The following is a 72,089-nucleotide window of genomic DNA, read 5'->3' on the forward strand; positions in this document are numbered from 1 at the left end:
TAAATGCCGCTGTGCACCACACGTGTATTATGCCCAGCAGTGAAGGGGTTAATTAAGTAGCTTGTAGGGTTCATTTTAGATTTAGTGTAGTGTAGTAGACAACCTAAAGTATTGATCTAGGCCCATTTTGGTATATTTTATGCCACCATTTTACAGCCAAATGCTATCAAATAAAACAAATCGTTCATTTTTTCACCATTTTTGGTTTCTCATTGAAATTATTTACAAATAGCTTGTGCAATTATGGCACAAATGGTTGTAAATGCTTCTCTGGGATCCCCTTTATTGAGAAATAGCAGACATTTATGGCTTTGGCATTGCTTTCTGGTAATTAGAAGGCCACTAAATGCTGCTACGCACCACACTTGTATTATGCCCAGTAGTTAAGGGGTTAATTAGGTAGCTTGTATGAAGCAGGGTTACTTTTAACCTGACACATCCCACCCCCTGATCCCTCCCTGACCCCTCTCAAACAGCTCTCTTTTCTCCCCCATCCCACAATTGTCAACGCCATCTTAAGTTCTGGCAGAAAGTCTGCCAGTACTAAAATAAAAACCTTTTTTAAAAAAAAAAAAAAGCATTTTATATATATATATATATATATATAAATAGATTCTGCAGTGTAGGTTCCCCCCTAACCCCCCAACAGCTCTCTTAACATCCCCCCTCTTCCTTTTTGTGGCCATCTTAGGAAATGGCAGCTGTCTGCCAGTACCCAGTTTCTTAACAAATGCTCTCATTTTAATTTCCCCCCCCCCATTTTTCCATAGTGTAGCTGCCCCCCCTCAATATCCTCCCCCTCCCAGATCGATTTTTAATCAATTATTTCCCCCCTCACTCTCCCTCTTCCTTAGGCAGTAATTGGGACTGACAGACTGGTGATCGGTCATGAGCAACCCCCCTTCTCGCGTGCACGCTCCCTCCCACCCCACGTGCTCCCCTTCCCGGAACAGCAACCGGAGCTAGTCCAGCGATGGGCTGCCCATCCTCCTCCCTGCAGCTGCTCCAACCCACCAATGATCGGCACCATCGTTGTGCGATGCAAAGAGGGCCAGTCAGCAGAAATAGAAAGATCACGGCAAAGAGAAGCCCAGGGTAGGTTAAGGGGTTAAAGTGGGCTATCTCTTTGAGCTATCAGCTTAAGTTTATATTGAATCAAACATCAATTCAAATTTTAAAATCCTTCTCTAAAATATTACACTGTGTGTCCTAATGTCAGCATCAATGTTTATCTTTAATACTAATTGCACATATACAAACTTTCAAAGTATAATACACAATGGAACAAATGGCACTTACAAGTTCTGATGAGTGACACAATTGATTTGTTAGTGATAGTTTATAATGTGTATTTGAATCAGATTGGCTGATGTCATAAATCATGTGATTATTCATATTCCAATCAAAAGTGCTGGAAAAATTCACTAGTGTGTGGGTTGTTTAGGAGTTTGCATCATAATTGGTGCGAAAAGTGTTAAGTCAAATATGGCACGAAGTGGAGAGTGGGACTTGTATTACATGGCTTAAAAATGGTGCACATAGATTTGTCAAAAAAATAAAAAGGAAGTTAGCTATATTATGTTCAGTGCTCAAGTCCTACAAAAAAACTCGCCAAGACTTCCACCCCCAAACAATTAATATTGTTTTATATACACACACACGCACAGACTGTATTTATATGTATATAATCTACACACTTTGGTTAATGAAAGCAAATTAAAACCACTTAAGGGTTGAATGGTTGCCTTTGGGCCTGAGACTTCTCCTCTGTCACAGAGCCTAACCCACTTAAGGTGCAATTGTCCTATTACTGCTGAGGGGAGCTAAATAACCTCAGTGCAAACCACACAGAAATGTAAGCACCATGTGTTACACACATTGCGGGGTGATCACACAACAGGACCACTGACAGGCTTGCATTTAGTGTATTGTAGGAAGTGTTACTGTCCATTATTAGTGGATCTCACTATACCTCTAACCAGACTGTGCTCCAGCTCCTCCCACCAGCAGCAACAACAGTGTTTACTGCAGAGATTCTGTTCTCTGTCCAGGGGAAACTTAGTTCCTCCTGCAAAAATAGTGCAGGAACTCCGTTCCCATGCGTTCCCGCCCGACTTGACCCCTGATTATGTTGTATATTTATTTAATTTCTATCTCTGTATCTATTAGTGCAACAAGTTTGGGGCAAAACTTTGCACCAAATTTGTAGACATAATATTGTCCCCTTGCTTTGTAATGAGAGACAAAGATGTAACATAATCCATAAGTAGTAATGTATTTTTATCCCTATATCTACTAGTGCACCAAATGTGGAGCAATAATATTGTTTGATTTAGAAAGGGTATACAATTTTAATAAAGTTTCTAATTTACTTTTATTATGTAATATACTTCATTCTCTTGCAGCATCGAAGCTTTCTGTGTTTTCAGACTCCCATTGACTTCTATGGCATCAGCAACCTCAAGGGTGGTGGATTGAAAACTAGGTACGCTGCGTCAGAATAGATATGAGCGTAAATGTAGAATTTTTTATAACTTCATGAGAGCTTCAAATAGTGTCGATTAGGAGGGCGAATGAACACGATCACGCTCGAATACCACGGTTTTCAACTCGCATCGATCTGCATCGGATTCAGATCGCGGGATCGAATTTTACATCACAAATTTTAACATTTGCCGATCTTGACGCTTTGATAACTACGGCAGATCAATCTCGTGACAAATACGACACATAATTCCAGTGTATTTTCAGTTGACGCTTTGATAAATAGACCCCTTGGTCTTTTTACATGCTAACGCGATATTGTTGAAAATTAGGCTACATTTTAAAATAATAATCGTTTTAAACTATATATGTATGATTTAAAAGCCGTTTTGGGTTGACTGTCCCTTTAATACTGCATTCAAATATCCTGTATTTTCTGGTTGTATTCTAATAAAGAGACTGAGACATAATTATATATGGTCATTATACCATTGCTAAAAAAACAAATCTAATGGTGGCCTAAGACTTTTGCACAGTACTGTATAAATATATACACACACACATATATATTATATATATATATAGATAGATAGATAAAAATTGAAAAGTTGGCAGCACTGACAATGAGAAGATACAATTACACACAAGTGCTAGCAGTCACAAAATTGATATAGAAAAATATACCATATAAAGAAGGGCTCATGTTATTAATACAAAAAGCCAAAAAGTGACACAGGCTGCACAAAAAAACCTCTCTATTAAAGGTTTAAAACAGCAGAAGACAAGTACAGTGAAGATATCCATCAATAGATAACTCACAGGGGTCGATTTAACAATGTCTGGCGGACATGATACGCTGTCGGCATTTAGCATTGCACAAACAGTTGTAGTAAACTGCTTGTGCAATGTCACCCCCTGCAGATTTGCGGCCCCCGCTAGCAGGGGGTGTCAATCAACCCGATCGTATAGGATTGGGCGGATTGGGGCGGATTGATGTCCGCAGCCTCTGAGGCTGCTTCTTAACTCCTGTTTCTGGCGAGACTGAAGGCTCGCATGGGAACAGGGGCCATTCTACTAAGATAAGAATTGCTTAGGTGTACACCTCTTAGGATAAGCTGAAAAATCGCTGTAAAAGCACCCTAATGTTTTTATGATTAGTATGGAGGAATAGGGTGCCACCAGCAACAAATGTCTTCAGGCTTAGGAGAGTCGGTGCAGTAAAGGTCGTTCTATCAGGTAATCCAATGTCAGGTAGATATGTCTTCCAATACCTCTCTAGTTTGGTCTGATAAGTGGGGAGTAGTATCGGCCGGTGGTGCGTAAGTGTTAGGCCTCTGGTACCCCATCAACTACAGGCCTCTGCTGTATGTCCCGGTCTCTACTGTGTAGCACTGCGGATTGCAGCGGTGTCATTTAACAAAGTTGGGTTGATGCAAGGACTCAGCAGGCTTTCAGGTATTGCCCGTATGGCTATCTGCAAGATAGGGTCCAGGGTTGTGCTTAGGCCTCAAAGATCAGTGTCGCTGCAGAGTGTTCCCAGGTGATATTTGGCCTACAAAAATTAAGATAAAAGTCTCACCCACTCTCTTGGAGTCTGTGAATAAAGAGAGCATCCTTTAAAGAATGTATTTTGGCTTTTTTGGTGCTTTTTTCCCTATCTGTAGCTGGAGCACAGAACAGATGCTCTGCCCCCCACTATACATGTCTTTTGTTATGCATATATTCAAGTCTTAATTCTTTACTTCAGGTTTCCGAGAGCACTACATTTTCTAGCGCTATTATACATAACTCAACACTTAGGGGCCAATTTATCATTGTGCGGACGAACATGATCCGATATTGTGGATCATGTCCACTGCACATGGATAAATGCTGACAGCATACGCTCTCAGCATTTATCATTACACCAGCAGTTCTTGTGAACTGCTGGTGCAATGCTGCCCCATGCAGATTCACGGCCAATTGGCTGCTAGCAGGGGGTGCCAATCAACCCGATCATATTCGATCGGGTTGATTCCGATGATGTCGGTCTGCTGATCAGAACAGGCGGACAGGTTATGGAGCAGCAGTCTTTATAAATATGCCCCTTAATATGAAGGATAATAGTGCACCCTGCACTATCCATTTAAACTATAGAGTGTGTTGAAAAAATGATGGCTGCATTAAGAATATTTTTTACCCTTCACTTGTAACCTAGACCTATATGTCTTATATAAGCACCGTATATAACTGCATTTTATTATTTATTTTTTATTAAATCTCTGTAAAATTCATTCATGTGTCAGCTTCATAAAGTGTGAACTAATATTTGGCAACATATATATATAAATAAAACATTTCCTTAATTCTTTGGAAGTCATGCCTTGTTGACACACCTAATTTTTATCTCTTGAATTTGGCAACATCAGTAATTTCCTGTTTTCCTTTGAATTTTGCTCTTCAGACACACAGTATATAAAGAGAAGGTACAGAGTATAAGGTTATACCACTGAATTGAATTCCAAGTAACAGTTACACCGGAGGAAAAGAAAATGAGCAAAAACAACATTATGATGTATGAGCAAGAGGATTGTGGAGGAAAACATCTGAATCTGACATCTGATGTTCCTGATTTGACAGTGAAGATGTTTATGAAAAAAACAATGTCTCTCAGTGTATTTGGGGACCCCTGGATTGCGTTTTCCCAGACCAATTATGCTGTGGATGAATATGCAGTCTATAAAGAAGGAAAATACAATGACATTGGTTCCATGAACTCTAAAATTGCCTCCCTTAGAGTAATCAAAAAGGGTCTGGAGAAACCTTCAATTACGGTGTATGAAAATGTCAATTATGATGGCAAGAATGGAACGATAACTTCTGAAACACATTCTTTGAATGATCTAATCAGTACAAATGGGAGTCTCTCTTTCAAAGTGAAAACAGGAGCTTGGATCCTGTATGATGAAGAATATTGTAAGGGAAATCAGATAATCATTCTGGCTGGTGATGAAGAGCCTGGTTACTGGAATAACAGAATTAAATCTCTGAAGCCAATTTCTCAGTCTGAATAATGAAAAGCAATATCTAGAGAAGATGATTATCTCCAGACAACCCCTGATCACGTAGCTATCCTCTGCTGCAGCCTGTATACTCCTGGCTAGATGTCCTACAGCTGCCCTCAAATGCTTATTCTCACTTAGATTTAAAGAATCAGAAGATATGTGTCTATTCTAAAAGGACCATCAGCCTTACCCTTCATCTCTTGAGTAATCAGTTATGGCAGAGAGGAACAAAGACCAAATCTCACTCGGAACCACCAATATAACAGACTGGTGCACAAAGAACTTTTCTCCAACATCTGAAGAGAGGACCCTGATCTGTGTCCCTGAAGTGATACTGATGACAAGAGTGTGCTGAAGTGATACTGATGACAAGAGTGTACTGAAGTGATACTGATGACAAGAGTGTGCTGAAGTGATACTGATGACAAGAGTGTGCTGAAGTGATACTGATGACAAGAGTGTGCTGAAGACTAAGAAGATATGACAGACATTTTATTCTTTCATTATATAAATACTTTGCTGAAGCAATAAATCACTATTATTAGCACAATGAGTGTCCCTTGTGTCATTGTGTGTGCTAGTGACATGGGGACATCAGAAGTCAGGTGAGTTGGATGGTTTAGAAATGATTGTCCCCAGGGGAGTGTGTGTGAGATGCTGTATTTTTATGATGTATAATCACTGTGTATCTGTTACTGTGTGTGAGATGCTGTATTTTTATGATGTATAATCACTGTGAATCTGTTACTGTGTGTGTTAAACAGATATATTTACAAGATACGTTTTATGTAAAAAGTGCATCTATACTAAACAGCTGGTGACTAAATACAGTGCAGTGATAAGTAAGATATAAACACAACATAACAGCAGCTTGTAAACATTGTGTAAATGTGTCAGATTTTCTGAATAACTCCAATTATCACTGACAAAATCTACCCGTTAAATTAGTAAATACTTATATGTGCTTATCAAAATGTGCATCAAGTACAGATTTATAACATATATTAATCATAGAACAGACACAAAAGTTTGCACACACAATAAATGTTTATATATGCACAGTATATATCAGTAATTAAGTGTCACATTACATAAGGTCTGCACACACAATAAATGTTTATATATGCACAGTATATATCAGTAATTAAGTGTCACATTACATAAGGTCTGCACACACAATAAATGTTTATATATGCACAGTATATATCAGTAATTACGTGTCACATTACATAAGGTCTGCACACACAATAACTGTTTATATATGCACAGTATATATCAGTAATTATATGTCCCATTACATAAGGTCTGCACACACAATAAATGTTTATATATGCACACTATATATCAGTAATTATATGTCACATTACATAAGGTCTGCACACACAATAACTGTTTATATATGCACAGTATATATCAGTAATTATATGTCACATTACATAAGGTCTGCACACACAATAAATGTTTATATATGCACAGTATATATCAGTAATTATATGTCACATTACATAATGTCTGCACACACAATAAATGTTTATATATGCACAGTATATATCAGTAATTAACTGCTGCATTACATAAGGTCTGCACACACAATAAATGTTTATATATGCACAGTATATATCAGTAATTAAGTGTCACATTACATACGGTCTGCACACACAATAAATGTTTATATATGCACAGTATATATCAGTAATTATATGTCACATTACATAAGGTCTGCACACACAATAAATGTTTATATATGTACAGTATATATCAGTAATTATATGTCACATTACATAAGGTCTGCACACACAATAAATGTTTATATATGCACAGTATATATCAGTAATTATATGTCACATTACATAAGGTCTGCGCACACAATAACTGTTTATATATGTACAGTATATATCAGTAATTATATGTCACATTACATAAGGTCTGCACACACAATAAATGTTTATATATGCACAGTATATATCAGTACTTAAGTGCCACATTACATAAGGGCTGCACACACAATAAATGTTTATATATGCACAGTATATATCAGTAATTAAGTGTCACATTACATAAGGTCTGCACACACAATAAATGTTTATATATGCACAGTATATATCAGTAATTAAGTGTCACATTACATAAGGTCTGCACACACAATACATGTTTATATATGCACAGTATATATCAGTAATTATATGTCACATTACATAAGGTCTGCACACACAATACATGTTTATATATGCACAGTATATATCAGTAATTATATGTCACATTACATAAGGTCTGCACACACACAATAAATGTTTATATATGCACAGTATATATCAGTAATTATATGTCACATTACATAAGGTCTGCACAAACAATAAATGTTTATATATGCACAGTATATATCAGTAATTATATGTCACATTACATAGGGTCTGCACACACAATAAATGTTTATATATGCACAGTATATATCAGTAATTATATGTCACATTACATAAGGTCTGCACCCACAATAAATATTTATACATGCACAGTATATATCAGTAATTATATGTCACATTACATAAGGTCTGCACACACAATAAATGTTTATATATGCACAGTATATATCAGTAATTATATGTCACATTACATAAGGTCTGCACCCACAATAAATATTTATACATGCACAGTATATATCAGTAATTATATGTCACATTACATAAGGTCTGCACACACAATAAATGTTTATATATGTACAGTATATATCAGTAATTATATGTCACATTACATAAGGTCTGCACACACAATAAATGTTTATATATACACAGTATATATCAGTAATTATATGTCACATTACATAAGGTCTGCACACACAATAAATGTTTATATATGCACAGTATATATCAGTAATTATATGTCACATTACATAGGGACTGCACACACAATAAATGTTTATATATGCACAGTATATATCAGTAATTATATGTCACATTACATAAGGTCTGCACACACAATAAATGTTTATATATGCACAGTATATATCAGTAATTAAGTGTCACATTACACAAGGTCTGCACACACAATAAATGTGTATATATGCACAGTATATATCAGTAATTATATGTCACATTACATAAGGTCTGCACACACAATAAATGTTTATATATGCACAGTATATATCAGTAATTATATGTCACATTACATAAGGTCTGCACACACAATAAATGTTTATATATGCACAGTATATATCAGTAATTATATGTCACATTACATAAGGTCTGTACATACAATAAATGTTTATATATGCACAGTATATATCAGTAATTATATGTCACATTACATAAGGCCTGCACACACAATAAATGTTTATATATGCACAGTATATATCAGTAATTATATGTCACATTACCTAAGGTCTGCACACACAATAAATGTTTATATATGCACAGTATATATCAGTAATTAAGTGCTACATTGCATAAGGTCTGCACGCACAATAAATGTTTATATATGCACAGTATATATCAGTAATTATATGTCACATTACCTAAGGTCTGCACACACAATACATGTTTATATATGCACAGTATATATCAGTAATTATATGTCACATTACATAAGGTCTGCACACACAATAACTGTTTATATATGCACAGTATATATCAGTAATTATATGTCACATTACATAAGGTCTGCACACACAATAAATGTTTATATATGCACAGTATATATCAGTAATTATATGTCACATTACATAAGGTCTGCACACACAATAAATGTTTATATATGCACAGTATATATCAGTAATTATATGTCACATTACATAAGGTCTGCACACACAATACATGTTTATATATGCACAGTATATATCAGTAATTATATGTCACATTACATAAGGTCTGCACACACAATAAATATTTATATATGCACAGTATATATCAGTAATTATATGTCACATTACATAAGGTCTGCACACACAATAAATGTTTATATATGCACAGTATATATCAGTAATTATATGTTAGATTACATAAGCTCTGCACCCACAATAAATGTTAATATATGCACAGTATATATCAGTAATTATATGTCACATTACATAAGGTCTGCACACACAATAAATGTTTATATATGCACAGTATATATCAGTAATTATATGTCACATTACATAAGGTCTGCACACACAATAAATGTTTATATATGTACAGTATATATCAGTAATTATACCTCACATTACATAAGGTCTGCACACACAATAAATGTTTATATATGCACAGTATATATCAGTAATTATATGTCACATTACATAAGGTCTGCACACACAATAAATGTATATATATGCACAATATATATCAGTAATTAAGTGTCACATTACATAAGGTATGCACACACAATAAATGTTTATATATGCACAGTATATATCAGTAATTAATGCTACATTACATAAGGTCTGCACACACAATAAATGTATATATATGCACAATATATATCAGTAATTAAGTGTCACATTACATAAGGTATGCACACACAATAAATGTTTATATATGCACAGTATATATCAGTGACCCCCGAGTCGTCGATTGCCGTCCCCTTATATTAAACTTAAATTACTTTAACTCATCCCACAATTAAAGAATACACAGACACTTGTTGCTTGGTAAAAATACTGGCCACAGCCTGTTTATTAAATACCAAATTTAAAACACCAAATCAATAAATCTTTGAACCATATACAATCCATTAACTCTGAAGATGCTAGCTCCCAAACTTAATTCATTAAGCTCCCTTTTCTTGTTGACCAGGCCGTTTATAAATTCACCTGGACTTAAATAAGTCCGTTATTTCTTTAAAACCACCAAGCTCCAAGGAACCCTGTGTCCAAGAAGCTACTTAACCTGCTCTCCCACCCCGTGGGGAGATTAACCCATTCACTTATGGCCATAGTCCAATTGCAGAAGTGAGGGAACTAGCACCCGCCAAGCTGTGACAAAACATAAAAAACGTTACACAATGGGAGGGAGGGAGGGAAAAAACTTCTTGCTGCCGTGAAATTATTTTCTGAAGATGGCCGTCTACCCACTTCCTTATATGGCCTTCTCCTGTAACCCACCCCACTCCAGAAAATATGGGACTACTCCTCCCATGGGTCAAAAGCCCCTCCCCCCTACGTTCCTTCGTGTCCGGGGCTGGCTTGACCCCCGAGTCGTCGATTGCCGTCCCCTTATATTAAACTTAAATTACTTTAACTCATCCCACAATTAAAGAATACACAGACACTTGTTGCTTGGTAAAAATACTGGCCACAGCCTGTTTATTAAATACCAAATTTAAAACACCAAATCAATAAATCTTTGAACCATATACAATCCATTAACTCTGAAGATGCTAGCTCCCAAACTTAATTCATTAAGCTCCCTTTTCTTGTTGACCAGGCCGTTTATAAATTCACCTGGACTTAAATAAGTCCGTTATTTCTTTAAAACCACCAAGCTCCAAGGAACCCTGTGTCCAAGAAGCTACTTAACCTGCTCTCCCACCCCGTGGGGAGATTAACCCATTCACTTATGGCCATAGTCCAATTGCAGAAGTGAGGGAACTAGCACCCGCCAAAGACTGGACTGACTGCCAGGCAGACCAGCCCGCCACCCCTCACGCCAAAGATACCAAAATCTCTTGGAGCCCCAAGAGAAACCACCTTAAACCTAAAACATTAAGGTGTACACCAACCTGCAAATAAATTTTTTACCATTACTTGCATCCTCCAATCACTGATGCCCCACACACATTGGATTCCCTGCATAAGACTGCAACCAGCTTGTTCACCTACTTCCTCTTGTGAATTTTATAATGGACCCATGCCACCCTCCAACCAATCTAATAACCACGGCAGACCATACTACCGTTAAACCCTGGACAAGCCCACAAACCTCTCCGAGCCACCTTAATCTTATTCAACAGGCTTCTCTGAGGCAAGAAAACCCAAACATTACCTCGGCCCGGACCACTAGTACCCCCAAGACCGGAACAGTTCAGCATAATACACAACCCGCTGCAACATGCAAGCCAATCTGGGGGCCCCGTCCTCCAAACCATCCAATAGCATTGTCAAATTGAACACCCAAATTTCAGACACCCCCAACCAAGATGACTTGAAGAACCTCAACCTACCCGCACCTTTAATAAAGCCATCAAACCCCCTATAGCAGCTTCAGCGGCTGCCCGACTCCTCCAGGAAAATGGACACTTGTGATACCGTGAAAATCACCTCCAAAATTCAACAGCACCCATGGGTAGATTCAAAATCTTGACCATTTACGTGCAAGGCAGGCATGCTAACCACTAAGCTATGACAGAACATAGCCATAACCCAGCCCCACACGGGGCCATATATTACGAAAACCACCCACAGGAGTACCATCCTCCACAAACCTTAAGCAAAATCACACACATGAATTGCGCCATCTCTAATGCCCTTAACTGCAGACCACGTATCCTCGCTATGGAAGACCTCACCAAGTGGGCTGGTCATCCGTACCAAGATATTCCCTCCACACCGGAATGCTCTCCCCACTCTGTTTGACCATGGCGCGAAATCCCAGGAGCGATGCCACCGAAAAAACACTTAAGGCATTGGCCCGTGAATTATGAATTGCAGAAATGCGCCTTGCTCCCACCAACGCATGGAAACATGCATTGCAACCCAATTGCCCTCAACAATTCCATGACCCTGGGATTAGGGGTGGGAGGGGGCAGATAATATGCCAACTACTGACACCCCTCCATGTTGCCAGTGTGGACAACCCCGACCCGTTTCCAAATGAATCTGCCCACACAAACATGGCCACCAGCACTGTAAGAGCTCAAGAAACTAAGGCATTATCAATTCCACCTCCTTCCGTTTTTTCTGGTTAGTGAGGAGCACACTAAGAAACCGCACCAACACCTACCCTTCCAGCCGGTCAGTCCCCCACACCTACTAAGAAATCTGGGCACATGAATCATCGCAGACCCGCTAAAAATAAAGATAAAAATACCCAAACAAGGTCACTGTGTGGCACCCTTAAAGACTAATAAAATGATGAAGCTGCTTCACCTCGGCTGCTTCCAATGCCAAAACTGCAAAATCTCCCGCCATAGATAATGCTGCGGGACAATTTTCCCCTGCAAAATCCTGAGCGTGACTCTAGCAGACTCCCTGGAGGACCTTACCTCCTTCTGCACGGCCCCCTCTGATCATAATGCTCCGCACTCCAATCCCCAGCCACAGTAGTAATAATAAGGAAATAACCGACAGCAGCCTTCAGACTTATCAGATGCTAGGTACCTCCACAATCCTCAGCCCTTCAATAAAATTATCCCTGATGCATAAGCAGGCCAGGTTATTGGCAGGCCAGGCAAACAGAAAGTCGTACCGTATAAAAAGTATTACATTTGCTCCTAATAGGGCTTAATTACGCAACTGAACCAGCTGATCCATGTATTAAAACCACAACCTAACAAAATGAATTGAGCCTATATGTATATGCTCATCTCGGCAGTTTATCACCCTATGTACCTATACATGCATCTTTATTTTATATCTGTCCATAAACCACTCACCCAGACTTGTAAACAACCATATGACGTTAACATCTTATTACCTTATCTCTTCTATACCCCCCGGGGAATGCCATGTCCACTACTAGCTGCGTTAACACAGCTTGACCTCTATGACAAAACTTTAAATATGGGTTTGGATACCACAGGGAAACTACCCCTTTATATCTGCCGATATTCTGGCAATGTAAATACTTGTAAACTATTCAATACCTTACACTAGGCAGAGTGGATCATTGGGAAGAAAACATGGGTGATAAACACATTGCGTAGACCGTCCCTGCAAGATAAAACTTATGGAAAATACCACCATTAGGATCAGACACAGACCCTGAAATCCCTAAACCAGAAGGGCACAATCAAATTAGTGATCTCGAAACCGAAAATCATAGCATTTGTAATGCAAGATCTCAGTTCCCCCCGAATAGGGTGATATAAACTTATCACACCCATATATAACATAATCGACATATCAGGTATATGCCAAGCACCAACAGAGTTTTGCGGCGCTATAACGCTAGGCTGTATACAAGGTAACAATTATAGAGATCAAACGGGTCCGCCCAAAATTTCACTGCTGCAGTCTGCCCATAGGAAGGTGAACTACAAACCGATGGGCTCATAGGATATGACCATACCCTATTAGCGCCCCTAGATACTACATAACATAAGGGCTGTCGCCTCAGACAGCGCTGTGACTCACTTTGTTATGAAAGGTATTGTAACATTTGCACTCCCATACTCAGTATAGATGCACCCCATATCATGATATTAACGCTTCAGAGGAATAAAAGTGGAAAACCATAGAGAAGGAATAATTTTTTCCACCTATCCAGTGAATAGAATTAGATACTATAAATTATAGAAATAGCTATATACCATCATATACACCTATGACTATATCCTCCATAGGCAACAAAGCATGAAGACTTAAACTGGACAGAACACCGTAAATTTCATTATTGAAAAGATTAAGAAATCCCTTACTTGTTCACCAGATTAGTATAACAACAGTTATATTAAATTGCGTTACCACTGTGATTACTTTGTATCTGAGCCTCCAATCCCCTCTTAACCCTTATCACAATGCTTTGACAGACATTCAATTTAGTCAATCATTGCCGACCCCTAAAAAAAACTCCACGGGAGAGAACACAATGTTATTATATAACCACATGAACTCTCACTGTCTAACTGAAAACATTTCCCATATGCTCCAAGCTAAGAAGCGATTACCCACAGCTCAGAAATCAGTTTAGCCCACCCAGGTTTAGCATTTTACAAAAAGCAACAAGGTAACACGCGAATTTAACGATAAAAGTCAATTAAAAGTTGTCAAAATAGTCCATGCCCATGAATCATAGCAATTAAATATTGACTAGCCTGTACTGTACCTCACAGAAAATTAGATGTAAAATACAGTTAACTGCCACTAGATGGCAGGCAAAACAAGGGATCCTAGGAAATAAGATCAACCACCCACTCTAACCTCTAAGCTCTTAAGGCAGAGCAGAGAGTGTAAACCAATACAGCAGAAAATTAGTATTAACAAACAGACATAATATGAATATCCCCTATGGCACCAAACTTTACATAAGGAGAGAAAACACCTACTGACAAGAGAAAAAACTTCCATACAGTTTAGTGATCCCCAAGAAGGAATATCCTCTGTATATATATATACACATATACATACACACATATATACATATATATACACATATATATATATATATATACACACATACATATATATACACATACACACACACACACATACCCATACATATATACATACACCCACATACATAGATACATACATATATATATACACATATATATACATACACATACATATAAAAACCATACATACCACATTGCTCTACAATAAGGAATATACTCTACATTCCCTTATTCAGCAAAATATACAAATTTTTGCTACTACCTGACCGACTCTGCAAATGTTATGCCCTAGGCTCGCCACTTATCTGGCACAGAGCAAAATGCGCACAAACTTCAATGGCGGGAAAGTTACCCCACCAAAACCGTTTTTAACAGAGTCCCCCCCTTAGAGTAATAAGGATATCAAACTCAGAAATTTATTTAAGGTGAAGACACAATATAAACACTTTATTGCCTGTAAAAAGTCTGCATGACACTGAGAAAGAGACATGCACCCAAAGAGCCAACCTAAAGTCCAAAGAACCGAGCACTCAAACGTTTAAGCCAACCTGTCGCCCCATGTCACTTGTAACCGGGAAAAACGTTTAAGCAAACCTGTAATTTCGATACCGAAACTGCAGGAAATAAAAGATGAACTGCTGCCTCATTTTAAAAATTGCACTGTAGCACCGAAGAGGCGCAAGGCCTGGCACCCATAATACATCCCGGATGCGTTTCTGCAGATATTGGCGGTCATCCACCACAACTCAAGCCCAACAAAATTCACACTGGCAAACAAGCAAGCACACCCAAACTTGCCAATGCGAATCCTCACAACTCTACCCGTTGCAGTAATGTCGCCACGAGACAAACCACCACACACACATTCATCAAAGTATACTTCACAAACACAAAATACTGACTGGCAGGAAAGAAAAACATGTATATACAGTAGTACCGAGACCCACACTCCACCCATTACCGGCTTTATTGTAATGAGCGGGACATCTGGCAAAAGTCCCAACCGCACTTGCGTCGCCGGATCTGTAGCCCCATGTCACTTGTAACTGTATTGGCAGACTTCCACTAACCGCAATTGGAAGTGGCTGTTAGTGGCCTGTTCCTCCTGCAAGGAACCAGCAACCCAAGCGTACATCTGAGGAAAGATGGAACCGCTACTAATCTCTTCCACTCACAATTAAACTAAGGGGAGGGGGCCACCATAGACCCCAGGTGTCTAACCGCGCACACCGCAATACCAGACAGCAGAGTCACAGAGAATACAACTGTCACACCGACACAGGGCTGCAAGGAAAGAGAAGACAAAATACTAGCCTTCCCTATGCAGAAAAATTACCATCTGCATCAAACTCACCATGCTCCGCATATACCGCCAGCTAGAATTAGATGTTTTAATAGGGCTCCCATATATTTATATATATTTATAAGTATGGGGGGATTACCTACGGAGCTCCTAATGCGGGGCAGGTACAAAATTTCAGGCAAGCAGAAAACAAAAAACTTCTTGCTGCCGTGAAATTATTTTCTGAAGATGGCCGTCTACCCACTTCCTTATATGGCCTTCTCCTGTAACCCACCCCACTCCAGAAAATATGGGACTACTCCTCCCATGGGTCAAAAGCCCCTCCCCCCTACGTTCCTTCGTGTCCGGGGCTGGCTTAATTAATGCTACATTACATAAGGTCTGCACACACAATAAATGTTTATATATGCACAGTATATATCAGTAATTATATGTCACATTACATAAGGTCTGCACACACAATAAGTGTTTATATATGCACAGTATATATCAGTAATTATATGTCACATTACATAAGGTCTGCACACACAATAAATGTTTATATATGCACAGTATATATCAGTAATTATATGTCACATTACATAAGGTTTGCACACACAATAAATGTTTATATATGCACAGTATATATCAGTAATTATATGTCACATTACATAAGGTCTGCACACACAATAAATGTTTATATATGCACAGTATATATCAGTAATTATATGTCACATTACATAAGGTCTGCACACACAATAAATGTTTATATATGCACAGTATATATCAGTAATTATATGTCACTACATATGGTCTGCACACACAATAAATGTTTATATATGCACAGTATATATCAGTAATTATATGTCACATTACATAAGGTCTGCACACACAATAAATGTTTATATATGCACAGTATATATCAGTATTTATATGTCACATTACATAAGGTCTGCACACACAATAAATGTTTATATATGCACAGTATATATCAGTAATTATATGTCACATTACATAAGGTCTGTACACACAATAAATGTTTATATATGCACAGTATATATCAGTAATTATATGTCACATTACATAAGGTCTGCACACACAATAAATGTTTATATATGCACAGTATATATCAGTAATTAAGTGCAGCATTACATAAGGTCTGCACACACAATAAATGTTTATATATGCACAGTATATATCAGTAATTATATGTCACATTACATAAGGTCTGTACACACAATAAATGTTTATATATGCACAGTATATATCAGTAATTATATGTCACATTACATAAGGTCTGCACACACAATAAATGTTTATATATGCACAGTATATATCAGTAATTATATGTCACATTACATAAGGTCTGCACACACAATAAATGTTTATATATGCACAGTATATATCAGTAATTGTCACATTACATAAGGTCTGTACACACAATAAATGTTTATATATGCACAGTATATATCAGTAATTATATGTCACATTACATAAGGTCTGCACACACAATAAATGTTTATATATGCACAGTATATATCAGTAATTAAGTGCTACATTACATAAGGTCTGCACACACAATAAATGTTTATATATGCACAGTATATATCAGTAATTATATGTCACATTACATAAGGTCTGCACACACAATAAATGTTTATATATGCACAGTATATATCAGTAATTATATGTCACATTACATAAGGTCTGCACACACAATAAATGTTTATATATGCACAGTATATATCAGTAATTATATGTCACATTACATAAGGTCTGCACACACAATAAATGTTTATATATGCACAGTATATATCAGTAATTATATGTCACATTACATAAGGTCTGCACACACAATAAATGTTTATATATGCACAGTATATATCAGTAATTATATGTCACATTACATAAGGTCTGCACACACAATAAATGTTTATATATGCACAGTATATATCAGTAATTATATGTCACATTACATAAGGTCTGCACACACAATAAATGTTTATATATGCACAGTATATATCAGTAATTATATGTCACATTACATAAGGTCTGCACACACAATAAATGTTTATATATGCACAGTATATATCAGTAATTATATGTCACATTACATAAGGTCTGTACACACAATAATGTATATATGCACAGTATATATCAGTAATTATATGTCACATTACATAAGGTCTGCGCACACAATAAATGTTTATATATGCACAGTATATATCAGTCATTAAGTGCTGCATTACATAAGGTCTGCACACACAATAAATGTTTATATATGCACAGTATATATCAGTAATTAAGTATCACATTACATTAGGTCTGCACACACAATAAATGTTTATATATGCACAGTATATATCAGTAATTATATGTCACATTACATAAGGTCTGCACACACAATAAATGTTTATATATGCACAGTATATATCAGTAATTATATGTCACATTACATAAGGTCTGCACGCACAATAAATGTTTATATATGCACAGTATATATCAGTAATTATATGTCACATTACATAAGGTCTGCACGCACAATAAATGTTTATATATGCACAGTATATATCAGTAATTATATGTCACATTACATAAGGTCTGCACACACAATACATGTTTATATATGTACAGTATATATCAGTAATTAAGTGCTGCATTACATAAGGTCTGCACACACAATAAATGTTTATATATGCACAGTATATATCAGTAATTAACCCCTTAACGACGCATGTCGTACAGGGTACGTCGCACACAACCTGGTCTTTAAAGACCAGCGACGTACCCTGTACGACATCAGGGTTTAAAGCGGCTGGAAGCGATCCTGATCGCTTCCAGCCGCTTTCAAGGTATTGCTGTGATGCCTCGACATTGAGGCATCACTGCAATACCTTTTTTTCCAAAACCGATGCAGAGAGAGCCACTCTGTGGCCCTCTCTGCACCGGTAGCGATGGGCCCGATCGTTGGTGGGTGGGAGCAGCTGCAGGGAGGCGGGTGGGCGGCCCATCGCTACACGGCATCCGGTTCCTGAATGTGCAATGTGCACGCCGGGTGCCGGGAGCGTGCGGGGGCCTGCAGGGAGCGGGCGTGCGCCGCGCATATGTGCACGCGATCGCGTAACAGCCACTGCCACCAATGAATTGATGAATGGGAGAGAGGGAGAGGGAGGGGGGGTAAATAATTTTCAAAAGGATCTGGGAGGGGGAGAGGGAGGAGGGTATTAGGGGGGGGCAGCTACACTACAGCAAAAATGTAATTCCATACAAAAAAATAAAAAAAAACATTTTTTGGAGGCAAATTGGGTACTGGCAGACAGCTGCCAGTACCCAAGATGGCAGCAAATAGGATGTGGGCAAGCATTATAGAGCTGTTTGGGGGGATCAGAGAGGTTAGGGGCTAAGGGGGGGTCCATCACAGCTAAACAGATATTTAAAAAAAAAAAAAAAAGCCTTTTATTTTATTTATTTGCAGAGTTTCTGCCAGTACTTAAGATGGCGGGGACAATTGTGGGGTGGGGGAGGGAAGAGAGATGTTTGGGAGGGATCAGGGGGTGGGATCTCTCAGTTGGGAGGCTGATCTCTACACTAAAGCTAAAATTAACCCTGCAAGCTCCCTACAAGCTATCTAATTAACCCCTGCACTGCTGGGCATAATACACGTGTGATGCGCAGCAGCATTTTGCAGCCTTCTAATTACCAAAAAACAACACAAAAGCCATATATGTCTGCTATTTCTGAACAAAGGGGATCCCAGAGAAGCATTTACAACCATTTATGTCATAATTGCACAAGTTGTTTGTAAATAATTTCAGTGAGAAACCTAAAATTGTAAAAAATTTAACATTTTTTTTTATTTGATCGCATTTGGCGGTGACATGGTGGCATGAAATATACCAAGATGGGCCTAGATCAATACTTGGGGTTGTCTACTACACTACACTAAAGCTAAAATTAACCCTAGAAGCTCCCTACATGCTCCCTCATTAACCCCTTCACTGCTGGGCATAATACATGTGTGGTGCGCAGTGGCATTTAGCGGCCTTCTAATTACCAAAAAGCAACGCCAAAGCCATATATGTCTGCTATTTATGAACAAAGGGGATCCCAGAGAAGCGTTTACAACCATTTATGTCATAATTGCACAAGTTGTTTGAGAAACCTAAAGTTTGTGAAAAAAATTATGAAAAAGTGAATTTTTTCTTTATTTGATCTCATTTGGCGGTGAAATGGTGGCATGAAATATACCAAAATGGGCCTAGATAATTACTTTGGGATGTCTTCTAAAAAAAAATATATACATGTCAAGGGATATTCAGGGATTCCTGACTGATATCAGGGTCCCAATGTAACTAGCGCTAATTTTGAAAAAAAGTGGTTTGGAAATAGCAAAGTGCTACTTGTACTTATTGCCCTATAACTTGCGAAAAACGCAAAGAACATGTAAATATTGGGTATTTCTAAACTCAGGACAAAATTTAGAAACTATTTAGCATGGGTGTTTTTTGGTGGTTGTAGATGTGTAACAGATTTTGGGGGTCAAAGTTAGAAAAAGTGTGTTTTTTTCAATTTTTTCCTCATATTTTATAATTTTTTTATAGTAAATTATAAGATATGATGAAAATAATGGTATCTTTAGAAAGTCCATTTAATGGCGAGAAAAACGGTATATAATATGTGTGGGTACAGTAAATGAGTATATAAACGGTATATAATATGTGTGGGTACAGTAAATGAGTATATAAACAGTATATAATATGTGTGGGTACAGTAAATGAGTAAGAGGAAAATTACAGCTAAACACAAACACAGCAGAAATGTAAAAATAGCCCTGGTCCTTAAGGGAAAGAAATTGAAAAATGGCCTTGTCCTTAAGGGGTTAAGAGCAGTATTACAGAAGGGCTGCACACACAATAAATGTTTATATAAGCAGAGTATATATCAGTAATTAAGTGCCGCATTACATAAGGTCTGCACAAACAATAAACGTTTATATATGCACAGTATATATCAGTAATTATATGTCACATTACATAAGGTCTGCACACACAATAAATGTTTATATATGCACAGTATATATCAGTAATTGTCACAATACATAAGATCTGCACACACAATAAATGTTTATATATGTACAGTATATATCAGTAATTAAGTGCCGCATTACATAAGGTCTGCACAAACAATAAACGTTTATATATGCACAGTATATATCAGTAATTATATGTCACATTACATAAGGTCTGCACACACAATAAATGTTTATATATGCACAGTATATATCAGTAATTATATGTCACATTACATAAGGTCTGCACACACAATAAATGTTTATATATGCACAGTATATATCAGTAATTATATGTCACATTACATGAGGTCTGCACACATAATAAATGTTTATATATGCACAGTATATATCAGTAATTATATGTCACATTACATAAGGTCTGTACACACAATAAATGTTTATATATGCACAGTATATATCAGTAATTATATGTCACATTACATAAGGTCTGCACACACAATAAATGTTTATATATGCACAGTATATATCAGTAATTATATGTCACATTACATAAGGTCTGCACACACAATAAATGTTTATATATGCACAGTATATATCAGTAATTATATGTCACATTACATAAGGTCTGCACACACAATAAATGTTTATATATGCACAGTATATATCAGTAATTAAGTGTCACATTACATAAGGTCTGCACACACAATAAATGTTTATATATGCACAGTATATATCAGTAATTATATGTCACATTACATAAGGTCTGTACACACAATAAATGTTTATATATGCACAGTATATATCAGTAATTATATGTCACATTACATAAGGTCTGCATACACAATACATGTTTATATATGCACAGTATATATCAGTAATTATATGTCACATTACATGAGGTCTGCGCACACAATACATGTTTATATATGCACAGTATATATCAGTAATTATATGTCACATTACATAAGGTCTGCACACACAATAAATGTTTATATATGCACAGTATATATCAGTAATTATGTCACATTACATAAGGTCTGTACACACAATAAATGTTTATATATGCACAGTATATATCAGTAATTAAGTGTCACATTACATAAGGTCTGTACACACAATAAATATTTATATATGTACAGTATATATCAGTAATTATATGTCACATTACATAAGGTCTGCGCACACAATAAATGTTTAAATATGTACAGTATATATCAGTAATTAAGTGCTACATTACATAAGGTCTGCACACACAATAAATGTTTATATATGCACAGTATATATCAGTAATTATATGTCACATTACGCAAGGTCTGCACACACAATAAATGTTTATATATGCACAGTATGTATCAGTAATTATATGTCACATTACATAAGGTATGCACACACAATAAATGTTTATATATGCACAGTATATATCAGTAATTATATGTCACATTAGATAAGGTCTGCACACACAATAAATGTTTATATATGCACAGTATATATCAGTAATTATATGTCACATTACATAAGGTCTGCACACACAATAAATGTTTATATATGCACAGTATATATCAGTAATTATATGTCACATTACATAAGGTCTGCACACACAATAAATGTTTATATATGCACAGTATATATCAGTAATTATATGTCACATAAGGGATTAAAGGAGCAATGTCGTGCGACCCTGTAAGAAAAACCCCAGTCCCCCCACTTAACTCTGTACTTAACATAATAAATAAAAACGCAACAACAAATTGGGATTTAAAGACCCTTGGGTCATTTATTAATTCGAGGCACCCCTGGATGTTTATTTAACGAAACATCCGGGCGTTTTACCTAACTTGCTAACTCGTTTACATGGTTACATGTAAACGTTATAACCTGAACTTAAAGAACGTTAAGCGGCAAACAAACTAACTACTTAACTCACATGAAGCGGGAAGCATGCCCAGGCAGCTGACACAAAGCGGAGCCCGGCTACAACGCATACGGATAGAAGGATATACTCGAGCTGTTCGGCCCACCGCAAAACCAGGAGAAGCTTTCCCCAGGCACGCGCCTGGCTACGTCACTCCTCCCGCAATGGCCGTCACTCCTCCCCGCTTTCTATCTGACGCCTGGGTCGCTACCGCCCGCCCCTTAGAGTGTGAACACCGCTCAAACCTTATTGGTCTTCCGGATCCGCCAGGCGAACACCAGACGATTTCCGAAAGGAGCTGAAAAAATTAAATCCTCGGACTTACCAACGAACTCCGAGTCGACTAACTCTGCCCGGAGCCAAGGAGGCCTAACCTAAAATTTTAACAAAAGCCGCTGTCAGGGTGGGAGGGGTGGGAGAAGATCTGTGATGGCCAGGAACAGAAAAAAGAGGGCCTCAAACTCCCAGAAGCCCCTTTTTATTGGTAAGTGAAGTTCCCTCCCTTAGCCTGCAACATTGTTGCTAAACTCACTCACACAACCCACATACACTCCTCCTCCCTGCTTCCTTAACCCTTAAGCCGTTTCTGGCTATTCTGCAGCCCTGCACTTTCCTAAGGGATTAAAGGAGCAATGTCGTGCGACCCTGTAAGAAAAACCCCAGTCCCCCCACTTAACTCTGTACTTAACATAATAAATAAAAACGCAACAACAAATTGGGATTTAAAGACCCTTGGGTCATTTATTAATTCGAGGCACCCCTGGATGTTTATTTAACGAAACATCCGGGCGTTTTACCTAACTTGCTAACTCGTTTACATGGTTACATGTAAACGTTATAACCTGAACTTAAAGAACGTTAAGCGGCAAACAAACTAACTACTTAACTCACATGAAGCGGGAAGCATGCCCAGGCAGCTGACACAAAGCGGAGCCCGGCTACAACGCATACGGATAGAAGGATATACTCGAGCTGTTCGGCCCACCGCAAAACCAGGAGAAGCTTTCCCCAGGCACGCGCCTGGCTACGTCACTCCTCCCGCAATGGCCGTCACTCCTCCCCGCTTTCTATCTGACGCCTGGGTCGCTACCGCCCGCCACAAGAAACAACCATCCCTGATTCTTGCCGCCACTAACTCAGTAACTAAGTACCCCACTACTTACATAACTGCAGCCACTAACCCTTTCCTGATATTCTCTATGAGCCTGTCTAACCCTTGGTCCGTTAGATGGACCCCATCCTGCCTGTACAAGCCTCTTTCCCCTGCTGATATATCGGGGTGCCTCACTATGAAACCTCCCAATTCACTGATCACCTTCCCTACGTCCCTGTTTACTTTCTTTCTTACACCGAATGCGGCCTTATGGCAGACCATGTGCCGCCATTGTAACCTGGGAACCACTTGTGACCATCCTACTTTCACCCCAGGCAACCATGCGTGCAACCACCTAACGTCAGCGCACATTATCTGAATCAACTCAAGGGTAGGCATCGCTCCTAGGTCGTTGCCCCCCAGATGTATCACTATCACGTCAGGACGACCCCACCTTCTGTAGGCCTCCTGTATTAATGCGGGCATGTCGTGCCAACAAAGCCCTCTTCGGCCGAGCCACCTGACAGACGCCCGGGAGGGGTGAAAGCCCAGTCGGCTCCCAGCCGGGAGTGTTGCTGCTCGTATGGAGGCCCAGTGTATGAATGAATGGCCGACAATCCAGATTTTACAACACCCTGTTCGCCTTCCTGAAAAAACACAAAACTCCGTTAAACTATGTAAATCGACAGCTGATCACCCCAATGATCCCCTTGCCCTGGGCTAATCCCAAGTCCTCACCCCAAGGCTTAATCCCTTCTTTCCACTCAATCTACGGGTGCCTTGGAAGGCCTCACGTATGTTTTATATCGCTGCGAGCTCCATCGGCCCAGCGCTTTGATCCTATCCGCCGACCAACCTAACGCTGCCGCGCTGGTCGCTGCGCCCACCCTAAACGAATGCGGAGCTATGCATGATGCGTCTAAGCCGGCCCGCTCAGCTGCCATCGCCAGTACCCTACGAAACTGGAATCTTGAAAGCACCGACCCATCCTGATGGATTAGGTACGGGCCTGTCCCTTGAGGGCGTACACCCTCATAGGTTGTCAGAAGCGAGACCGGACAAATCCTGTCGTCTCCCAGCTTTGGCAGGTGTAGCCATACCCCTCTCCCTTCCTGGTCCGTCTTGGACCTTGGAATAAGCAACAGAACTGCATTTCTGGCCCATCTAACATGACGCCCCTGAATACCCAAAAGTGGCAACTTTTTGGATGGTGGCACCAGTTCGCTCACTCGCAACGCCCCGTGAAATGCCAGCGCGAATGCCGCCCTAAACAGCGCAATTTCGTATTGCCCTGTGCACACAGCCCCCAGTGCGTGCATCAAATCCACCAACCGGGACACCGTAATTGGTTCCCTCTTGTCTGCCCTAGGGGGTTCCTTCCTCCCCCAACCTCGCAAACTTTGCTTGACGAGGAAAGTACCAGTAAAATCCTGTACTTTAAACAGCTTACTAAAGAAAGATAGTGCCGCTAGCTTACCCTGCACTAGCGATTTTTTGGCGCCCTTCCTCTGAAGTTCCCTTAACCACTCTAATAGGGTTACCTGAGAAGTGTCGCAATAGGATAACATCCTTCTCCCGCAGAACTCCTGCCATTCGTTCCAGTGCCTCACATAAGATGTCCAGGTCGCCGGAGCCAATGACGCCTTAACTAAGGGGTACACGAACTCCCATGGAACGCCAGCTGCCAGAGATAAGACGGGCAGGGCAAACCGTGAGATGAGGCACAAGGGGCAACCTTCCTGAACACCTCCCATTTCCCTCTAGACAGAGCGTCAGCCATGATATTCTTAACCCCCGGTACATGCTTAGCTGAAAACTTGATGTTATGCTGCAGACATCTGAGTACCAGCTGCCTAAGGAGTCTGACTACGACCGTCGAGGTAGCTGACAAGTGGTTAATAGATGAAACCACACTTTGATTGTCGCACCAAAAGATAACCGTTCGATTAGCTAGCCTCTGCACCCATAATTCAACGGCTACTATAATCGGGAATAACTCAAGGAAACACAGGTTTCTTGTCAAACCCGCCTGAAACCACGAAGTAGGCCATGCTTCTGCGCTCCATTCGTCGCCAAGCATCGCTCCGTACCCCACGGAGCCCGCTGCATCGGTGAATAGATGCATGGATTGATTGGACTCCGCGGGTGTTCTCCATATACATACTCCATTGAAGTTTGTAAGGAACTCCTCCCAGACCCACAAGTCCTCGCGCATCCCTTCTGAGATCATTATCTTCGACCGCTGGGGCTTACCACCCCCCAGTTCCGCCTCTAACCTGCGATTGAACACACGGCCCATCGGGATGACCCGTCCCGCAAAGTTCAGGAGACCAAGCAATGACTGCAGCTCCTTTACCCTCACTGACCTAGCCTCCCTGGTGCAGCGTACCATGCCCAGCAGACGGCTCAGCTTGTCCGCCGGAAGCCTACACAGCTTAGCTACTGAATCTATTTCGATTCCCAAGAAAGTGAGGCGAGTGCATGGCCCCTCCGTTTTATCGGATGCCAGCGGAACCCCAAACGCCTCCATTAGGGATGTCATGCTCCGCATTAATTCCCAACACTGGGAGGAACCAGGTTCCCCCACGAGCAAGAAATCGTCCAAATAATGGGCGATCCGCTCTGAGCGTGCAAACCGTGCCAGCGCCCAATGTAGAAACGTACTGAACGTTTCGAAGTAGGCGCATGAAATAGAACAACCCATCGGGAGACACCTATCCACGTAATAGTTGCCCTCAAAGTAACAGCCCATTAACTGAAAGGAAATGTGGTTAATAGGAAGTAGCCGAAATGCTGATTCAATATCCAGCTTCGCCATCAGTGAGCCCACTCCTGCCTCTCGAACAATATCCACCGCAGATTCAAAAGATTGATACTGCACGGAGCTGAGCTCTGGTGAGATGGCATCATTCACAGATCCCCCTTTCGGAAACGAAAGGTGCTGGATGAGGCGAAATTTCCCGCTCTCTTTCTTAGGCACCACACCCAATGGGGACACGATTAATCCCTCTATAGGCGGATGCTTGAATGGGCCCGCCATCCGCCCCAAATTAACTTCCTTCATAATTTTCTCGCGCACAACCCCTGGGAACTGCGTTGCTGATTTCAAGTTCCTCCGGATTACGGATCCCGTCACCACTCCCTCCACGGGAATGACAAACCCCTCCCTCAGACCGGACTGCAGCAACCGCGCCGCCCCCCGGTCCGGATATATGGCCAGCCATCTTTCAAGGGCGTCCACCCTCAGCGGGGTGGCTGCCCTTCCCAGCTGGCGGCAACTTGCCCCCGCTGCGATCACCTGCCTGCTCACGCTTTCTAGTGCATTCGATCCCTGGATGCTGCCCACCGCAGTAGCGGCACACGTGCCGAAAGGAACAGCTTTGCCCCCTGTCGCACTGTTTTTCTTGAAATTTCCAGCATTCCCAACCTTTCCGCCGCGCCCGTGCGCCAGCCCGAAAGGGCTGAGAGCCCGCTGCCCCTGCAGGTGAAGCCTGCACCTCCGGCCCTAGTTTGTTCCATAGTAGTAACTCAATGGATCCAAACGACAATGAGGGATCGGCCGCCATCTTTCTGCGAAACGCAATATCATAATCCCTCCATATTCCCTCTTTATGGCATTTATATATCCTTTCTATGGTGCTTTGATATTTCAAGATATCTGCCCCTTGCGTAGGCCATTTGGCCAAATAGCAAGACCCCAACACCCTAAAGCAGCTCACCCACTCCTCATAAGTGTCTGGCCTCTTTAGCTTCTTGGGGCCCGTTCCGTCCTCCGCCATTTCTTTTTGTTTTTGAGCCTCAGCCGAGAGCTCAAATATATTCACGTATTTCCTACCGTGTATTTTCTTAATTGTCTTGGTTTTCAGGTGCTCGTGTAAGCAGTGCACCTTAACCGTGACCGAATCCCCTTCTAGCGCAGATTTCCTATTACCCCCTTGGGTACTCCCTAGCTCCCCTGCCGCGCCCGTTTCCTCACAACCCCCTTGCTCTGTTTGCGGCCCTGAGCCCTGGCTGCGCGCTTTCTTCCTATCCGCCATTAGGGTCCTTAGCATCCTGTACATACGCTTCTCCCCTTTCTTGTGTAAGCCTAACTCAGTGTCACTGTCAGACCCTGTCTCTGATGAACTAGACTCTCCTTCTTCCTGTGTCTGTGGTGCAAGACCTTGCTCACCTGCTCCTGCGATTCCCTGTCCCGTTTCTGCCGACTGTGCCGGTGGCGCCACCGAAGTTACTGCTGCCATGGAGGTAGATGAAGACAGTCCAGTCCCCTGCACCGCCGCCAACTGCGAATGTACCTGTGGGAAGAGAGACAGGAGAGGAGTACCGGCTGACTGGGGAGGCAAGGGCACATTCACACCACCATCATACACTCTGCGCTCTCTATCCTCAGCTCTCTGACCTCCTTGCATCAAATGTTGAACCCCATCCTGCAAGCTCCCCATTCTTCCCAAATTTTGGGGCTCTGAGCCATAATCACTTAAATTGTGCAAACCTGCACCCTCCCTGCCCTCCATGTTCACATATGTACCCCTGTCCCGTGGGCCTGACTGCCCAGGGCTCATAGTATAGTATTCATTAAATTCACCCCTTTCCCTAAACGCATAACCCCTATGTGTGCCTATTCCCCTTGTCCCCCCAAATGTCTCCCCCCTAACCCCCGTTGTATTTATCAATTGATCCCCAGGCTCGCGCACTACCGCTGGGCTATGTGATGCCCACATCTCCCCCCTTTGCCCAACAAATGCCCCCCTTCCACCCCCCAGGCCGTTATCACAGTAATCCCCACGCGGGCGCATGCGGCCTTCGCTGCGCGCCCCCCACCCCCCCGCAGCCGGCACCCCCCTCCTACCTTCCGGGGAGAGGGATGCAGAGAGAGCCGTCCGTTTGGCTCCTCTCCTGGCTGCGTCACAAGTCCTAGTGCGGCCGCGACCGGAAGTCCCGCCCGCCGGAAGTACGTTAGCGGGCGGGGCTCCCGGCGCGTGGATGGGCCGCACTGAGGGATCGAAGGCCTGAGGAGGCCCAGCGAGGCCTGGAGGATAAGGCCTGCCTGCTCCAACGCCGCCCGGAACGCCAGATGGGCCATGCGACGGCCCGGTGGTGAGAGACTGAGACGGTCCGGAGGCCGCCACGTGGCCATCCAGGGAAGCAGGTGGACCACGTGGCGCTCCGGATATTGTAGGCGGCAGTGTGGCGGTAGAAGTACCGGCGATCGCCGCGGGCCCATCCAAGCTGTCGGATGGGCCGCGCGGCGCGCCGGCGCTTGGGGCAGCCAAATTACTTGCAGGGCCAGCGGCCACCAGGGGCCCATCCCTGCTCATGGATGGGCCCCGTGTCGGACCGCTGCTAGGCCCCGGCAGGACTGCGGATGAGGCCTCCGCCTGGGAGAGAACCCCCCTTGCGGATGGCCCCCCGCCTTGAGCATTGGCAACAGAAGCGGAGGACAAGGGGGTCGCCCCCTGCCCTCCGAAAACCGGGGCCAAAGCAGCAGAAAGGGACTGCACTAACGACCACACGGTCGCTAGCTGTCCCTGGGGGATAGCCCCCACATCAAAGGGCTCTATGTGCCCCACTAGGCCAGGGTTCCCCCTACCTTCCTCATCAGCCCTATCCTGAACTGACCCTCGGCCCCTACCACCCTCATTGCTAGTCCCACCCAGCTGCTCCCCCCTCTCCCTACCCCTTTCCCTATCCTCCCCCTCAGCCCTTGCAGAGGCCTCTGCTGGGCGTACATTCCCTATCCCCCCTCCCCCCCTAGCACTAATCCCCTGTAAAGTACTACGGCCCAGCCCAAGGGTTGGTCCCTGTGACCCTGGGGAAGGGGGAACAACTTCACCATCACTCATCTCTTTTTCTGCAGGTTCCTTGCGTCCACGATGAGGGCCCGCGTCCCTGAACCGGAGAGGAGGCAAAGAAGACCTGCGTGACCTATTCATCACTGCACTTCAGCAACACAGCTAACACAAGAAGATCTGTGATGGCCAGGAACAGAAAAAAGAGGGCCTCAAACTCCCAGAAGCCCCTTTTTATTGGTAAGTGAAGTTCCCTCCCTTAGCCTGCAACATTGTTGCTAAACTCACTCACACAACCCACATACACTCCTCCTCCCTGCTTCCTTAACCCTTAAGCCGTTTCTGGCTATTCTGCAGCCCTGCACTTTCCTTACATAAGGTCTGCACACACAATAAATGTTTATATATGCACAGTATATATCAGTAATTAAGTGTCACATTACATAAGGTCTGCACACACAATAAATGTTTATATATGCACAGTATATATCAGTAATTAAGTGCCACATTACATAAGGTCTGCACACACAATAAATGTTTATATATGCACAGTATATATCAGTAATTAAGCGTCACATTACATAAGGTCTGCACACACAATAAATGTTTATATATGCACAGTATATATCAGTAATTAAGTGTCACATTACATAAGGTCTGCACACACAATAAATGTTTATATATGCACAGTATATATCAGTAATTAAGTGCCACATTACATAAGGTCTGCACACACAATAAATGTTTATATATGCACAGTATATATCAGTAATTATATGTCACATTGCATAAGGTCTGAACACACAATACATGTTTATATATGCACAGTATATATCAGTAATTATATGTCACATTACATAAGGTCTGCACACACAATAAATGTTTATATATGCACAGTATATGTCAGTAATTATATGTCACATTACATAAGGTCTGCACACACAATAAATGTTTATATATGCACAGTATATATCAGTAATTATATGTCACATTACATAAGGTCTGCACACATAAAACATGTTTATATATGCACAGTATATATCAGTAATTATATGTCACATTACATAAGGTCTGCACACACAATAAATGTTTATATATGCACAGTATATATCAGTAATTAAGTGCTACATTACATAAGGTCTGCACACACAATAAATGTTTATATATGCACAGTATATATCAGTAATTATATCTCACATTACATAAGGTCTGCACACACAATAAATGTTTATACATGCACAGTATATATCAGTAATTATTAGTGATGTCCCGAACTGTTCGCCCGCGAACGGTTCCCAGCGAACATAGCTTGTTCGCGTTCGCTGCTGCGGGCGAACACATGGCGATGTTCGATCCTACCCTATGTGTCATCATTGAGGAAACTTTGACCCTGTATGTCACAGCCGTCTGACACATTAGAGCCAATCAACATCAGACACTCCCTTACAGACCCTCCCGGCTACTCGGAATCCGCCATTTTAGACTCATAACGACCTTGCTTTCTTAATGAGAGGACGTGTTGTGTTTTTGCTCCTGACATTAATAGGAAATACATAGCTAGGCTAGTGTATTTAGTGTCCACTACAGTCCAGAAGGACTCCACTCATCTCTGCTGCAAGGACAGCACCCCAAAAAGCCCTTTTTAGGGCTATATTTCGTGCCGTTTTTTTTTTCCCCCCGTATTTTTATTAGCATTTGCCTGGCTTTCAGCCTGTGTGTTTAAGGCTCACAGCATATGCTGTGATTACTGCCACCACTGATATCTCCCTAACAACATTAGTTTAAATTTAACTAACCAAAAATTGTAATTATTTTGCTAGTGTAATTTTTTTTCATTTTCTATCAGGCCTGTGACACACAGCATATACTCTGGTTTATTGCTCTGTGCCAGCCACCAGTGTTAATATCCGTTTATAACATAATTTTAAATTTAAAAAAATAAATAATAATAATTATGCTAGTGTAATCTAATTACATTTTCTATCAGGCCTGTGTCTGTTAGGCTCACTCAGCATTAATATACCTCATTTTTTTCAGTCTTTTGGTTAATTGGTCTGTGCCAGGCAGCCACCACTCATATCTTCTTCACCTTAATTTAAATCTAAAAAAAAAAAAGTTTAAAATTTTTTGATAGTGTAATCTAATATCATTTTCTATCAGGCCTGTGTGTTTTGCTGACATACAGAGCCTACTGTGTTTACTTGCTGCCCTCCCTAGTCTATGAGCAACGACTCATATGTGTTTAACCTTTTTTTAATTTCCCCCTCCCAAAAATAATTTAAATCATTTTTCTAGTGTAATCTATCTAATAGTATTTTCTATCAGGCGTGTGTGTATGTGACTTACAGAGCCTACTGTTTTTAATAGCTGCCCTTCCAAGGCTATCAGCCACGACTCATATGTATGTGCTTAACCTTTTTCTTTAAATTCCCCAAAAAAAGTCTTTAAATCATTATGCTTGTGTAATCTAATTTTATTTTCTATCAGGCCCGTGTCTAACTGTCTATCTGACTTACACAGCATACTGTTGTTAATTGCTGCCCTACGTAGCAGCCAGCCAGTGTGACCACTCATTTGTGCATTGCACTTCTTAACATAATTTTAATATTAAAATCTAAAATTTTAAAATATTTTGCTAGTGTAATCTAACTTAATTTTCTATCAGGCCTGTGTTTTTGTCACTTACACAGCATACTGTGTTAAATTGCTGTCCTACCTACCATCCACGACTCATATCTGCCAGGCTGTGTGCCAGGCCCAACTAGCCAATTAGTGGCACCAATCATAATTCTTGTTACAGTATCCAAAAAATTAAAAATCATAATTTTTTGGACTGCAAATATTCAGTCTACTAGTGCCATTGAATTGCAGTTTCCTCCTGCCTGGCAGCCTGTGTGCCAGACACAAACTAGCCAATTAGTGCCACCAATCCTAGTTGTTGTAAAAGTATTGTTAATCTTTAAAATTCCAAATTGATCGCTTGTGATTCATCAGTTTGCTCGTGCCATTGAATTGCACTTTCATCCTGCCTGCCAGCGTATTTTCCAGGCCCAACTAGCCAATTAGTGGAACCAATCATAATTCTTGTAACAGTATATAAAAAAATAAAAATCATAATTTTTTGGAATGCAAATATTCAGTCTCCTAGTGCCATTGAATTGCATTTTACTCCTGCCTGGCAGCCTGTGTGCCAGGCCTACTTGAAAAATATTTACACCAATCATATTTGTTGTCACAGTATTCTTAATAATTAAAAATTAAAATTTTTGGTAATTGTTGTTCTGAATCCTCAGTTTGCTCGTGCCATTGAATTGCATTTTTCTCCTTCCTTGCATCCTGTGTGCCAGGGCCACCTAGCCAATTATTCCCAGCAATCACATTTCTTTTAACAGTATTGCAAAAATTGTCAATCATCACTGTTTTGACTGTCAGTATTCAGTCTCCTAGTGTCCTTGAATTGCATTTACCTCCTGCCTGCCAGCCTTTTGTGCCAGGCCGTCTTGCCAACTATTTACTCCAATCATAATTGTTGTCACAGTATTGTTACTAATTAAAAAAAATTTGATTGTTGATCTTAATCCTCAGTTTGCTCGTGCCATTGAATGGCACTTTTCTCCTGCCTGCCTGCCAGCCTGTGTGCCAGGCCTACTTGAAAAATATTTACACCAATCATATTTGTTGTCACAGTATTCTTAATAATTAAAAATTTAAATTTTTGGTAATTGTTGTTCTGAATCCTCAGTTTGCTCGTGCCATTGAATTGCACTTTCCTCCTTCCTTGCAGCCTGTGTGCCAGGGCCACCTAGCCAATTATTCCCAGCAATCATATTTCTTTTAACAGTATTGCAAAAATTGTCAATCATCACTGTTTTGACTGTCAGTATTCAGTCTCCTAGTGTCCTTGAATTGCATTTACCTCCTGCCTGCCAGCCTTTTGTGCCAGGCCGTCTTGCCAACTATTTACACCAATCATAATTGTTGTCACAGTATTGTTACTAATTAAAATTAAAAAAAATTTGATTGTTGATCTTAATCCTCAGTTTGCTCGTGCCATTGAATTGCACTTTTCTCCTGCCTGCCAGCCTGTGTGCCAGGCCTACTTGAAAAATATTTACACCAATCATATTTGTTGTCACAGTATTCTTAATAATTAAAAATGAAAATGTTTGGTAATTGTTGTTCTGAATCCTCAGTTTGCTCGTGCCATTGAATTGCACTTTCCTCCTTCCTTGCAGCCTGTGTGCCAGGGCCACCTAGCCAATTATTCCCAGCAATCATATTTCTTTTAACAGTATTGCAAAAATTGTCAATCATCACTGTTTTGACTGTCAGTATTCAGTCTCCTAGTGTCCTTGAATTGCATTTACCTCCTGCCTGCCAGCCTTTTGTGCCAGGCCGTCTTGCCAACTATTTACACCAATCATAATTGTTGTCACAGTATTGTTACTAATTAAAATTAAAAAAAATTTGATTGTTGATCTTAATCCTCAGTTTGCTCGTGCCATTGAATTGCACTTTTCTCCTGCCTGCCAGCCTGTGTGCCAGGCCTACTTGAAAAATATTTACACCAATCATATTTGTTGTCACAGTATTCTTAATAATTAAAAATTAAAATTTTTGGTAATTGTTGTTCTGAATCCTCAGTTTGCTGGTGCCATTGAATTGCACTTTCCTCCTGCCTTGCAGCCTGTGTGCCAGGGCCACCTAGCCAATTATTCCCAGCAATCATATTTCTTTTAACAGTATTGTAAAAATTGTCAATCTTCACTGTTTTGACTGTCAGTATTCAGTCTCCTAGTGTCCTTGAATTGCATTTACCTCCTGCCTGCCAGCCTTTTGTGCCAGGCCGTCTTGCCAACTATTTACACCAATCATAATTGTTGTCACAGTATTGTTACTAATTAAAATTAAAAAAAATTTGATTGTTGATCTTAATCCTCAGTTTGCTCGTGCCATTGAATTGCCCTTTTCTCCTGCCTGCCAGCCTGTGTGCCAGGCCTACTTGAAAAATATTTACACCAATCATATTTGTTGTCACAGTATTCTTAATAATTAAAAATTTAAATTTTTGGTAATTGTTGCTTTGAATCCTCAGTTTGCTTGTGCCATTGAATTGCACTTTCCTCCTTCCTTGCAGCCTGTGTGCCAGGGCCAACTAGCCAATATTTCCCAGCAATCATATTTCTTTTAACAGTATTGCAAAAATTGTCAATCTTCACTGTTTTGACTGTCAGCATTCAGTCTCCTAGTGTCCTTGAATTGCATTTACCTCCTGCCTGCCAGCCTTTTGTGCCAGGCCGTCTTGCCAACTATTTACACCAATCATAATTGTTGTCACAGTATTGTTACTAATTAAAATTAAAAAATTTTTGATTGTTGATCTTAATCTTCAGTTTGCTCGTGCCATTCAATTGCACTTTTCTCCTGCCTGCCAGCCTGTGTGCCAGGCCTACTTGAAAAATATTTACACCAATCATATTTGTTGTCACAGCATTCTTCATAATTAAAAATTAAATTTTTTTGTAATTGTTGTTCTGAATCCTCAGTTTGCTCGTGCCATTGAATTGCACTTTCCTCCTGCCTTGCAGCCTGTGTGCCAGCCAGGGCCACCTAGCCAATTATTCCCAGCAATCATATTTCTTGTAACAGTATTTCAAAAATTGTCAATCATCACTGTTTTGACTGTCAGTATTCAGTCTCCTAGTGTCCTTGAATTGCATTTACCTCCTGCCTGCCAGCCTTTTGTGCCAGGCCGTCTTTTTGATAGTGTAATCTAATATCATTTTCTATCAGGCCTGTGTGTTTTGCTGACATACAGAGCCTACTGTGTTTACTTGCTGCCCTCCCTAGTCTATGAGCCACGACTCATATGTGTTTAACCTTTTTTTAATTTCCCCCTCCCAAAAATAATTTAAATCATTTTTCTAGTGTAATCTATCTAATAGTATTTTCTATCAGGCGTGTGTGTATGTGACTTACAGAGCCTACTGTTTTTAATAGCTGCCCTTCCAAGGCTATCAGCCACGACTCATATGTATGTGCTTAACCATTTTCTTTAAATTCCCAAAACAAGTCTTTAAATCATTATGCTTGTGTAATCTAATTTTATTTTCTATCAGGCCCGTGTCTAACTGTCTATCTGACTTACACAGCATACTGTTGTTAATTGCTGCCCTACGTAGCAGCCAGCCAGTGTGACCACTCATTTGTGCATTGCACTTCTTAACATAATTTTAATATTAAAATCTAAAATTTTAAAATATTTTGCTAGTGTAATCTAACTTAATTTTCTATCAGGCCTGTGTTTTTGTCACTTACACAGCATACTGTGTTAAATTGCTGCCCTACCTACCATCCACGACTCATATCTGCCAGGCTGTGTGCCAGGCCCAACTAGCCAATTAGTGGCACCAATCATAATTCTTGTTACAGTATCCAAAAAATTAAAAATCATAATTTTTTGGACTGCAAATATTCAGTCTACTAGTGCCATTGAATTGCAGTTTCCTCCTGCCTGGCAGCCTGTGTGCCAGACATAAACTAGCCAATTAGTGCCACCAATCCTAGTTGTTGTAAAAGTATTGTTAATCTTTAAAATTCCAAATTGATCGCTTGTGATTCATCAGTTTGCTCGTGCCATTGAATTGCACTTTCATCCTGCCTGCCAGCGTATTTTCCAGGCCCAACTAGCCAATTAGTGGAACCAATCATAATTCTTGTAACAGTATATAAAAAAATAAAAATCATAATTTTTTGGAATGCAAATATTCAGTCTCCTAGTGCCATTGAATTGCATTTTACTCCTGCCTGGCAGCCTGTGTGCCAGGCCTACTTGAAAAATATTTACACCAATCATATTTGTTGTCACAGTATTCTTAATAATTAAAAATTAAAATTTTTGGTAATTGTTGTTCTGAATCCTCAGTTTGCTCGTGCCATTGAATTGCATTTTTCTCCTTCCTTGCATCCTGTGTGCCAGGGCCACCTAGCCAAATATTCCCAGCAATCACATTTCTTTTAACAGTATTGCAAAAATTGTCAATCATCACTGTTTTGACTGTCAGTATTCAGTCTCCTAGTGTCCTTGAATTGCATTTACCTCCTGCCTGCCAGCCTTTTGTGCCAGGCCGTCTTGCCAACTATTTACTCCAATCATAATTGTTGTCACAGTATTGTTAATAATTAAAAAAAATTTGATTGTTGATCTTAATCCTCAGTTTGCTCGTGCCATTGAATGGCACTTTTCTCCTGCCTGCCTGCCAGCCTGTGTGCCAGGCCTACTTGAAAAATATTTACACCAATCATATTTGTTGTCACAGTATTCTTAATAATTAAAAATTTAAATTTTTGGTAATTGTTGTTCTGAATCCTCAGTTTGCTTGTGCCATTGAATTGCACTTTCCTCCTTCCTTGCAGCCTGTGTGCCAGGGCCACCTAGCCAATTATTCCCAGCAATCATATTTCTTTTAACAGTATTGCAAAAATTGTCAATCATCACTGTTTTGACTGTCAGTATTCAGTCTCCTAGTGTCCTTGAATTGCATTTACCTCCTGCCTGCCAGCCTTTTGTGCCAGGCCGTCTTGCCAACTATTTACACCAATCCTAATTGTTGTCACAGTATTGTTACTAATTAAAATTAAAAAAATTTTGATTGTTGATCTTAATCCTCAGTTTGCTCGTGCCATTGAATTGCACTTTTCTCCTGCCTGCCAGCCTGTGTGCCAGGCATACTTGAAAAATATTTACACCAATCATATTTGTTGTCACAGTATTCTTAATAATTAAAAATGAAAATGTTTGGTAATTGTTGTTCTGAATCCTCAGTTTGCTCGTGCCATTGAATTGCACTTTCCTCCTGCCTTGCAGCCTGTGTGCCAGGGCCACCTAGCCAATTATTCCCAGCAATCATATTTCTTTTAACAGTATTGCAAAAATTGTCAATCTTCACTGTTTTGACTGTCAGTATTCAGTCTCCTAGTGTCCTTGAATTGCATTTACCTCCTGCCTGTCAGCCTTTTGTGCCAGGCCGTCTTGCCAACTATTTACACCAATCATAATTGTTGTCACAGTATTGTTACTAATTAAAATTAAAAAAAATTTGATTGTTGATCTTAATCCTCAGTTTGCTCGTGCCATTGAATTGCACTTTTCTCCTGCCTGCCAGCCTGTGTGCCAGGCCTACTTGAAAAATATTTACACCAACATATTTGTTGTCACAGTATTCTTAATAATTAAAAATTTTAATTTTTGGTAATTGTTGTTCTGAATCCTCAGTTTGCTCGTGCCATTGAATTGCACTTTCCTCCTGCCTTGCAGCCTGTGTACCAGGGCCACCTAGCCAATTATTCCCAGCAATCATATTTCTTTTAACAGTATTGCAAAAATTGTCAATCATCACTGTTTTGACTGTCAGTATTCAGTCTCCTAGTGTCCTTGAATTGCATTTACCTCCTGCCTGCCAGCCTTTTGTGCCAGGCCGTCTTGCCAACTATTTACACCAATCATAATTGTTGTCACAGTATTGTTACTAATTAAAATTAAAAAAATTTTGATTGTTGATCTTAATCCTCAATTTGCTCGTGCCATTCAATTGCACTTTTCTCCTGCCTGCCAGCCTGTGTGCCAGGCCTACTTGAAAAATATTTACACCAATCATATTTGTTGTCACAGCATTCTTAATAATTAAAAATTAAAATTTTTGGAAATTGTTGTTCTGACTCCTCAGTTTGCTCGTGCCATTGAATTGCACTTTCCTCCTGCCTTGCAGCCTGTGTGCCAGGGCCACCTAGCCAATTATTCCCAGCAATCATATTTCTTTTAACAGTATTGCAAAAATTGTCAATCATCACTGTTTTGACTGTCAGTATTCAGTCTCCTAGTGTCCTTGAATTGCATTTACCTCCTGCCTGCCAGCCTTTTGTGCCAGGCCGTCTTGCCAACTATTTACACCAATCATAATTGTTGTCACAGTATTGTTACTAATTAAAATTAAAAAAAATTTGATTGTTGATCTTAATCCTCAGTTTGCTCGTGCCATTGAATTGCACTTTTCTCCTGCCTGCCAGCCTGTGTGCCAGGCCTACTTGAAAAATATTTACACCAATCATATTTGTTGTCACAGTATTCTTAATAATTAAAAATTAAAATTTTTGGTAATTGTTGTTCTGAATCCTCAGTTTGCTGGTGCCATTGAATTGCACTTTCCTCCTTCCTTGCAGCCTGTGTGCCAGGGCCACCTAGCCAATTATTCCCAGCAATCATATTTCTTTTAACAGTATTGCAAAAATTGTCAATCATCACTGTTTTGACTGTCAGTATTCAGTCTCCTAGTGTCCTTGAATTGCATTTACCTCCTGCCTGCCAGCCTTTTGTGCCAGGCCGTCTTGCCAACTATTTACACCAATCATAATTGTTGTCACAGTATTGTTACTAATTAAAATTAAAAAAAATTTGATTGTTGATCTTAATCCTCAGTTTGCTCATGCCATTGAATTGCACTTTTCTCCTGCCTGCCAGCCAGTGTGCCAGGCCTACTTGAAAAATATTTACACCAATCATATTTGTTGTCACAGTATTCTTAATAATTAAAAATTTAAATTTTTGGTAATTGTTGCTTTGAATCCTCAGTTTGCTTGTGCCATTGAATTGCACTTTCCTCCTTCCTGGCAGCCTGTGTGCCAGGGCCACCTAGCCAATTATTCCCAGCAATCATATTTCTTTTAACAGTATTGCAAAAATTGTCAATCTTCACTGTTTTGACTGTCAGTATTCAGTCTCCTAGTGTCCTTGAATTGCATTTACCTCCTGCCTGCCAGCCTTTTGTGCCAGGCCGTCTTGCCAACTATTTACACCAATCATAATTGTTGTCACAGTATTGTTACTAATTAAAATTAAAAAAAATTTGATTGTTGATCTTAATCCTCAGTTTGCTCGTGCCATTCAATTGCACTTTTCTCCTGCCTGCCAGCCTGTGTGCCAGGCCTACTTGAAAAATATTTACACCAATCATATTTGTTGTCACAGCATTCTTCATAATTAAAAATTAAATTTTTTTGTAATTGTTGTTCTGAATCCTCAGTTTGCTCGTGCCATTGAATTGCACTTTCCTCCTGCCTTGCAGCCTGTGTGCCAGCCAGGGCCACCTAGCCAATTATTCCCAGCAATCATATTTCTTTTAACAGTATTTCAAAAATTGTCAATCATCACTGTTTTGACTGTCAGTATTCAGTCTCCTAGTGTCCTTGAATTGCATTTACCTCCTGCCTGCCAGCCTTTTGTGCCAGGCCGTCTTGCCAACTATTTACACCAATCATAATTGTTGTCACAGTATTGTTACTAATTAAAATTAAAAAAATGTTGATTGTTGATCTTAATCCTCAATTTGCTCGTGCCATTGAATTGCACTTTTCTCCTGCCTGCCAGCCTGTGTGCCAGGCCTACTTGAAAAATATTTACACCAATCATATTTGTTGTCACAGCATTCTTAATAATTAAAAATTAAAATTTTTGGAAATTGTTGTTCTGACTCCTCAGTTTGCTCGTGCCATTGAATTGCACTTTCCTCCTGCCTTGCAGCCTGTGTGCCAGGGCCACCTAGCCAATTATTCCCAGCAATCATATTTCTTTTAACAGTATTGCAAAAATTGTCAATCATCACTGTTTTGACTGTCAGTATTCAGTCTCCTAGTGTCCTTGAATTGCATTTACCTCCTGCCTGCCAGCCTTTTGTGCCAGGCCGTCTTGCCAACTATTTACACCAATCATAATTGTTGTCACAGTATTGTTACTAATTAAAATTAAAAAAAATTTGATTGTTGATCTTAATCCTCAGTTTGCTCGTGCCATTGAATTGCACTTTTCTCCTGCCTGCCAGCCTGTGTGCCAGGCCTACTTGAAAAATATTTACACCAATCATATTTGTTGTCACAGTATTCTTAATAATTAAAAATTAAAATTTTTGGTAATTGTTGTTCTGAATCCTCAGTTTGCTGGTGCCATTGAATTGCACTTTCCTCCTTCCTTGCAGCCTGTGTGCCAGGGCCACCTAGCCAATTATTCCCAGCAATCATATTTCTTTTAACAGTATTGCAAAAATTGTCAATCATCACTGTTTTGACTGTCAGTATTCAGTCTCCTAGTGTCCTTGAATTGCATTTACCTCCTGCCTGCCAGCCTTTTGTGCCAGGCCGTCTTGCCAACTATTTACACCAATCATAATTGTTGTCACAGTATTGTTACTAATTAAAATTAAAAAAAATTTGATTGTTGATCTTAATCCTCAGTTTGCTCGTGCCATTGAATTGCACTTTTCTCCTGCCTGCCAGCCAGTGTGCCAGGCCTACTTGAAAAATATTTACACCAATCATATTTGTTGTCACAGTATTCTTAATAATTAAAAATTTAAATTTTTGGTAATTGTTGCTTTGAATCCTCAGTTTGCTTGTGCCATTGAATTGCACTTTCCTCCTTCCTGGCAGCCTGTGTGCCAGGGCCACCTAGCCAATTATTCCCAGCAATCATATTTCTTTTAACAGTATTGCAAAAATTGTCAATCTTCACTGTTTTGACTGTCAGTATTCAGTCTCCTAGTGTCCTTGAATTGCATTTACCTCCTGCCTGCCAGCCTTTTGTGCCAGGCCGTCTTGCCAACTATTTACACCAATCATAATTGTTGTCACAGTATTGTTACTAATTAAAATTAAAAAAATGTTGATTGTTGATCTTAATCCTCAATTTGCTCGTGCCATTCAATTGCACTTTTCTCCTGCCTGCCAGCCTGTGTGCCAGGCCTACTTGAAAAATATTTACACCAATCATATTTGTTGTCACAGCATTCTTAATAATTAAAAATTAAAATTTTTGGAAATTGTTGTTCTGACTCCTCAGTTTGCTCGTGCCATTGAATTGCACTTTCCTCCTGCCTTTCAGCCTGTGTGCCAGGGCCACCTAGCCAATTATTCCCAGCAATCATATTTCTTTTAACAGTATTGCAAAAATTGTCAATCATCACTGTTTTGACTGTCAGTATTCAGTCTCCTAGTGTCCTTGAATTGCATTTACCTCCTGCCTGCCAGCCTTTTGTGCCAGGCCGTCTTGCCAACTATTTACACCAATCATAATTGTTGTCACAGTATTGTTACTAATTAAAATTAAAAAAAATTTGATTGTTGATCTTAATCCTCAGTTTGCTCGTGCCATTGAATTGCACTTTTCTCCTGCCTGCCAGCCTGTGTGCCAGGCCTACTTGAAAAATATTTACACCAATCATATTTGTTGTCACAGTATTCTTAATAATTAAAAATTAAAATTTTTGGTAATTGTTGTTCTGAATCCTCAGTTTGCTGGTGCCATTGAATTGCACTTTCCTCCTTCCTTGCAGCCTGTGTGCCAGGGCCACCTAGCCAATTATTCCCAGCAATCATATTTCTTTTAACAGTATTGCAAAAATTGTCAATCATCACTGTTTTGACTGTCAGTATTCAGTCTCCTAGTGTCCTTGAATTGCATTTACCTCCTGCCTGCCAGCCTTTTGTGCCAGGCCGTCTTGCCAACTATTTACACCAATCATAATTGTTGTCACAGTATTGTTACTAATTAAAATTAAAAAAAATTTGATTGTTGATCTTAATCCTCAGTTTGCTCGTGCCATTGAATTGCACTTTTCTCCTGCCTGCCAGCCAGTGTGCCAGGCCTACTTGAAAAATATTTACACCAATCATATTTGTTGTCACAGTATTCTTAATAATTAAAAATTTAAATTTTTGGTAATTGTTGCTTTGAATCCTCAGTTTGCTTGTGCCATTGAATTGCACTTTCCTCCTTCCTGGCAGCCTGTGTGCCAGGGCCACCTAGCCAATTATTCCCAGCAATCATATTTCTTTTAACAGTATTGCAAAAATTGTCAATCTTCACTGTTTTGACTGTCAGTATTCAGTCTCCTAGTGTCCTTGAATTGCATTTACCTCCTGCCTGCCAGCCTTTTGTGCCAGGCCGTCTTGCCAACTATTTACACCAATCATAATTGTTGTCACAGTATTGTTACTAATTAAAATTAAAAAAAATTTGATTGTTGATCTTAATCCTCAGTTTGCTCGTGCCATTCAATTGCACTTTTCTCCTGCCTGCCAGCCTGTGTGCCAGGCCTACTTGAAAAATATTTACACCAATCATATTTGTTGTCACAGCATTCTTCATAATTAAAAATTAAATTTTTTTGTAATTGTTGTTCTGAATCCTCAGTTTGCTCGTGCCATTGAATTGCACTTTCCTCCTGCCTTGCAGCCTGTGTGCCAGCCAGGGCCACCTAGCCAATTATTCCCAGCAATCATATTTCTTTTAACAGTATTTCAAAAATTGTCAATCATCACTGTTTTGACTGTCAGTATTCAGTCTCCTAGTGTCCTTGAATTGCATTTACCTCCTGCCTGCCAGCCTTTTGTGCCAGGCCGTCTTGCCAACTATTTACACCAATCATAATTGTTGTCACAGTATTGTTACTAATTAAAATTAAAAAAATGTTGATTGTTGATCTTAATCCTCAGTTTGCTCGTGCCATTCAATTGCACTTTTCTCCTGCCTGCCAGCCTGTGTGCCAGGCCAACTTGAAAAATATTTACACCAATCATATTTGTTGTCACAGCATTCTTAATAATTAAAAATTAAAATTTTTGGTAATTGTTGTTCTGAATCCTCAGTTTGCTCGTGCCATTGAATTGCACTTTCCTCCTGCCTTGCAGCCTGTGTGTCAGGGCCACCTAGCCAATTATTCCCAGCAATCATATTTCTTTTAACAGTATTGCAAAAATTGTCAATCATCACTGTTTTGACTGTCAGTATTCAGTCTCCTAGTGTCCTTGAATTGCATTTACCTCCTGCCTGCCAGCCTTTTGTGCCAGGCCGTCTTGCCAACTATTTACACCAATCATAATTGTTGTCACAGTATTGTTACTAATTAAAATTAAAAAAATTTTGATTGTTGATCTTAATCCTCAGTTTGCTCTTGCCATTGAATTGCACTTTTCTCCTGCCTGCCAGCCTGTGTGCCAGGCCCAACTATCCAATTAGTGCCAGCAATCATATTTCTTTTAACAGTATTGCAAAATTTGTCAATCATCACTGTTTTGACTGTCAATCTGCAGTCTACTAGTGTCCTTGAATTGCATTTTCCTCCTGCCTGCCTGCCTGCCTGTGTGCCAGTCCCAACTAGCCAATTAGTGCCACCAATCATATTTATTGTAACAGTATTGGAATTTTTATTAATCATAACTGTTTTGACTGTGATTCTTCAGTCTCCTAGTGCCATTGAATTGCAGTTTCCTTTCTCCCAGCGTGTGTGCCAGACAGGCCCATTTGCCAACTAGTGCCAACAATCATATTTGTTGTCACACTACTTTTAATACTTTAAAAAATTAACAATTTGTGATTTTTAAAACATCTGTCTTTTTTGTTGTTGTCAGTCTCACAGCGTATACTGTGCCCACTTTCACAGTGCCACCACTCATATAATTGATGTAATAGTATTGTTAGTGTCCATTTAAAAAAAAATGACAGGCAGAGGCAGGCCACCCCGCAGGTTCCGTGGTCGTGGTGCTGTGATTCCTTTAGACCCTACAAATATGCACATTGTTCAGACGCCGGGTGCCAGGGGGGACGCGAAAATTTCTGAGGAGGACCTAGTTGAATGGCTAACACAGGACACCCAATCTTCTTCAGCTTCCGCTGCTAGTCCTCCTAACCTTGACGCATCTACATCCAGCTGTGCTTTGGGCAGGTCTCAAGTGACCAGTGCCACTCCCCCGCCTGTCGCCACCACCAACACTAGCACCACAGCCGCTTCACTTGATCTGTCACAGGAGTTATTGACACATCATTTGGAAGAAATGAGTGATGCGCAACCATCATTGACAGAGGATGTAGATAATAGTGATCAGTCTCAGTCAGGCAGCATTACCGACATGGAGGTACGGTGTGATGATGATGATGATGTTGTACCCGCTGCTGCTTCCTTTCTTGATGTGTCAGATACAAGTGAAGCAGTTGATGATGATGTGTTGGTGGATGTCACGTGGGTGCCTGCTAGAAGAGAAGAAGAAGAGGGGAAAGTTCAGATGGGGAGACAGAGAGGAGGAGGAGGAGGAGGAGGAGGAGACGATTTGGAAGCATGGGGAGGTCATCTCAAGGAGCTAGTGGCACAGTCAGACAGCATGCATCGGCACCCGGGGTCAGCCAGACAGCACGCCGACGCCCATCAACGCATGCTGTTGCCACCACCAGAATGCCGTCATCGCAGAGCTCAGCAGTGTGGCATTTTTTTTGTGTGTCTGCCTCTGACAACAGCGATGCCATTTGCAACCTGTGCCAAAAGAGTCGTGGGAAGTCCAACAGCCACCTAGGTACAACTGCTTTGCGAAGGCACATGGTCTCCCATCACAAAGGCCGATGGGAAGAACACATGAGTAGAAGCAGCACACAAAGTGAAAGCCGCCCTCCTCCTCCTGCTCCAGCATCTTCAGCCACGTCAACCAGTGCTGTCCTCCTTGCCCCCTCTTAACCATCCTCCACTGAGTCTCTCTTACGTAGCAGTTCCTGGTCATCTGCCCACAGTCAGCTGTCTGTCAAGGACTTGTTTGAGCGTAAGAAGCCAATTTCTCAAAGTCACCCCCTTGCCCGGCGTCTGACAGCTGGCTTGTCTGAACTCTTAGCCCGCCAGCTTTTACCATACAAGCTGGTGGAGTCTTATGCTTTCAAAAAATTTGTATCTATTGGGACACCGCAGTGGAAGGTACCTGGCAGAAATTTCTTTTCACAAAAGGCAATCCCAAACCTGTACTCTGTTGTGAGAAAGGAAGTTATGGCATGTCTGGCACACAGCGTTGGGGAAAGGGTCCATATGACCACGGATAGCTGCTCTGCAAAGCATGGACAGGGCAGGTATATCACCTACACTGCGCATTGGGTAAACCTGCTGACTTCTGACAAGCATGGAATGCGTGGCTCTGCAGAAGAGTTGGTGACACCACCACGACTTGCAGGCAGGCCTGCTGCTACCGCCTCTACTCCTCTTACTCCATCCTTTTCCATAACCTCTTCCTCGGCTGAGTCCTCTTCAACTTCTGCATCTTGCTCCACATCTATGGCACCCCCCCAGCTCCCCAGGTACTATGCTACATCCCGGGTACGGCAGTGTCACGCCGTCTTGGGGATGACTTGCCTGAAAGCGGAGAGTCACACCGCACCAGCACTCTTGACCGCCCTGAACGCACAGGTGGATCAGTGGCTGACTCCGCATCAACTGGAGATTGGCAAGGTTGTTTCTGACAATGGAAGTAATTTGGTGGCGGCATTGAAATTGGGCAAGTTGACACATGTGCCGTGCATGGCACATGTGTGTAATCTTATTGTACAACGATTTGTCCATAAGTACCCAGGCTTACAGGACGTCCTGAAGCAGGCCCGGAAGGTGTGTGGCCATTTCAGGCGTTCCTACACGGCCATGGCGCACTTGTCTGATATCCAGCGTCGAAACAACCTGCCAGTGAGGCGCTTGATTTGCGACAGCCCGACACGGTGGAATTCAACACTCCTAATGTTTGACTGCCTGCTCCAACAAGAAAAAGCTGTTAATGAGTATTTGTATGACCGGGGTGCTAGGACAGCCTCTGGGGAGCTGGGGATATTTTTGCCAAATTACTGGACGCTCATGCGCAATGCCTGTAGGCTCATGGGTCCTTTTGAGGAGGTGACAAACCTTGTCAGTCGCACCGAAGGCACCATCAGCGACATCATACCATTTGTTTTCTTCCTGGAGCGTGCCCTGCGAAGAGTGCTGGATCAGGCCGTAGATGAGCGTGAAGAGGAAGAGGAAGAGTTGTGGTGTCCATCACCCCCACAAACAGCCTTATCAGCATCGCTTGCTGGACCTGCGGCAGCGCAGGAAGAGGATTGTGAGGAAGAGGAGTCAGAGGAGGAATGTGGCTTTGAGGAGGAGGAGGAGGAGGAGGAAGACAGAGCACAACAGGCATCCCAGGGTGCTCGTTGTTGTCACCTCTCTGGTACCCGTGGTGTTGTACGTGGCTGGGGGGAAGAAGATACCCTCAGTGAGATCAGTGAGGAGGAGGAACGGGACATGATTAGCTCAGCATCCAACCTTGTTCAAATGGGTTCTTTCATGCTGTCGTGCCTGTTGAGGGACCCTCGTATAAAAAAGCTGAAGGAGAACGACCTGTACTGGGTGTCCACGCTCCTCAACCCCCGGTATAAGCATAAAGTGCCTGAAATGTTACCAAATTCCCGCAAGTCGAAAAGGATGGAGCATTTTAAGAATAAATTAAAAACTATGCTTTACACAGCGTATAAGGGTGATGTCACAGCACCACGGGAATGTAACAGGGGAAGAGATGAAATTAATCCTCCTCCTCCCATGACCACGGCGGCAAGGACAGGACGCTTTCCTGACGTCTTGTTGATGGAGGACATGTGTACCTTCATCAGAGCCTTTCGGGATCCAGCCTTAGAGAAAGACTCAACCGACAGGTAGCAGACTATCTAGCTTTAACTGCGGATCTCGACACTCTCAGGAGCGATGGACCCCTTGACTACTGGGTGTGCAGGCTTGACTTGTGGCCTGAGCTATCCCAATTTGCAATGGAACTTCTGGCCTGCCCCGCTTCAAGTGTCCTGTCCGAAAGGACTTTCAGTGCAGCAGGAGGTTTTGTCACTGAGAAGAGAAGTCGCCTGGGTCAAAAAAGCCTTGACTATTTCACTTTTATAAAAATGAATGAGGGCTGGATCCCAAAGGGACTGACATTGGGTGATACATTTGAATAAAAAAGGCCTGATGATGAGATGAGCTGGCTTGTACTACAACTGGTACACAGGCTGGCCTTTTTTTTTTGTTATAAAGCCGGAGGACTTGCTTGACTTATCCGCCAACAACTAGTGTTCAAGCCACAAGCTTTTAGGGCACTTTATAAATGTTTTACAAACATCAATTTTTCTGGCCGCTGCTACAGCAGTTGCTACAACAATATCCAAATTTTTCAGTCATTTGTACATTCCTAATTTTTTTGGCCTCTGCTGCTGCTCTGTGGGTACCAAACTCAAATAAAAAAATAAGGCACATAACAGTGATTAAACTGTTATGAATAGTACAACTTAGCACACCACTCATATCTGGTGGACCATTAAATTGAACGCGCATTGCCACAAACTTGAAGGAGGAGGACCGACCGAGCATCTTTATCCATCTCTTGGTTGCTCTAAATTATCTCCGTGTTCCATCTATGCCATATCTGTACTCTATTGTGCAAAAGGATGGCATATGTGGTGTTTCATGCTGTTGTGCCTGTTGCGGGTCGTGGCCCATGGTATAAAAAGGCTGAAGGAGAACGACCTGTAATGGGTGCCCCAGCAAATTTTTAGAAAAATGTTCCCGGTTCCTCTCAATTATCTCCGGGTTTCTAAAATGGATGCCATACCTGTACTCGCTTGTGCAAAAGGATGGCATATGTGGTGGTGTTTCCTGCAGTTGTTTCTGTTGAGGGTGCTGGACCCTCTTATAAAAAGGCTGAAGGAGAACGACCTGGAGTGGGTGTCCAAGCATGGTTTTTTGGGCAATTTCACGTTTCCAAACAATTATCTCTTGGTTTCTAAAATCAATGCCGTAGCAGTACTCTATTGTTCAAAAGGATGCCATATGTTCTCTTTCCTGCTGGTGTTTTGTTTGAGGGTCCTGGACCCTCTTATAAAAAGGCCTAAGGAGAAAGAAGTGTACTGGGTGTCCACTCAATGTTTTTTTCTATTTCCCATTTGCCCAAAATTATCTCTGGGTTTGTAAAATCAATGCTATACCTGTACTCTATTGTTCAAAAGGATGCCATATGTTCTCTTTCCTGCTGGTGTTTTTTTTTGAAGGTCCTGGACCCTCTTATAAAAAGGCCTAATGAGAAAGAAGTGTACTGGGTGTCCACTCAATGTATTTTTCTATTTCCCATTTGCCCAAAATTATCTCTGGGTTTGTAAAATCAATGCTGTACCTATACTCTATTGTTCAAAAGGATGCCATATGTCCTCTTTCCTGCTGGTCTTTTGTTTGAGGGTCCTGAACCCTCTTATAAAAAGGCCTAAGGAGAAAGAAGTGTACTGGGTGTCCATCGAATCATTTGTTTGATTCAAATTACCGGTTGCAACAAATTATCTCTGGGTTTCTAAAATCAATGCCTTTCCTGTAATCTAATTTTCAAAAGGATGCCATATGTCCTCTTTCCTGCTGCTGGTTTTGTTGAGGGTCCTGGAGCCTCTGCTAAAAAGGCCTAAGGATAAATAAGTGTACTGGGTGTGTAATCAATGTTTTTTTAGATTTCCCGGTTGCAACTAATTATATCCGGGTTTCTAAAATCAATGCCTTTCCTGTAATCTAATTTTCAAAAGGATGCCATATGTCCTCTTTCCTGCTGCTGTTTTTGTTGAGGCTCCGGGACCCTCTTATAAAAAGGCCTAAGGATAAATATGTGTACTGGGTGTCTAATCAATGTTTTTTTAGATTTCCCGGTTGAAACTAATTATCTCCGGGTTTCTAAAATCAATGCCTTTCCTGTAATCTAATTTTCAAAAGGATGCCATATGTCCTCTTTCCTGCTACGGGTTTTGTTGAGGGTCCTGGAGCCTCTGCTATAAAGGCCTAAGGATAAATAAGTGTACTGGGTGTCTAATCAATGTTTTTTTAGATTTCCCGGTTGCAACAAATTATCTCAGAGTTTCTAAAATCAATGCCTTAAATGTAATCTATTGTTCAAAAGGATGCCATATGTCCTCTTTCCTGCTGCTGGTTTTGTTGAGGGTCCTGGAGCCTCTGCTAAAAAGGCCTAAGGATAAATAAGTGTACTGGGTGTCTAATCAATGTTTTTTTAGATTTCCCGGTTGCAACAAATTATCTCCGGGTTTCTAAAATCAATGCCTTTCCTGTAATCTAATTCTCAAAAGGATGCCATATGTCCTCTTTCCTGCTGCTGGTTTTGTTGAGGGTCCTGGAGCCTCTGCTAAAAAGGCCTAAGGATAAATAAGTGTACTGGGTGTCTAATCAATGTTTTTTTAGATTTCACGGTTGCAACAAATTATCTCTGGGTTTCTAAAATCAATACCAAAAGCAAGATGAGAAGGTCAGTCACATAAACATTAAAGTATGATGCAAATAAACTTTTTCATTCACACACCGCAGCAACTTTAGTTACGGCGTACCCAGAGCAAGTATACATAAGAACTAATGGATTTAACATTATATCTCACAGATAAACATGGCATAATCCATTTGAGAGATGAACCTTAGAATGAAAATATGTCTTTTTATGGGATATAATAATTATGTATTGGGTACATTTCAATGACTATAACCTACTATCCAACGTTTTGTCGTTATAATTATTATATGATATTAAGCTTGATAGGCTCTTACGGCATCAAACGTTGGATAGGGCTTATATGCAGGTGAATATTCTATTGCAAGGAGTTTTATATATATATATACTCCATTGGTTTATAGTTACTATTTCCGATGTCCTCATGTGTGCTGATACATAGATCTGTGAGACATTATGCTAATTGTCTCTAGTAATGTGCCATTGTAACACATTTGTTTGATACACCCTGAGACTACTATATTCACACAATCTTAGCCCACAGTGACGATAGTAAACATTTGTACTTATGTATACAACACTATAACTTACTTAAATAGAAGACCGTTACTGTAGGTTACAAACATGACGTAATAAACTAAGACTGCGGTTTAAAGGTAGTAAATGCAAGAACTTGCACAACATCCTTGATTGGTGATTCATCTATTGTGTGTATCTTTATGTGTTTCTTAAATACCTACATAGATTCAATATGTTATTAAAGGATTAATTCTGTTTTTTCACCTCCGGAATATGGGGGGTTAAATGTAAATTCCTCTGGGCGTGTTGTTCTTAATGATATGTCCTTTTTAACCAATGGAGTTGTTCCTAATTTTGTATATAATGCACACCTGTGGCTGGCATAGTATGCTATGATTACGGCTATGCCGAAACACGTAAGCCTGCCAGCCAGAGGTATCCCATCTCTATCCATTTGATTTGACTATATGTCCTGTTTTTAATAACCAAATAAAGGTTATGTTTTATTTACTCTAGCGCTCTATGTTCTCTTTTTTGTGGTGGATTTCCTTGCCCTGAGAGCGCTAGTGTCCCTGCATTGCTTGCTGCAAATTATCCCCAGAGCATTCAGTAACACTACTACGCTGAACGCTGAGCACAGAACGCAGAAAGTCCAGTGGAGCCCCAGTATTGGTCCGTACAAAGAGGCGCAACGGAAGGCAGCCTGAGGATTGGAGGATTCCAAGTGGAGGCGTTCGAGTGATGGCATGCGTGGTACCTGTCTGAGCTATCGGGTTGGAGGATCATCTGTTGTAAGTTGGACACGCCCCCTGGTGGGCGCGGAATCACAGTGCCTCTGGAAAAGTGCCGGGTAGCGGTGAACGAGATACGGAGATACAGATCACAGTGGAGGTGTATACATTCAACGGCTTTACCTCCAAGATCCTGCTGAATTTATAAGCTCCCCGGGTGGAAGTCAGCAGAGGTGAGACTGTATCTATTGACTGTCTATACTGCATACAGATTACGGTTCTTATGTATACTTGCTCTGGGTACGCCGTAACTAAAGTTGCTGCGGTGTGTGAATGAAAAAGTTTCTTTGCATCATACTTTAATGTTTATGTGACTGACCTTCTCATCTTGCTTTTGGTATTGTGTATTTGTTAGCGCATCTGGGTAGCGCTAGAGGGGTCAGCTCTGAACATGCAGGGGGACTCTAATATGGACAATGGTATGGTCACTCAATATTTTTCATTACAACCGATAGAGACTGGGGGTGAAGCGGATACAGAACTTTCCAGGATATTTTCAACTGACAAAGCTTACTCCTCTTTAGGGGAACTTTTTGATGACATGGAAAAGCTTAAAATCAGAGAAATAAAGTTACAATGGGACATCTGGTCTATGAACAAATATATTGAGTTGTGTATTGTCCCAAGAGGATTACGAATCAACAAATATCCTACATTTGATACAAATGACTCTGAATTTATAAAAGCTTGGAACATGATATTAACAGAATGTTCTGTGAGATTAATGTTACGGCTTTGTGAATATAAAACGAAAATGTTGTCCTGTGTTAGAGAAAACATATGGGAAATACAAACAGAACTCAATTCTAGAAGAAATGATACAGATTATGGTAGATTTGATATGGTTTTAAGAAACACTATTGTTGAGGCTAAGAAATCAGTTATTGATACAAAGCATAATAAATACATACGTGACCAGACAGACTATGACACAGATTCAGTTTATGTGTGGAATCGGACAAGATGAACCCAGGTTCGCAGACAACAGAACTGTGGTAGAGGGAGACGTAATAGGAGAGGTAGGAGACAGACTCAAGTGACCTTTTCTGACACTGAGGCAGAATCAGGGGACAGTGCTAGTGGGGATGAGGCTATAACACCGAGAGGCATTCTGAAAAATAGCCCAGTTGAGCCTATAAATACCCATACAATAACACACAGAAAAATAATCTCTAATCAAAGCAATGGACAGAGGGAGACAGGAAGTAAGTACAAAGCTAGTGAACCAGCCAAGGAATTAACAGAATTTAGAGGCGGATTAGCTAAACCGACTAATTCAGATATTGGGCAAGGGCATTTGCAACAGGTTTTTTCCTTACCCCAGAGCAACCCAGACAGAGGGGGAGGGGCAACAGGCCAGCAGAAGTCAGGATACAGGTTGAGGGAAACGAGGAATCAAACAAAGTACAAATGACATGTGTTATAAATCTTTCAGACATAGCATTAACAGATGCCCAGATACGTGTATTAAGTCTTGGTTTGGGTTTTGTACCAACCATGAATTTCAATCTTTTTCATACAATCATTGGTGTAAATCGGTTAATCCAAAATGTAACATTAAAAGGCCATTTTTCAGGTAATGATACTATGTCTTTTTGTGAAGAGGAGGGTACCAAATGGGTCACCACTAACTTGAACACTGATCTTAGTTTTCCAGAATCATGTGACTTGGTTTCACTTAACACTCTTATGTTGGAAAGTGAGGGACTTGAAACTGTGCAAATCATTAGTAAAGCAAAAAGTTTAAAACCTCCTTCAAAATTCTACCCAATACAAAGCAGGGGGAATATAATTGAAAATTTCTACAAGAGAGTGGTATGTGATCTTAAGCTCCTAGCTGACTCTGCTAGTAACAACACTTCAAATAATTTGAGTAAAATTGAGAGGGAAGCATTGTCCTCCCTGGCCAATAACCATGATCTGGTCATAAAAAATGCGGACAAGGGTGGTTCAATGGTGGTGATGAATAGGGCGCAATATGTCAATGAAGCAATGCGCCAACTGAATGACAGACAGTGTTATTCAGTTCTAACCACAAACCCCACATGTCTGTTCAAGAGAGAACTTATGCACCTTCTAGATGATGGAATGGAAAATGGCTTTATTGATCAGGACACTATGTCATATATATTTGTGGAACATCCGGTCACTCCAGTATTCCATCATCTACCTAAGGTGCATAAGTCCCTCACAGATGTGAGGGGACGACCTATAGTGAGTGGTATAGGGTCTCTCTTTGAACGACTGTCCCAATGGCTGGATATGATTTTACATCCATTTGTTGAAGCCCTTCCGAGTTACCTTAGAGATACTAAACATCTCATGAATCTAATAAATGATGTTGCATGGGTGGAGGAGAGTAACCTGTGGGTCACCATAGATGTCACAGCCCTTTATTCTTCCATTCCCCATTCAAAGGGATTGGAAGCTATATCGTTCTTTCTTAGGGGTTGGTCCTCCTTCACTGAAGGTTTTCAGAGATATGTATTGCAAGTGGCTGAGTTTTTGTTAACTCATAACTTTTTTGAATTTGAGGGTGTGTTCTATCTCCAGAGATGTGGGACAGCTATGGGGGCCAAGTTTGCCCCCTCATACACAAACCTATTTATGGGTTGGTGGGAGCTGTCCCACATCTTTGGAGATAAGAACCCCCTCCGTGGTTGTATTACCTTCTACCGCCGCTTTATAGATGATCTCATCCTTATCTGGGATGGCGGCTATGATGATCTGGAGAAGTTTCTAGGGAAACTCAATGACAATGATATTAGTCTAAAATTTACAAATGAAATTCAACAGACAAAAATTAACTTTTTGGATGTGGTACTGAGTGGGAGTCCTGAGGGCCGAGTTGAGACAAGCCTATATAGAAAATCTATATCAGGCAACTCACTACTGCATGCCAAGAGCTGCCACCCCAGACAAGTGCCGTATGCTATAGCTAAAGGGCAACTCATAAGGGCTAAACGGAATTGTTCCGAGGCCAATGAGAGTGCCACTCAAATGATGGAAGTAAGGAAACGTTTGTCCCAGAGAGGCTATCCAAGAAAAGTAATAAATAGGGCGCAAAGAGAGGTGGACAGAATAGACAGACGTGATCTGTTAAGGGATAAACCAACCCAGGTAAATGGGAAGACCCAGAAGGGAGTCACATTTGTCACTGAATACAGTGCGCAATATGAGGAAGTATGCAAAATCGTCAAATACCATTTTGGTATGTTAATAGCAGACGATAGACTTACACAATGTGTTAAGGAAGGGCTCAGATGCTCATATCGATGAAACAAGAGCTTAGGTAACATATTGTCCCCTACAGTTCTACCAAAAACTATCACCCAGGGGAGTGCCTGGCTTAGCTGTAAAGGCTCCTACAAATGTGGAAGTTCAAGGTGTGGAGCATGTGATTATTTAACTGTGTCAGAACACTTTACCTCCACTATAACAGGGAAGACCTATGAGATTAATTTTTGCCTCAATTGTACATCTACTTGTGTCATCTACTGTGTAACCTGCACAGTATGTGGTAAACAGTACATTGGGCTCACCACTAGGGACATTAGAACAAGAATAATTGAGCACTTGTCTACCATTAGAGTAGGCAAAGCGACCACCCCTGTGGTACATCATTTTGCTCACATTCATAAGAAGGATCTTACTTGTTTTTCATGGCAACCAATAGATATGGTTCCTAGACCAAAAAGAGGGGGTGACCGTGGAGTAACTCTATCTAAAAGAGAAATGTGGTGGATCCTAAAAATGGATACCAGAATACCAAAAGGCCTGAACTCAAAGTTCGAACTTATAAACTATTGGGAATTATGTTCCCCCCAATCCCCAACAAAACATAAAACCCCCCCTAAAAAACAAACCTAAAACCCTTTCCCCCCCCCTCCTATTACCATCAACCTCTTTAATGCACTAACATGTAATAGACAATCCAGGGCAACTAATGGATTTAACATTATATCTCACAGATAAACATGGCATAATCCATTTGAGAGATGAACCTTAGAATGAAAATATGTCTTTTTATGGGATATAATAATTATGTATTGGGTACATTTCAATGACTATAACCTACTATCCAACGTTTTGTCGTTATAATTATTATATGATATTAAGCTTGATAGGCTCTTACGGCATCAAACGTTGGATAGGGCTTATATGCAGGTGAATATTCTATTGCAAGGAGTTTTATATATATATACTCCATTGGTTTATAGTTACTATTTCCGATGTCCTCATGTGTGCTGATACATAGATCTGTGAGAATTTATGCTAATTGTCTCTAGTAATGTGCCATTGTAACACATTTGTTTGATACACCCTGAGACTACTATATTCACACTATCTTAGCCCACAGTGACGATAGTAAACATTTGTACTTATGTATACAACACTATAACTTACTTAAATAGAAGACCGTTACTGTAGGTTACAAACATGACGTAATAAACTAAGACTGCAGTTTAAAGGTAGTAAATGCAAGAACTTGCACAACATCCTTGATTGGTGATTCATCTATTGTGTGTATCTTTATGTGTTTCTTAAATACCTACATAGATGCCATATGTCCTCTTTCCTGCTGTCCTTTGTGTTGAGAGTCCGGGAACCTCTTATAAAAGGCCTAAGGATAAAGAAGTGTACTGGGTGTCCAATCATTTTTTTTTCTATTTCCTTGTTCATATAAATTATCTCAGGGATTCTAAAATCAATGCCTTAACTGTAATCAATTGTTCTAAAGGATGCCATATGTCCTCTTTCATACTGTTGTTTCTGTTGAGGCTCCGGGACCCTCTTATAAAAAGGCCTAATGATAAAGAAGTGTACTGGGTGTCCACTCAATGTATTTTTCTATTTCCCATTTGACCAAAATTATCTATGGGTTTCTAAAATCAATGCCTTACCTGTCATCTATTGTTCAAAAGGATGCCATATGTCCTCTTTACTGCTGTCGTTTCTGTTGAGGGTCCTGGACCCTCTTATAAAAAGGCCTAAGGATAAAGAAGTGTACTGGGTGTCCAATGAATGTTTTTTTCTATTTCCCATTTGCCAAAAATGATATCTGGGTTTCTAAAATCAATGATGTACCTGTCATCTATTGTTCAAAAGGATGCCATATGTCCTCTTTCCTGCTGTTGTTTTTGTTGAGGGTCCAGAACACTCTTCTAAAAAGGCCGAAGGAGAACAACCTGTACTGTACTGGGTGTCCAATCCTGTTTTTGTTTTCAATTTCACGGTTCATAATAAATATCGCTGTGTAACTAAAATCAATGCCATACCTGTACTCTATTGTTCAAAAGGATGACATATGTGGTGTTTCATTCTGTTGTGGCTGTTGAGGGTCGTGGCCGCGGGACAGCGTATAAAACGGCTGAAGCAGAACGACCTGTACTGCCTTGCTGCTCCTTTTAGGCAGGCCAGCACTTTGCATACATGCCCACAGACTCTGTAATGCATGCCTCTTTTAGGGAGAGGTGCAGCCATAATGCAGGGTCAGAACCTCTGCCTGCAACTGTTATACTCGATTTTGCGAAAGGAAGTAACCTTACCATGGTTCCCTGCACGCACGGATTGTTGTTATATTTTGGTTAACCCATCTAAGACAGAGAGAGACATTTTGGATTTGGAAGCTTAAGACTCTCCAACCCCATGGCTTAAACGAAAATATAGACATGGCCGCTTTTAATTAAGATATAAGACCTATATATTAATAGTTGCAATATTTGTCAATGATAGCAACAGTTATGTTATAATTTATTCGATATATATCATTTGATTTATGTTTATACTTTAGATTAATATATATTTTATGTTATATTATTAACTTTTATTATTAGTCTAGTATATGGTTATCTGTCCGATCACAGCGGTTTTAAAATCAGATAATACATATAGATGTTTAGACATGAGTGACAACATTTGCTTTTTGAGTATGTTTTTATATTAATTTTTATATTTTTTTACTATATGTAAATGCATGATCAACTAACTCTAGTGAATTGGTGCCAAAAATAGATAATACTATAAATACTAGGGAGACAGTACACACTTGGCAATATAATATTTACGATCTGTTTAACTGTGAGTTTAAAACTGTCATGTGTGCCGATGATAAACATCACACATACGATGGCGGGCACGTCATTGGCCAAGCCCCTTGGTGGGATCCAATTACATCAGAGACAAATCGAACTTAGGCAGTTTAAAATTGTCATGTGTGCCGATGATAAACATCACACATACGATAGCGGGCACGTCATTAACCAAGCCCCTTAGGGAGAACCAATTACATCAGAGATAAATCGAACTTAGGCACTGATTGGCTAAGGTTTTTTTAGTTGCTCACGCATGCGCCCTGGGTCGGGATAGACGCCGATATGGGGCTACAAAATTTTGCTATTTTGTATCTGAAATTACACCTGAGGAAGCGGTCTAAGTAACCGAGAAACGCGTAGTGTAACATTGTTTTTAATAAATATATATTTTTAAACTAATCAGTACAAGTAGCACGGCTATTTCTAGCAACTTTGCACACCCAATATTGGTAGCCAGACTTGCACTCATCTGAACACTGAGCTGCAGGGAGATCTAAGTGTGCTGCATGGGAGCCCATGTGTAAGCCGAACAAGTGAACCTGGGATCGATGCTATCAGTAAGCTGGACAGCTGACAAGTGTCCAGGAGGCTCTTGTGGCACTTCTCAAGTGCCTTACATCTTGTGAGTACATTACATTTGTTGCGCTATATCAAATGATCACACTGATACACACTATTGTGGCACTTTTGTGTTTTTTGTCTTAAACAGCACGGTATAGACGCAGTTCTGATACATTTCAGCTAGCTGGACGGCTGCTAACAGTTCAGAAGGCATTTGTGGCACTTCTCAAGTGCTGGAAATTTTGTAAGTAGTTTTTATTTGGGGGCAAGGCCTACTGAATTCAAAACGATACACACCATTTGGCGCCTCTTCTCTCTTTTCTCTCTTTTGAACAGAACCTGTGATTGCCAACACCTTTCTGGAATGAGATTGCGGCCTGGAGATTATAAATACCTCTGAGAGTGTGGACTATCATATTACACATTGTTAAAGAGATAGTTTATTTATTATAGTTAACTATATCATATTAAGATACTCTCAACCTACCAAGTTTTGAATTTATTTGTAGGTTGTTTTTATTATTATTGTTCTTGTTGTATTATTGACAATATTTACAACTTTTTCTATGACAGTTTTGCAGCACTATTGCACATTAGTACTGGCGGAACATTGCTAGTAATTAAGGGCGCCTCTAATTTTATTTCTAATAATTTTCATTTGATGATGGCCATGTAGACCACCGCCGAGAGGCATGGAAGTAAGGGATGAGATGAAAGTGCTAAGAATAGTACAACTTGAAAACAAAGAGTTAGCCATGGGTGTTAGTGCAAGAACACTTGGCTTTTTTTGGACTTTGGGTGCGGCTAATCATGCAGGCCATATAGAGCTGCCACCATTCGGTGTTGTATCATCTATTAAACTAATAAGAACAGAACTACCAAAATACAGCCAATGAAGGGCCTTATGAAGACTGAGCCAAGGTTGTATTGTAGTATTTGGTTTGGCTAATCATGATGGCCATGTAGACCACCACCGAGAGTCCTGGAAGTAACAGGGATGATTAGATGAAAGTGCTAAGAATAGTACTACTTGAAACAACCGAGTTAGCCATGGGTGTTAATCCAAGACCGCTTGGCTTTATTTTTGTTTTGGGTGCGGCTAATCATGCAGGCCATATAGAGCTGCCAGCATTCAGTGTTGTATCATCTATTAAACTAATAAGAACAGAACTACCAAAATACAGCAAATGAAGGGCCTTATGAAGACTGAGCCAAGGTTGTATTGTAGTATTTGGTTAGGCTAATCATGATGGCCATGTAGACCACCACCAAGAGTCCTGGAAGTAACAGGGATGATTAGATGAAAGTGCTAAGAATAGTACTACTTGAAACAACCGAGTTAGCCATGGGTGTTAATCCAAGACCGCTTGGCTTTATTTTTGTTTTGGGTGCGGCTAATCATGCAGGCCATATAGAGCTGCCACCATTCGGTGTTGTATCATCTATTAAACTAATAAGAACAGAACTACCAAAATACAGCCAATGAAGGGCCTTATGAAGACTGATCCAAGGTTGTATTGTAGTATTTGGTTTGGCTAATCATGATGGCCATGTAGACCACCACCGAGAGTCCTGGAAGTAACAGGGATGAGATGAAAGTGCTAAGAATAGTACTACTTGAAACAACCGAGTTAGCCATGGGTGTTAATCCAAGACCGCTTGGCTTTATTTTTGTTTTGGGTGCGGCTAATCATGCAGGCCATATAGAGCTGCCAGCATTCGGTGTTGTATCATCTATTAAACTAATAAGAACAGAACTACCAAAATACAGCCTATGAAGGGCCTTATGAAGACTGAAACAAGGTTGTATTGTAGTATTTGGTTAGGCTAATCATGATGGCCATGTAGACCACAGAGAGTCCTGGAAGTAACAGGGATGAGATGAAAGTGCAAAGAATAGTACTACTTGAAACAACCGAGTTAGCCATGGGTGTTAATCCAAGACCGCTTGGCTTTATTTTTGTTTTGGGTGCGGCTAATCATGCAGGCCATATAGAGCTGCCACCATTCGGTGTTGTATCATCTATTAAACTAATAAGAACAGAACTACCAAAATACAGCCAATGAAGGGCCTTATGAAGACTGAGCCAAGGTTGTATTGTAGTATTTGGTTTGGCTAATCATGATGGCCATGTAGACCACCACCGAGAGTCCTGGAAGTAACAGGGATGAGATGAAAGTGCTAAGAATAGTACTACTTGAAACAACCGAGTTAGCCATGGGTGTTAATCCAAGACCGCTTGGCTTTATTTTTGTTTTGGGTGCGGCTAATCATGTAGGCCATATAGAGCTGCCAGCATTCGGTGTTGTATCATCTATTAAACTAATAAGAACAGAACTACCAAAATACAGCCTATGAAGGGCCTTATGAAGACTGAACCAAGGTTGTATTGTAGTATTTGGTTTGGCTAATCATGATGGCCATGTAGACCACCACCGAGAGGCCTGGAAGTAACAGGGATGACATGAAAGTGCTAAGAATAGTACTACTTGAAACAACCGAGTTAGCCATGGGTGTTAATCCAAGACCGCTTGGCTTTATTTTTGTTTTGGGTGCGGCTAATCATGCAGGCCATATAGAGCTGCCACCATTCGGTGTTGTATCATCTATTAAACTAATAAGAACAGAACTACCAAAATACAGCCAATGAAGGGCCTTATGAAGACTGAGCCAAGGTTGTATTGTAGTATTTGGTTTGGCTAATCATGATGGCCATGTAGACCACCACCGAGAGTCCTGGAAGTAACAGGGATGAGATGAAAGTGCTAAGAATAGTACTACTTGAAACAACCGAGTTAGCCATGGGTGTTAATCCAAGACCGCTTGGCTTTATTTTTGTTTTGGGTGCGGCTAATCATGCAGGCCATATAGAGCTGCCAGCATTCGGTGTTGTATCATCTATTAAACTAATAAGAACAGAACTACCAAAATACAGCCTATGAAGGGCCTTATGAAGACTGAACCAAGGTTGTATTGTAGTATTTGGTTTGGCTAATCATCATGGCCATGTAGACCACCACCGAGAGGCCTGGAAGTAACAGGGATGACATGAAAGTGCTAAGAATAGTACTACTTGAAACAACCGAGTTAGCCATGGGTGTTAATCCAAGACCGCTTGGCTTTTTTTTGGGTTTGGGTGCGGCTAATCATGAAGGCCAGATAGACCTGCCACCATTCGGTGTTGTAACAGGTATTAAACTGCTAAGAACAGTACTACTGAACACAACCTAGTTAGTTACCATGGGTCCCAGAGCATATGTTTTGTTATTATATTTTGTAAGGGTAATCATGCAGGCCACATAGAACTCCACCAATAGGGTGAGTAACAGGTATTGAAATGCTAAGAACAGTACTACTTAACACAAAGTTAACATGGGTCCTAGAGCATATGTCTTATTATTATATTTTGTTAGGGTAATCATGCAGACCATATAGACCTCCCCCGATAGGGTGAGTAACAGGTATTAAAATGCTAAGAAGAGTACTACTTTACACAACCGAGTTACTATGGGTGCCAGACCGCATGTCTTGTTATTCTATTTTGTAATGGTAATCATGCAGGCCATATAGACCTCCACCGATAGGTGGAGAGTAACAGGTATTAAAATGCTAAGAACAGTACTAATTAACACAAGCTAGTTACCATGGGTCCCACACCGCGTGTCTTGTTGTTATACTTTGTCAGGGTAATCATGCAGGCCATATAGACCTCCCCCAAAAGGGTGTAACAGGTATTAAAATGCTAAGAACAGTACTAATTAACACAACCTAGTTACCATGGGTCACAGACCCAGAGCAGATGTCTTATTATATTTTGTATGGGTAATCATGCAGGCCGCATAGACCTCCCACGATAGGGTGAGTAACAGGTATTAAAATGCTAAGAAGAGTAATACTTAACACAACCTAGTTACCATGGGTCCCAGACCACATGTTTTGTTATTATATTTTGTAAGGGTAATCATGCAGGCCATATAGACCTCCCCTAACAGGTATTAAAATGCAAAGGAAATTACTACTTAACACAAACTAGTTACCATGGGTCCCAGACCGCATGTTTTGTTATTATATTTTGTAAGGGTAATCATGCAGGCCATATAGACTGCCACCGATAGGGTGAGTATGAGTAACAGCTATTAAAATGCTAAGGACATTACTACTTAACACAACATAGTTAACATGGGTCCAAGACCCAGAGCAGATGTCTTATTATTATATTTTGTATGGGTAATCATCCAGGCAGTATAGACCTCCCCAAATAGGGGGAGTTACAGAGATTAGAGTGCTAAGAATGGTACTACTTAAAACACAACCTAGTTAACATGGGTCCCAGACCACATGTCTTATTATTATATTTTTCAGGGTAATCAGGCAGGCCATATAGACCTCCCCCGATAGGGGGGGTAACAGGGATTAAAGTGCTAAGAAAAGTACTAATTAACACAAGCTAGTTACCATGGGTCCAACACCGTGTGTCTTGTTGTTATACTTTGTCAGGGTAATCATGCAGGCCATATAGACCGCCCTTGATAGGGGGAGTAACAGGGATTACAGTTCTAAGAATAGTACTACTTAAACACAACCTAGTTACCATGGGTCCCAGACCAGATGTTTTCTTATTATACTTTGTCAGGCTAATCATGCAGGCCATATAGAACTCCAACAAAAGGGTGGGTAAGAGGGATTCAAGTGATAAGAAAAGTTTTACTTAACACAACAAAATTACCATGGGTCCCAGAACGCGTGTCTTGTTGTTATACTTTGTCAGGGTAATCATAACCGCCATATAGACCTCCACCAATAGGGGGAGTTACAGGGCTGAAAGTGCGAAGAATAGTACTACTTAACACAACCTAGTTGGGTCCAAGACCGCATGTTTAATTATTAGACTTTATCAGGGTAATTATATATCTAAAAAATCTATCTATTTTTCTTCTGTTGATTCTATCTAACTATCAATCTATGTATATCTATCTATCCTATCCTATCTATCTATCTATCTATCTATCTATCTATCTATCTTCTGTCCGGACTGTTTGGAGACAGCCACTTGTGTTTCTGACAAATTTGAAGTAGGAGGACAGAACAATCATCTTCTTCCATCTCCCGGTTCCAAAAATGAAGGCCATATAGACCGCAACCAATTGGGGGAGTAACAGGTTGTAGTAAAATGTTAAGAATAGTACTACTTTACACACCACAGGTCACAGACCACATGTCTTATTGTTATACTCTGTCAGGGAAATTATATATATTTCAAATCCATTTATTTATATATCAAATCGATCGAACTAACAAACGTATCGATCAAATGTACATTGCATCTTTTGATCGATGTAATTCAAATCTATAAAATGTATATTACATATTTTGGTTGATGTCATTCGTATCTATAAAATGTATATTGCATCTTTGATTCGATAACATTCGTATCTATCAAATGTATATTGCATCTATTGATCAATGTAATTCGTATCTATCAAATGTATATTGCAGCTATTGAGCTTTGTACAGTGTATCGATCGTATGTATATTGCATCGATTGAGCTATGTAATCTATGTATCTATCTATCAAATCTACCTATCTCGTGGTTCTGCAAGTAGACTGTTTGCGGTTGATTGCGGTGCGTTACACTTGGAGTTTGCTCTGTCACAGTGATGCGGCCGTAACCCTTACACTACCTGATAGATACGACATCATTACTGATGTTTTAAAGCACGTTATTGCAAACAATTTGGGAATGTTAGGTGATTTAGGCCCTTTATGGGTTAAAAGCAGACTCTGCATAAACTAGGTAATTTTACATGGGAGTTTTGCCAGGGATCCCCCTCCAGCATGCCACAGTCCAGGTGTTAGTAACCTTGAAACAACTTTTCCATCACTATTGTGGCCAGAAAGAGTCCTTGTAGGTTTTAAAGTTCGCCTGCCTATTGAATTCAATTTTAAATTCGCAACATCACTAGTAATTATATGTCCCATTAGATAAGGTCTGCACACACAATAAATGTTTATATATGCACAGTATATATCAGTAATTATATGTCACATTAGATAAGGTCTGCACACACAATAAATGTTTATATATGCACAGTATATATCAGTAATTATATGTCACATTAGATAAGGTCTGCACACACAATAAATGTTTATATATGCACAGTATATATCAGTAATTAAGTGCTACATTATATAAGGTCTGCACACACAATACATGTTTATATTTGCACAGTATATATCAGTAATTAAGTGTTACATTACATAAGGTCTGCACACACAATACATGTTTATATATGCACAGTATATATTAGTAATTAAGTGCTGCATTACATAAGGTCTGCACACAATAAATGTTTATATATGCACAGTATATATCAGTAATTATATGCTACATTACATAAGGTCTGCACACACAATAAATGTTTATATATGTACAGTATATATCAGTAATTATGTCACATTACATAAGGTCTGCACACACAATAAATGTTTATATATGCACAGTATATATCAGTAATTATATGCTACATTACATAAGGTCTGCACACACAATAAATGTTTATATATGTACAGTATATATCAGTAATTATGTCACATTACATAAGGTCTGCACACACAATAAATGTTTATATATGCACAGTATATATCAGTAATTATGTCACATTACATAAGGTCTGCACACACAATAAATGTTTATATATGCACAGTATATATCAGTAATTATATGTCACATTACATAAGGTCTGCACACACAATAAATGTTTATATATGCACAGTATATATCAGTAATTAAGTGTCACATTACATAAGGTCTGCACACACAATAAATATTTATATATGCACAGTATATATCAGTAATTATATGTCACATTACATAAGGTCTGCACACACAATAAATGTTTATATATGCACAGTATATATCAGTAATTAAGTGTCACATTACATAAGGTCTGCACACACAATAAATGTTTATCTATGCACAGTATATATCAGTAATTATATGTCACATTACATAAGGTCTGCACACACAATAAATGTTTATATATGCACAGTATATATCAGTAATTAAGTGCCACATTACATAAGGTCTGCACACACAATAAATGTTTATATATGCACAGTATATATCAGTAATTAAGTGCTACATTACATAAGGTCTGCACACACAATAAATGTTTATATATGCACAGTATATATCAGTAATTAAGTGCTGCATTACAAAAGGTCTGCACACACAATAAATATTTATATATGTGTAACGGGGTTTGGCCTAGGCCCACAATTACCCCTGTGGGTCTTTACCCCAGCTACCTCCATGTGCTCTGCAGGCTGATCCTGAGTCTCCGCTACCTGGGAGTTGGGGTACATGACTGTGGCAGTGCCTCCACCTGACTGGGCATCCAGGGCAAGAATGGGTTTCCCAGACAGGAACATAATAAATAACTACAACACACACAGTAATAACAGTAAAACAGTAGGAACATGTATTAAAGGATTATGGTAAATAAAAATAAGGCAAGAAATACAGTGGCTAACTAACACACCGACTCTCTCTAACCAAGCCCAGCACCCTCCCAAACCACCTGCGAACCCACCCTCAGGCTTCACCCTAATGGCTGATGGGTACCAGTTGGTGCACATAAATGTTGGGGCCCTTTAAGGTAATCCACATGCATTTAAACAGTTACAGCTCATAGGAAACTGCAATCCACAGGAAGAGCTGTTTATAAGTTTATGTGATGGACAGAATGCCATGTTAGTATGACAAGGAGAGAGGATACTTCTTACCACTAAACAGGCTGAAAGAAAACTCCAAGGTCTGCCAGTCATTTACTTTGTCTGCATTCTTCTCCACAGCTCTCTCACAGGGTCAGACTGCAGCTGGCAGCAAACACTAAATCAGCAGAGGAATGCTGTTACTTTACAAGATGAAGTCTGCAGCTCTCTAACAGGGACAGACTGCAGCTGGCAGCATACACTAAATCAGCAGAGGAATGCTGTTACTTTACACAAGATGAAGTCTGCAGCTCTCTAACAGGGTCAGACTGCAGCTGGCAGCATACACTAAATCAGCAGAGGAATGCTGTTACTTTACAAGATGAAGTCTGCAGCTCTCTAACAGGGACAGACTGCAGCTGGCAGCATACACTAAATCAGCAGAGGAATGCTGTTACTTTACAAGATGAAGTCTGCAGCTCTCTAACAGGGTCAGACTGCAGCTGGCAGCATACACTAAATCAGCAGAGGAATGCTGTTACTTTACAAGATGAAGTCTGCAGCTCTCTAACAGGGTCAGACTGCAGCTGGCAGCAAACACTAAATCAGCAGAGGAATGCTGTTACTTTACAAGATGAAGTCTGCAGCTCTCTCACAGGGACAGACTGCAGCTGGCAGCATACACTAAATCAGCAGAGGAATGCTGTTACTTTACAAGATGAAGTCTGCAGCTCTCTAACAGGGACAGACTGCAGCTGGCAGCATACACTAAATCAGCAGAGGAATGCTGTTACTTTACAAGATGAAGTCTGCAGCTCTCTAACAGGGACAGACTGCAGCTGGCAGCATACACTAAATCAGCAGAGGAATGCTGTTACTTTACAAGATGAAGTCTGCAGCTCTCTAACAGGGTCAGACTGCAGCTGGCAGCATACACTAAATCAGCAGAGGAATGCTGTTACTTTACAAGATGAAGTCTGCAGCTCTCTAACAGGGTCAGACTGCAGCTGGCAGCAAACACTAAATCAGCAGAGGAATGCTGTTACTTTACAAGATGAAGTCTGCAGCTCTCTCACAGGGACAGACTGCAGCTGGCAGCATACACTAAATCAGCAGAGGAATGCTGTTACTTTACAAGATGAAGTCTGCAGCTCTCTAACAGGGACAGACTGCAGCTGGCAGCATACACTAAATCAGCAGAGGAATGCTGTTACTTTACAAGATGAAGTCTGCAGCTCTCTAACAGGGTCAGACTGCAGCTGGCAGCATACACTAAATCAGCAGAGGAATGCTGTTACTTTACAAGATGAAGTCTGCAGCTCTCTCACAGGGTCAGACTGCAGCTGGCAGCATACACTAAATCAGCAGAGGAATGCTGTTACTTTACAAGATGAAGTCTGCAGCTCTCTAACAGGGTCAGACTGCAGCTGGCAGCATACACTAAATCAGCAGAGGAATGCTGTTACTTTACACAAGATGTAGTCTGCAGCTCTCTAACAGGGTCAGACTGCAGCTGGCAGCATACACTAAATCAGCAGAGGAATGCTGTTACTTTACAAGATGAAGTCTGCAGCTCTCTAACAGGGTCAGACTGCAGCTGGCAGCAAACACTAAATCAGCAGAGGAATGCTGTTACTTTACAAGATGAAGTCTGCAGCTCTCTAACAGGGTCAGACTGCAGCTGGCAGCATACACTAAATCAGCAGAGGAATGCTGTTACTTTACAAGATGAAGTCTGCAGCTCTCTCACAGGGTCAGACTGCAGCTGGCAGCATACACTAAATCAGCAGAGGAATGCTGTTACTTTACAAGATGAAGTCTGCAGCTCTCTAACAGGGTCAGACTGCAGCTGGCAGCATACACTAAATCAGCAGAGGAATGCTGTTACTTTACAAGATGAAGTCTGCAGCTCTCTCACAAGGTCCGACTGCAGCTGGCAGCATACACTAAATCAGCAGAGGAATGCTGTTACTTTACAAGATGAAGTCTGCAGCTCTCACACAGCCAGGCCTCACACACACCTTCACTGCTCTGACATGTCTGCTTCCTCCTGTGTCTTACACTCTTCTTTCAGTTTCACTTGATCACATGACCAACCAGTCTAATAGTTGCCTAGGCAACATCTCCTGCAGATTGTATACAGGTGCAAAAGTTCACAGGAAAATGTTCAACAGGAAGGGCTACATTCTCCCCCTCGTAAAATCCTTGCCTTCCACTGGCAAGGTTCCACCAAGAGGTAATTGAAAAAACAAAACATATAAATAATAATAAATGCACTAACAGTCCTATAAACAAATGTTAACTATCTTACAGTTTATTCTAGTACAGAGGGGTTCCAACATTCATAATGTCTGCAACCACATACAGAAAATCAACCATTTTAGACTGTACCTGGGGCATATGTACATAACTGGGTTCTCCGACTTGATCGTAAGTAAGAACCCTGGGAGGCTGTCGTATTCTAGTACCCAGTCTCTGTTCTCTCTGAGGAAGTCCAGAATGTGCCTGGGAATCTTCAGCTCTGGCCACTTGGGTGGGGAGATCACCAGATGCTTGAGACCCTGGCTCTCCCATGATACAAGAGTCTCTTTTTGGGGTCCCAGGCACAAAGTTGGGGCTGTTGGGATTCAATGTAGAGGAGGCTAAGGGAGGAGAGGAAGGAAAGTGCTGTGTTTCCTCAGCAGGAGGAGACCACCATTGATCCTCAGCACTAAGAGCTTCTGGAGTCTCTACTGCCTCATTTTCAGGACTCTCCGTTGTACTTTTCTCCCATTCACTACTACTCCCTTCCTCTTCATCGATATAGGCTATTGGTAGTAGATGGTTCCTATGCCAAGCTTTGATCCGGCCTTCTGGGCCTTTTATATTATACACTGGCAGCCCCTTTAGCTTAGACACAACTTCAAATACTGTATCCTTCCATCTGTCTGCTAATTTGTGTTTCCCAGGTACCCCTAGATTCCGGAGGAGAACCTTATCTCCCGCTTGGACTTCCCGATGCTTCACTTTGGTATCGTATCTTCTTTTGTTGCGTTCCTCCATTTTTGCCGCAGCTTGAGTGGCCAACTCGTAGGCACTGTGAAGGTTTTGTCTGAGGGTCCTCACATACTGGAAGTGAGAGTCTGACTTTGTCCCATCTGGGGACACCCCCAACCGGACATCTATCGGTAGTCTGGCTTCCCTTCCAAACATTAGGAAATAGGGTGAGAATCCTGTAGACTCATGCCTTGTGCAATTATATGCGTGGACCATGGCTTCTACATGCTTACTCCAGGACCGCTTCTCCACTTGTTTCAGAGTCCCGAGCATGTCTAGGAGTGTCCTATTAAAACGCTCAGGCTGGGCATCACCCTCAGGGTGGTAGGGTGTTGTTCTGGACTTGTGAACCTGCAACATATCCAACAGTTCTTTGATCAGCTTACTCTCAAAGTCTCTACCTTGATCAGAATGTATTCGATTGGGCAGACCGTAGTGCATAAAATATTTCTGCCAGAGGACCTTGGCTACGGTCACAGCCTTCTGGTCTTTAGTGGGAAAAGCCTGAGCGTATCTGGTGAAATGGTCTGTTACTACCAGAACATTCCCAATTCCGCTAGTATCATTCTCAATACATAGATAGTCCATGCACACAAGATCCAGGGGTCCTGTACTTCTCAGGTGGCCCATAGGGGCAGCTCTCACAGGCAGAGTCTTTCTCTGAATACATCTTCTGCAGGTCTTCACATAATGTTCAACATGTTCTCTCATGCGAGGCCAATAGAACCGGTCTTGTACCAGGCCATAGGTCTTGTCTACCCCAAGATGCCCATGTTGATCATGGAGGGCTCTTAGGACCATTCCCCGATATCTATGAGGTAACACTAGCTGCTTTCGACCAGGGTGGTCATGGTATTTTATAATTCTATAAAGGATTCCATCTTCTAGATGTAGTTTACTCCATTCTCTCCGGTACAAATCTCTTTGTCCAATGGGAAGGGAGCTCAGTAATTTAGGGTTCTTGGCTCTCATTGCCTTGAGGACTGTCCCTATATACCAGTCCTGTGACTGGGCTTTCTTCTTGTCTTCATTGGTTATGTGAGACCACTGTTGGAGCATTGCAGGAGCACAGAATACCTCTGGTACGGCTTCTGGGGAGTGACATATGGAGTCTATTCCTCTGAGTTCAGAGAACTCATCCTGCCTCTCAGCCACTACATATGTTTGGCACAGGGCTCCTACCCCAGGCACAGGGATTTCTTCCCATTCCTCCTTTTCTTCATGAGGAGGAAGTCCAGGTCTGCGGGACAGAGCATCCGCACTGACATTCTTAGGGCCTGGCTTGTATTTAAGGCTGAAACTATAGTTCGACAATGCTGCCAGCCACCTATGCCCTGTGGCATCCAGCTTTGCTGTTGTTTGAATATAAGTAAGCGGATTGTTATCCGTCCTTACCTCGAATGTTGCTCCATATAAATAGTCATGTAACTTGTCCACAATTGCCCACTTGAGCGCCAAGAATTCTAGCTTATGGACCGGATAGTTTTTCTCTGCACCAGTTAGACTTCTACTTATGTAGGCCACTGGTCTTAACCCTTCCGGGTAGCTCTGATGCAATACGGCCCCTAGGCCTTCCATACTGGCATCAACATGGAGCACATATGGTTTCTCAGGATCTGAATATGCCAATACAGGAGCTTCTGTGAGTCTTTTCTTCAAGATTAAGAAGGCTTCTTCGCATCCTGAGGTCCATTTCTTTCCGAAGGAGTCTTTAGGACTTGGCGCCTTAACACCCTCTATAGCAGAGGTAGTCTTTAACAGGTTGTGTAGCTCTCGAGCAATCTTTGAATAGTCTTTCACAAACCTCCGGTAGTAACCGCAGAATCCAATAAATGAGCGCAGCTCACTGATGTTATCTGGCCTGGGCCAGTTCATCACCGCTTCAATTTTGGTCGGGTCAGTTGTCACACCTTGTGCGGAAACAATGTGACCTACATATGTAACAGAGTTCTGGGCAAACCGACATTTGTCTATTGATAATTTCAGACCCTCTGCTTGGAGTCGATCCAACACCTTCAGCAATCGCTGTTCGTGCTCTTCTGGTGTCCTTCCAAACACTATGAGGTCATCAAGATAGACTAGGCACTCTTTGGGATTCATATCCCCCACAGTCTTCTCCATCAGCCTTTGAAAGGTGGCGGGAGCTCCAGTGACCCCTTGGGGCATCCTGGTAAACTCGTAGAATCCCAAGGGACAGATGAAAGCTGTCTTTTCCTGATCCTCCTTCTTCATGGGTACCTGATAATACCCAGACCTCAAGTCCAGAACGCTGAACCACTGGCTTCCAGAAAGGGCATCTAGCAGATCTTCTATCCGTGGCAGAGTATATTGATCTGGCACAGTCCTTTTGTTTAAAGTCCGATAGTCTATGCAGAGCCGGACTGTGCCATTCTTTTTCCTAACTACCACTATGGGTGAGGCATATGGACTTCTGGACTCTCTAATAATGCCAGATTCTTCCATCTGTTTGAGTATATCCCGGACATCTTCCACATCTCGAGGGGGTATTCTCCTTGATCTTTCTCTGAAAGGAGCTGGGTCAGAAAGTCTGATAGCATGTGTGGCACTCTTTGCACATCCCACATCCATTTCTTTCCTGGAGAAGACTTTCTCTCGAGTAGCTAATTTGGATCGGAGGCTATCTCTCCACTTTTGTGGTAGAGGAGAATCTTCCAGTTCAAAAACTATAGGTCCTTCATGATCACCTCCCTGTTCTGCCTTTACAGACATTACTGAAGAGACTTGGTCCAACAAGTGAATCACACCAATCTTCTGGTGACGATCAATTCTGATCTCTGTGGGTGTTAAGTTTCTTATCATTATCGGAAAATCTTTACACCAGTGATTCCGCCAGTCTTTCACCTCAGGTATGAGAGTCCACCCCTTTTTTGCATCCTCCTCAGGCAAGGACTCAATGAGGTATTGCCTGGTTCCTCCTGATATTTCATGGTGCATAGATGCTATGGCTCGTAGAGTCTTAGTCTCTCCAGGCCTTACAAATAAAGGTTCTTTCCCCGAGTAGTGGCATGATCCTGGTCTAGCTTGTAGGGCTAGTCGATGGCACTCTTTCCCTAGAACAGGGCTGACTTCCATCAGTCTGGTTAGAGATACATCTCCCACTTCAGTTAGGTAGGCCCTGAACATGTCCTGCACCATTCTTGCGTTGGTACCCAAAATTATTGGGGCGCACATTGTTTTCTTCATGGAGCATACAAGAGCTTCCAATTCCATAGGGCAGATCATTCCTGTGTTTAACTGTGGGATGGTTATTGTCACTCTTATACATCCCTCTACAGGCTGGGCCTGAGATCCCACTCCCCACAACTGCAACTCTCCTGCTGGCTCCAGGGGAATATGTTTTAG

The sequence above is a fragment of the Bombina bombina genome, chromosome 7 (assembly GCF_027579735.1).
Source record: "Bombina bombina isolate aBomBom1 chromosome 7, aBomBom1.pri, whole genome shotgun sequence".
Classification (NCBI taxonomy): domain Eukaryota; kingdom Metazoa; phylum Chordata; class Amphibia; order Anura; family Bombinatoridae; genus Bombina; species Bombina bombina.